Source organism: Gossypium arboreum, chromosome 5, assembly GCF_025698485.1.
Source record: "Gossypium arboreum isolate Shixiya-1 chromosome 5, ASM2569848v2, whole genome shotgun sequence".
NCBI classification, from domain to species: domain Eukaryota; kingdom Viridiplantae; phylum Streptophyta; class Magnoliopsida; order Malvales; family Malvaceae; genus Gossypium; species Gossypium arboreum.
Window position 1 is genome coordinate 91,333,210 of NC_069074.1, and position 72,089 is coordinate 91,405,298.

At 34.9% G+C, this 72,089-nt stretch overlaps 3 protein-coding genes, 1 non-coding gene and 1 pseudogene across 4 annotated transcripts in view; all 5 read right to left on the minus strand.

The window, feature by feature from the left end:
* Positions 1-16,654: 16,654 nt before the first annotated feature.
* On the minus strand, positions 16,655-16,737 carry TRNAS-GCU (transfer RNA serine (anticodon GCU)). The gene has a single exon. It is a non-coding gene; the product is annotated as a tRNA-Ser (tRNA).
* A 12,835-nt stretch (positions 16,738-29,572) lies between these two features.
* On the minus strand, positions 29,573-33,066 carry LOC128292742 (pectate lyase-like; annotated as a pseudogene).
* Positions 33,067-34,496: 1,430 nt separating this feature from the next.
* Positions 34,497-37,188, minus strand: LOC108451059 (uncharacterized). Its single transcript, XM_017748793.1, has 6 exons — positions 37,183-37,188; positions 35,699-35,813; positions 35,570-35,628; positions 35,400-35,507; positions 34,936-35,288; positions 34,497-34,884 (listed from the first exon to the last, which is right to left on the minus strand). Exons 1-6 carry the CDS (start codon positions 37,186-37,188, stop codon positions 34,497-34,499), a joined length of 1,029 nt encoding a protein of 342 aa, XP_017604282.1.
* Positions 37,189-44,407: 7,219 nt separating this feature from the next.
* On the minus strand, positions 44,408-49,348 carry LOC108450830 (putative disease resistance protein RGA4). The gene is made up of 2 exons (XM_017748602.2): positions 44,823-49,348; positions 44,408-44,708 (listed from the first exon to the last, which is right to left on the minus strand). Exon 1 carries the CDS (start codon positions 49,111-49,113, stop codon positions 44,872-44,874), a length of 4,242 nt encoding a protein of 1,413 aa, XP_017604091.2. The 5' UTR covers positions 49,114-49,348; the 3' UTR covers positions 44,408-44,708; positions 44,823-44,871.
* Positions 49,349-69,630: 20,282 nt separating this feature from the next.
* LOC108450669 (putative disease resistance protein At3g14460) overlaps positions 69,631-72,089 on the minus strand; it is a 2,549-nt gene continuing 90 nt past the window's right edge. Inside the window, exons 1-2 of the mRNA XM_017748393.2 lie at positions 69,884-72,089; positions 69,631-69,800 (exon numbers count right to left, since the gene is read on the minus strand). The exon at positions 69,884-72,089 is cut by the window's right edge and continues 90 nt beyond it. Of these exons, the coding sequence (XP_017603882.1) occupies positions 69,933-72,089 (2,157 nt within the window). The 3' untranslated portion in view covers positions 69,631-69,800; positions 69,884-69,932. The remainder of the gene's footprint in view (positions 69,801-69,883) is intronic.

Genomic DNA, 72,089 nt, shown 5'->3' on the forward strand with positions numbered 1-72,089 from the left:
TGTATCCTAAACTATTCCTAAGGTTCAAATGGGATTTCTTGCTTAACACAGTGTCGTCGCACTTGCTCGTAATGTCGTTTACTCTTCCATCATACATTTCATACTTTCATGGTAACAAATAGGCACATAATTCATGATAGTAATAAAACATTTAAATATACATATTGCCATGGTATTAAAAGTATGTTATAACATCATATTATTTACATATGTACTTACTTGTCGAATCCTCATCGAGTACATCCGTATAATCAATCATACAATTTATATAATAATAACAATAAAACATTGAAATTCAATTATAACATTGCATAATTATTATCACACAAACTTACCTCGATACCATAACGGCAAAAAAGGGGTCTAATCGTCAATTTCTCATTTTCCCCCGTTCTTGGTCCGACCCTCATTTTCCTTGATCTATAACATCACATTTAACTTATTTATTACTCACATTAATCAATTCATCCCAAAAATCATATTTAGTAAAATTACATTTTTACCCCTAAACTTTTTTATATTTATACTTTTGCCCCTCAGCTCGTAAAATGATTTTCATTCAATCTCTTTGCACTTTAGGCCTAACCAAACCACTTTCATGACTATAGAAACCCAAAATTCTTATTTAATCACACTTTTACAACACTTTTATACTTTTTACAAAATACTTTTTACAAAATGGTCCTTTTAGACATTTTCACCGAAAATAACTTAGTAAAAGTCATTTATTTAACACCCAACATTCATTTTCTATCATTATACATCAAAAAACATGCATATAACTCATGGGTAAATTTTTAAAACATGAACCCTAGCTCAAAATAATGGTAGAAATAGTAAATCGGGTTACAAGGGCTTCAAAAATGTAAAAACATTAAAAACAGGGCTAGGATGCACTTACTATGGAGCTTGAGAGCTTTAACAAAACCCTAGCCATGGCTTCCATGGTATATTCAGCCATGAGGAAGAAGATGGACTAAATTTGGCTTATTTTCCCTTTTTTTATTCTTTTATTTACCATTTTACTAAAATGTCCTTAATGAAAAACTTTTAAAAACATATCATACCATGTCCATTTTTGTCCACAAATTTCATGTTCAATCGATTTTTTAGCTTAATTCAACCGATCCGTAATGGTTCGTGGGTCGACCAATCTAATGCCTCTCTTCGGATGGATACCTCGGCTAGTTCATTCCATTTCAAACAACCATGTCTCCACACTTTGTACATTTAAAATTTAGTCCTCCTAATTTTATTTTCAAGAATTTAATCCCTTTAATTTTTGAATTTACAAATCCACTTTCCATAAATTAGCTTCTAGGATAAAGATTTTTTTTTTAGGAAAGATGTACTATAAGAAACTTAGATATTAGATTTTAGGGATAATATAATTTTTAGTCCATAAATTTGGTAATTATATTCATTTTGGTATCTATATTTTTTTATTCACTTTGGTCCTTGAATTTGACAACTAGATCTACGATTTTAATCCATCAACTTGAATTCCATCAAAGTTTGATGATGTGACAAATGTTATTGGAACATGACTGAATCAATTATTTGTAAAAAAAAAAAATGCTAGTTGTTTGTGTATTCACTCCTTCAAATTTGTATTTTGTTTAAATTTATATTTTGATCATTGATGTTTCACTTTTCACTTTCCTTTTTTGATTCTTTTACCTTGTTCTTTCATTAATGCTCCTGATTTGTTTTTAGAAGAATCTGGGAACAAGAAACTGAAAGCAGCAGCAACAAGATCGACATAACCAACTATTTACCCATCATCGGGATTGCAATGGAGAGCCAAGAAAATGATGGAGATGACGACTCCTGGTTTTAGTGAGGCATTGCAAAGAGTCAAGTTAAGACTCTGTTGCTAAAGGTCGAAGAAAAAGCTAAAGTTTCGAGTATTCCATCGAAAAATCGCCGTGTTGTTTGTGTTCAATGGGACTTATGGCTCCTATGAATACACTTCTAATGGTGACCAAATTGTCATAAGTCACAAGGTTTCGTCACAATTGAAACGTCAGTGATTAAAATGTAAATTTAAACATTTATAAGGGATTACTTTTATAGTTTACATATTTTAATATTATAATTGTCGGGATGCATTTGGTAATTTTAAGTATTTAGGAATTAAATTTATAAAATAAAAAACTTTTTTATAATTTTAATTTGATAATAAAAATATTTAATTTCTATAAATAAATAAAAATTCTTTTAATATTTAATTTATGCGCTAGGGGCTTTCAGGGCCCCGACCACCTTAAAATGTAAAATTTTCTATTTAGGCCCTTTAAATTAGTAAAGGTAAAATTACATTTTTGCCCCCTAAAAATAATAAGATTTTGATTTAATCCTTTAAAAATTATAAATATATAGGCTATTAAAATAGTGAAATTGTATTTTTATTATCGTAAAAATTACAATTTAATTTCGACTCCCCTAAAAGAATTTTCTGGCTTCACCCTTGTGAATTAGACTCAAATTCATTCTTTCAACACCGAAAGCATTCCTAGCTTTCCATTAACTAGCTTCTCTGATCAAGAAATTTTTTTGAAAGATGTACTATAAGAAACTTAGATATTAGATTTTAGGGATAATATAATTTTTTAGTCATAAATTTGGCAATTAGATTCGTTTTGATATCTATATCTTTTATCCATTTCAGTTCTTGAATTTGACAACTAGGTTTACCATTTTGGTCCATGAACTTGAATTTTATCAAAGTTTGATAATGTGACCAATGTTACTAGAACATGACTGAATCAATTATTTGTAAAACAAATGCTAGTTGTTTGTGTATTCACTCCTTAAAATTTGTGTTTTGTTTTAATTCAATCCCTGGATGGCATAATATAGGGTTTTTTACTTAGATAATACAAAAATAATATTTAAATATCAAAATGATATTTCAATGCCATTATTTACCAAAATGGTATGTTATGAATAGTGTATAGGGGTGGAGGGTTTAAAGGTGGCAACACCACCATTGTTTTTGTTGGCAGACATAACCCCATCATTAAGCGTATGGTTTGTTTGAAAATATATATATTTAAATGGTAAATGGAGTAGCAGAGGTGGCACTTGTATTTTGTGCCTATACACAAGTGAAACCGGGTTAAAATATGGGTTAGAGGGTTGGAGGGTTTCTAACAGGCGACACTTGGTGGAGGGTTTCTTGCAGGCGGCACCTAATATGGAGGTCCTACTTAAGCAGTGTTTTCTTGAACGATTTAGAAGATAAGAAGAAAATAGGAAAAAGAATTGTAGAAGAAAAGAAAACCGAGAAGAATTAGTAATGTTAATACATATGAATTTTTTTATAGTATATATATTTTTTGAAATAAAAAATTGAGAAGTTTAATTATTTTTACAGATTTAGTATTGAAGATGGATAATCAATTTTTCATATACGTTTATTTTGATAAAGTAATTTTGACAACAACAGTTGGATATATATTTGAATGTTACTAAAAAAATAGCAATGAGATTTAATAAAAGTGTGTTGGTTAATGATATGAAAGAAAGAATCACTGCAAAAATTGTTAGAAGTTGTGAGAAGAGAATCTCAAAATTATTCTACAAATTTCCAATTTCGAAACTATTCTACAAATTTCTTGTTCAAACAAAAAATGAGATAACAAGATCATTGCAGGTGGAGTTTTCTGAGAAATCCGAAACCTTGGAGGATTCATCAGAATATTGTTACTCGACGGTGACCAATGAAAGTATGCAGGTGAATGCAAACACCCATGATGAAGATGAAGAAACAAGTGGTGGAACCTACAATAAAAGAATTAATGACATAACACCCACGTCAACATTTAGCACATGATTTCCATTGTCTAATGGTGACCAAATTATCATAATTCATAAAGTTAATGACCAAATCGTAACAATTGAAATATCGTAACTAAAATGAAATTTTAAACAACTATAAACGACTATTTTTATAGTTTATCCATTTTAATATAATAATTGTTGAATGCATTTGGTAATTTTAAGTATTTCACATATAGCATGAGTCAATTTTCCTATCTTTTATTTGATAAAATTTCCTAATAGGACCGAAAGTGTTAAATTAATTACATTAGAATTTAAATTTATAAAATAAAAACTATTTTTATAATTTTAATTTAACTTCTAAGTTAAATTAGTTTTAAAATTTAATAATAAAAATAATTAATTTCGTAAATAATAAAAAATAATTTCTTTTGAAGAGTTTCATATGGAGTCAAACACTTACTCAGGTTTTTTCTCTTTTCACTTCTATATAATACAATAGATTGATAAAAGTATTTCTATTAATCTAATCTGTGCTCTACCTTTGTGTTTTAGTAAGTTTCGATTTGGCTTCTACATTGCTCAAGTTTTGATTCTAACGTATAGCGAATATGACGAAAGCGGATGTGACAGTGACGATGTTGCATGCAGCCGCGGAGATGGATATCGTAGCTGAGAAAGAGAATGAAACGAGATATCTTCTCAATGGCGCCAACGCGAGTTGCATTAAGGTTAGCTCCGGAAGCTCAGATGCTTATGTTAATGGAAACGACTCCGATAATGGGGTTGTAGTGGAATCGGATGGAAATTGCATTGTCGAAGAAGACCACGAAGTGAAACCCGAATCTGATTCAGTTACTATTACTATGAATCAGCAGGCAACGGAGAAACCAGTTGAAGAAAAAAAGAGGGTATGTTGAAGAAAAATCAGGGGATGGAGATGATTGTTTGGCTAATGGTATAGCTAAACAATCTATTTCGGAAGCTGCTATTGTTATTGATTCCAGTGTTGAACAGAGTGATGATAAAGTTGATGATTTGGTTAATGGTGTATCTACAGATGATGATGCTACACATAAAGTCTCTGTTAACTCCATTAGTTCGAATCCTATAGTCTCTGTTGGTGGTATATCGTTTGTAGCTGATGTTCAAAGTAATCAATATAATGGTAATCTGGCTGATTTGGAGATGGCTTCCAAACTGGTTGGTAAGTCTTTGAACGTGGTTTCGGGTTTGAAATCAAAAATGAATGTTAGTTCTGATTCTATATTTGTTGTAGAAAGTAATCCTGTAGAGAAAACTTGTGGTGTCACAAATAGAGGAATTCAATTTGGTAGTTTCGACGACGAGACTGAAAGGGAAACACCATTCAACTACATGATCAGGATCCTGAGAAACGAGGACGAAAGGTTAAAAGTAATGATTAGACTTTCTCAAAATAAGGTTGATGAGAAGATTCGAATTCTATGTATAATTTGAATCGATACGCAAAGCACGTGGGTATGTAACTAAGTGTTTTTATTTTTCATTAAATTCTTTAATCACTTGTTTATGTTGTTATGGTTTGATTAAATGCTCTACCGATAGGTTACTTGTGAGGAATATCGCAATGAATTTAGTGCTGCTGTATCTCTAGAATGAGTGGCTTGAGACTTGAATAGGTCCAAATGTCTGGATGTTGGGATTTTTTCTAGAGGAAGTATGAAGCTCAGTGTAAAACTTGAGCAATAACGTAATAAATCCGGATAAAGAATTAAGGAAGATTGAGCTTCAAAAGGCTCGATATTTGCAGGATAAACAAATAGAATTTTACTTGGTAAAAGAAAGCAAAAATTGAGAGAGTATTTTTCTTGAATGATTTCTATTGAAATTCATTAATCAAAAAGATGGCATAATGCTAATACATATACCAGTCATAAGCTGGTCAGCTTTAACAAGTTCTACCTACTACTGTCATGAGGTCAAAGTTCAAAGCCCGTGACCATCACACCAAATACATCCAATGGAGGTCTATTGTGTAGATGGGGATCATTTGGCCCACAAGAGCTTGCCTAATTTAGTAAACTGTTGGAGAAGCCTATCAGATTGAAGCCCGGTTGGCCCGATAATGAAGATATGACAACTTAGGCTGTTATGGTAACTAATCTTAGAAGATTGATAGGAATCATATCTTGTAAAGATTAGATTAGATTTGATATGACATATCTTGTAAATCCCTAAAATAATGGGATATGACTAATCTCGTCCGTCGATGTAAATGTATCTTGACCGTCAGTTTTGGGGGAGCTCAACTATAAATAGAGAGCCTCCCCCGCTTTTGTATTATTTTTTGTGAATAAGAGAATAGAGAGCATTTACTCAAACACTTGCTGTGCGTTCTTCCTGTTGTTTTTTTTAGAATCCTCACTTGAGTCAAGGCTGACTTAGGCAAATTTGGACGAGCAGATCGCCTAAGGCCGCACGGATCGCGAGATGAAAGATCTAGCCCGTGACACTACCTATAAGTTTCATTGCAACTTGCACAACTTACACATTGCAACTTGCAAAACACAACTTCCACAATTATGTAAACTGATCTATCAATCTTATCAGCACCTAATTACATTAAATACATTACCTACTTAGTTCTAATTAAACTAAATGAAACCGAAATTGAATAGTAGCATCAACTTCAGTATGAATTTCATCCGGAAATACTGCAGTAGCTTAATCTTCATACTTCATCCGCATAACTTGGACTGTATGGTCTGCTCCTTGGTTGTTCATATGCTGCATGCATGCCAACTTCAACACAGGAGATAAGAGTGGATGCAATCCGTGATAGAATTTGAAGATATTGATGTCATGGTAACCTATTTTCAGTCTTTTATGGAAGAGAATGATGTGATTATTTGTTCTAATTATATACTTTATAAGCAGATACAAAACATGGAATGGACAATACAACACCCAACTCTACCACTAAAGGATGAAAAGCAAACTCGTGAAAAGCTGTTGTCGAAACCATTTTTTTGAAAAGGGGATCGATGAAAATGAAAGAACGGGAGTCGCCACCAATCCTTTTTGATGAGGTGTGATCGGGTCAACTCGTGAAAGTGATTGTTTTTAACAAATGTTTTGATATTTTTGGTCCGCGAAATTAAAAAAACGGGTTCGGGAGTCGGTTACGTACGAGGAAGGATTAGCACCCTCGTAACGCCCAAAAATTGGTACCTAGTTGATTAATTAGTGTCTTAGTGTCGAAAATTGAAAACTTGAAAGACTTTAAAATACAATTCCTCTCTTTGTAAAAAAAACACTCGAATGTTAAAGACCTTCTCGTCTCAAAGTAATAAAATGTCACATCCAGTAAGTTAGGACACGACATCTCGAACTTTTGAGAATGAGCTTGCCTTTTACTCAAAATTTGTGTATTTTAACTTTTTTTTTAAAAGGGTATTTGATTATTTAGAGTAAACGAGAAAAATCGAAACCCAGTAAGTTAGGGCACGATATCTCGAACTTCCAAATACCGAATATTGCATTTATTTGTAAAAATTATTATCTCGCGGTAACAAAATGTCATATCCAGTAAGTTAAGACACAACACCTCGTATCTCCGAGAATAAGCATTTTATTCAAAACTCGTATTACAATTTTAAAGGAAACATTCCGACATTTAGTTTAGGAAAGAAAAATCGAAACCCAATAAGTTAGGTCACGATTTTCTCGAATTTCTAAATACGAAATATTACTTTTATGAAAGGATTATTTTTGTCGGGTAAAAGATAATATAACGCAAATTTGTAAAAACAAAAAGAAATAAATCATGATGTTAACAAGCATAACGGAATAATAATAAATGAGTAGTATGAATGACAAAATAAAAGAAATAAACAAGCTATGTAACTTAAGAGGAAAACAATAGGTAAAAATAATAATAAAAGATAAAATGAAAATAAATAAGAATAATAAGAATAAATAAAAAGGAAACTTAATAGTAAACCGATAAATAAATAAGTAATATATAAAATAGTAAAATAATAATAATAATATTAAAAAAGGTAAAAATGTGTTAATAAGGATAATAATAATAAAAGAAAATAATAATAATATGCTAATAATATATAGTAGTAATGATAATAATAATAGTAATAATATTTTCTTTAATATATAATCTAATATATTTTCCTTAATATACAAAAAAGGTGATAAATAAACTAATAGACGATAATAAAATAATAAATAATGAGGTAATAATAATAATAACAACCATAATAACAAATAAATAATAATAATAATAATAATAATAATAATAATAAAACAATAATAGAAATAGTAACACTAATAATAATAATGAAATATAAATGATAGTAATAATAATAGTAGTACAAATAATAATACTAATGATAATAATAAAAGTAATAATAAGAATATTTATATTAGTATTAATAATAATGATAACAATAATAGGAAATAAAGATAAAAGTAATATAGTAATAGTAATAAAAAGAAAATGTAATAATAATAGTACTAATACAATAGTAATAATAATAATAATAAGGTATAGTAATATATTAGATAGTAAAAATAATAATAATAATAATAATAATAATAATAATAATAATAATAATGTAGTAAAAAATGAGAAATATAAAAATGGTAATAATAATAGTACAATAACGACACTGGTAGTAAAATAAAATAAAAAATAAAAATAAAAATAGTAATAGCGGTAATAATAATAAGATCACAATAAAAGAGAAAGAAATAATAACATGATAATCTAATAATAATATACAATATAATAAATAATAATAGAAAAGGAATAAGACATGAAAATGTAATGATAATAATGGAAGTAATAAAATAATAATACTAATAATAGCAACAAATATAATGGTAATAATAATAATAATAATAATAATAATAATAATAATAATAATAATAATAATAATAACAACAATAATTTGGATAATAAAATAGCAAAAATGACTAAAAGGGATTAAATCGAACTTGAAACAAAAGTTTTGGGGCAAATTCACAGTAAATAAAAGAGAAAAGGACTAAATTGCATGCGCAAACAAGGAAGAGGGACTAGATCGGGCAATAAACCCTCCCTCCAAAACGCGCATCATCGCAAGGGACCCGATTGAAATCCAAGCATAAATTCGGGGCAAAATTAAAAATCCAAAAAAACTTAATTGCGAAGTAGCAGAAAAGTGGAAGGGCTAAAAGCGCAATTAGTCCTTCCAATGAAAACGCACGGATCCTGAGTGAAGCGGGTCGGATCGGGTCAGTCCATCTCAAAATGACATTGTTTTGGGGCTTATGGACGCCGGCCAAAACGACGTCGTTTTATATGGCCTATATATGTCAAAAATAATGAAAAAAAAATTATTTGTTAACTGTTCTAAAAAAAAAAATTGTTCTTCTGTTTTCTCTCTGCAGGTGCGTGCTCCGGCGAAGGCTCCGGCCAGTCTCTGCCACTGATTGCCGTCGGCGACCGTCGTCGGCCACCGTTTTGTTCTTTTGTTTTCTCTCTGCAGGTGCGTGCTCCGGCGAAGGCTCCAGCCAGTCTCCGCCACTGATTGGCCCTGGCGACCGTCGCCAGCCACCGTGCACAATGGCCGAAAATTAAAAAAGGTATTTTTTTTTTTGAAAATTTTCCTATTCTTTAGTTTTTACTTCGTATTTTATGCATGCACAAATGTAAAAAAGGAGTTTCGAAAGTAAAAATAAAAAATAAAAAAAAATAATGTCACCTAGGGTTTTCGATCTTGCTCTTTAGTATTTAGATTCTCCGATTTGATGCTATTTTCCTGATTCGTTGTTTGTTGAGATCACTGTTTTGCTCTCTTAATCAAATGCTTTCTATTTATCCAATTGCCGACTGTTACAATGGTTTTAGATTTGGCTTTTTATAGCCATTTACAATTTGTTTAATTTTTTATTTATTGTCTTTTCCTTCTTTTTGCAGGTGCAAGTGGTGACAGTGACCTAGGCAGTGGAGCAGGTGGCGGTGGGTGGTGTCAGAAGAGGGCAGCGGCTAGCTAGGTTAATTTAGGGTTTTTTGTTTTGTTTTGTGTGCTAAGATTTTGGGCTGGTTTAGTGGGCTTAGGGTTTATAGTGGGTCTGTTGGGTAGGTTTAATTTTTGTTTTGGGCTTGTTAGGCTTAGCCCGGGTCAAAATGGACTTGTACAGCTGTCATCTACCATGAATAGATAGGACGAAAATCAACAAGGTTTGGACCGGAAACAGCGTCTGAAGGTATGATATATACATCTGCTTTGTTACCTGTTGGAACCATGAATCTTTAAAAGTATATATTTGAATACGAGTATGAGAATCTAGTTTGGGTATGATGATGGAAATAATCCAACAACAACCTTTCAAAAACACATATTTGAATACGGTTTTTGGTTGCTTATTCGATTCTTCTGTTTCTACACTCTTTAAAGAAGGAAGCTGACCAATTGAAAGCCAACCTCAAAAACGCTGTGGAGATCACAGAGGTAGCTAAGAGAAGATATATACCATGACGAATCCGAAAAGTTAAGCGAATTATTGTACCTATTCAAAGCTGCAGATGACATCCAACAAGAAGCGTATGCACAGCTACAAAGTTTGAAGAAACAATCATATGAGAAGGTACTTTTAAATTCACTAAACTTAGAGTGAATGAACATAATCGTCTTGGACACTTAAATCATATCCGAGACTCATAGACAAATCTGCATTTTTGTTCTGGTTCTGATTGAATCTATTGCTTTTCGAAACTGATAAACTAAGTAAAAGTACCAGTAAGGATATGTCGACGCTACTCTTGTTTGAATTTTGCAGAACCAACACTTTGGGCAGTACAGGGATGATTTTATTAAAGCGAATGAGTTGGGTTGGAAAGGGGATAAAGTGGCACTCCAAAATTTTTGTATTAACCAGGTGAGGTCGTGCATTTGTTTTATTTCTTCAAAATAAAAAATTTTGTACAATATTTGATCTAAACAGTTGATGGTCCAGGTGGAGAAATTTATGGACTTATGGAATAACAACTATGCATTCCGAAAAGAATATGTTAGATGCAATGAAGGGAGCTGTTGTGCGGAAGCGTGTGAAAGAGTAAAAATATTGTACTGAAAAATCACACTAAGTTCAATTCCCAGGAAAGAGAGGTGGATCACGAGGATCACTTAAGTACCAAGTCTTTCCTAGCCAGAATATCCCTCTATCGTAATTTAATAGCACAATAAATCACTACAATCACATTCACAAAATATGAACAATAAATAGTAAAGAACACCAGAATTTTAACGAGGTTCGGCAAATCTTGCCTACGTCCTCGGGCACTACCAAATATATTTCACTCCAAAATACAAGTGAAACTTTTACAAATAGGGAGAGAGAACAATGCCTTAAGTAGAGAATGGCAAATATGGGATGAAGAAAGTAAGAAATGGTTAGGCCTATTTATAGTTGAGGTTCAAGGATCAACTTGCAATGTCCCTATACAATTAGGGACCAAAATTGCAATTATCCCATGCCAATTTTTAACCCAACTTGCCAACCAATATTACTTTCTACTTTCGGTGCCCACCATTTTTGACTTTTCAAACAATGGGTAGGTTCCAATAATCTCTACCTTGAAGATTTGATTAGGATAATCTTATTTTCACACAATTCTTTCTGCCTTTGACAACAATACTTGATAGTGCTTTCTTCAACTGTTAAACTTGCAGGATATAAATGAAGTTCAAACAATGTTCAAACTTGGCTGCTGTTACCACCTTGGTCATCATATCTGCGGGATTATCTGCAGTCTTGATCTTCTGAAGACAAATTTTCCCTCTTCAATAATTTCCGCACAAAATGGAATAAAGACGTCGATATGCTTTATGCGTGTATGATAGACTTGATTCTTTGCTAAATGAATAGCACTTTGACTATCACAATACACGTTAATATGCTCTGAACCAATCCCAAGGTTTTAGCCATACCTTGTAACCAAATAGCCTCCTTTCTGACCTCTGTTACAGCCATGTACTAAACACGTGGTTGACAACATAATCTGTAGATCTGTAATGTAGACTTCCAACTTATTGGTCCTCCAGCAAGTGTAAACACATAACCGGTGGTTGATCTTCGCTTGTCCAAATCACCAAAGATAGTCGAATCAATGTACCCAATAACACCTTTACCAAGTGTATTATCCTGCTTGAACAAGTAATCCAACATCTACGGTCTTCGAATATACCGTAGAATCCATTTCTGACTTGCCAATGTCATTTTCGAGATTATGCATATACCGCTCACTATACTAACTGCTTTGTGAAATGTCGGGTCTTGTACACACCATTGCATACATCAAGCTACCTTTGCAATAGAATACGGAACTTGCAACATGTATTCTCGTTCGTATTCGTCGAAGGAGATAGTTGTGCGTAAAGCTTGAAATGAGAAGCCAACGGGTACTTACAGGTTTTGTCCGCTTCGTTCATGCCAAGCTAACTGTAGTACCTTCTTCAAATCGCTTACGAGACAAGCTAACTCTATCATGAGCTCTATCTCTCCATATTTCCATACCGAGAATCTTTTAGCTTCTCCTAGATCTTTCATCTCAAACTCGAGATTGAGTTGAGTCTTCAATCTTTCAATCTCAACTCTACTCTTAGATGCTATTAGCATATCATCAACATATAAGAGCAAGTATATGAAAGTTCCATCTTGTAGCTTCTGAAAATACACACAATGATCAAATTTACTTCTTGTGTACCTTTGCCCTTTCATGAACTGATCAAATCTCTTGTACCACTGCCTCAGAGATTGCTTCAATCCATAAAGAGACTTTGTCAGTTTGCAAACCTAATTTTCTTTTCCAGCAACCTTGAATCCATCTGGCTGAGTCATATAGATTCCTCTTCCAAATCACCGTGTAAAAACGCGGTCTTTACATCAAGCTGAACTAGTTCAAGATCATATTGGGCAACCAAGGCTAGCAAAATCCGAATAGACGAATGCTTCACAACTAGAGAAAACACTTCATCTTCATTGTAGTCTATTCCTTCTTTCTGAGCGTAACCCTTTGCTACCAATCTAGCCTTGTATCGAATTTCATTTTTATCAGGAAATCCTTCCTTTTTTGCATATACCCATTTGCATCCAATTGTCTTCTTTCCCTTGGGTAGTGTCACCAACTCCCAGGTCTTATTTTTATGAAGAGACTGCATTTCTTCATTCATTGCTTGCTTCCACTTTACGCCATCAGGGTTACTTATTGCTTCTGTGTAAGTAGAAGGAACATCATCATCTGCAATTGGAAGTGCATAGGCCACTATATCATCAAAGCGAGCAGGCTTATGAATCTCTCTTCTTGGCCTTCTATATGCAATTGAATCTTGTTGCTGTAGAGGTTCTTGGGTAGGAACCTCTTCATCATTTGTCCCTCCAATATTAGCTGGATCATCGTTAACCTTTTCAAGCTCCACTTGCAGCAAAGTACTACTAGTTTTGTCATCCTTTTGTGAATCCTTGTACTTTAACATGGTTGATTCATCAAAAGTCACATCTCTACTGAAAACAATCTTCCTTGTATCAGGACACCAGAGACGATATCCTTTTACTCCATCAGTTATACCCAAGAATAATGCTTTCTTTGCTTTGGGTCTAACTTAGATTCTTTTACATGATAATATGCAGTGGAACCAAATACATGTAAAGAATCATAATCAGTAGCAGATTTACCAGTCCACATCTCTATAGGAGTTTTTCCATTTATTGCAGCTGATGGCAAACGGTTAATTAGATGGCACGCATATGTAACTGCCTCAGCCCAAAATTCCTTTCCCAATCCAGCATTGGACAACATACATCGAACTTTCTCCAGTATAGTTCGATTCATGCGTCGCCACCCCATTCTGTTGTGGTGTATCCCGACAGTGAAGTGTCGCACAATGCCCTCATCTTGGCATACTTGTAGAAATGGATCGTTTTGTACTCGGTACCATTATCGATCGAAGTCGTTTGACCTTTCGATCGATCGAGTCTCTACCATCTTCTTCCATTTCGAAATGCATCCAAAACTTCACTTTTCTTTTCATTAGATACACCTATACTTTTCTTGAATAATCATCAACAAAAGTAACAAAATAGTGCATACCTCCCAAAGAAGCTACTTTGGTAGGTCCCCACACATCCTTGTGAATGTAGTCCGAATTCCTTTCGTATTGTGAATTCTTTGCACCAAATTTTACCCTCTTACGCTTGCCCGAACACAATGTTCACGTAATTCCATTTTGCAAGAATTTGCACCTTTCAACAAGCCTTGCTTTGCCAATGTCTGCAAAGCTTTTTCACCAACATGTCCCAATCGCATATGCCATAATCGGTAGCCTCTGAATCTACATCTTTTGTAGAAAGCTGTTGATGTTGATCCAATAAGCGTACTTCCATTTAAAAAGTACAAGTTATTTCTTCTTGTGCCTTTCATCACCATCAATTGCCCACTACTACTTTTAGTAATCCATCTCTCAAAGTGATTGTGAGCCCTTTAGATTCTAGGGCCCCTAATGAGATGAGATTTTCTTCGTGCTAGGTGCGTAGCGAACATCTGTCAAGACTTGGATTGAGCCGTCGTGATTCTTCAATTGACTGTACCTACTCCCATTGTCTTACAAGCACTATCATTGCCCATAAGAACAATTCCACCTTCTAGCTCTTTAAGACTAGAAAACCGGTCCTTATTAGGACACATATGGTAAGTACATCCCGAATCCAAAATCCACTCATCCGTTTGACATGCCATTGCCATGCCAACCAAGCTAAAGTCTGACTCCTCATCATGCTCCGCTACACATGCATTAGAAATAGCCTTGCCCTTTTGTAGCTTAGGACAATTCTTTTTCCAATGCCCTTTTTCACGGCAAAAGGCACATTCATCTTTGGCGGGTCTCCCTTTGGACTTTCCCCTTCTACCAGTTCTTCTTTGTGTGAACGACCTCTTACTGTTAAGACTTTTGTAGTTGTATCTCTGTGATCTCTTTTATCTTTCTTTCGAGTCTCAGATCTATACAACGCACTACAGACTGCATCAAATGTGATCGTGTCCTTCCCATGAAGCAATATGGTGGTAAGATGATCATATTCATCAGGAAGGGAATTCAACAACAATAATGCCTTGTCTTCATCTTCAAATTTCTCATCCAAATTTAGCAAGTCTGCTAAAATTTTATTGAATGAGTTTACATGGTCATTCATCGACATACCGGGTGCATACGTGAATCGATAAAGTTTCTTTTTCATATAAAGCCTATTTTCAAGACTTTTGTTAGAAACTTTTCTTCCGGTGTATCCCATAACTTCTTCATCGATGTCTCCCTCATGATGAATACTTACGCTCTTTGGCCAAACATAGGCGGATTGTACCACACACTGTCTATTGATCTTGGCCCACTCCTTGTCATCCATCTTGTCGGGTTTTTCTTCAAGGGCTATATCTAGCTCTTCTTGACATAAGACATCCAGGATCTCACATTGCCACATACCAAAATTATTGGTACTTGTCAAATTTCTCTACTTCAAATTTTGCATTTGTCACGAGTAGTCCTTTGCGATGGCGATGCTGCTGCCATTTTTCTCCTCAATCCCAACTACGGTATACGTGAACAGTATCGTATACGTGAATAGTATCGTATACATGAATAGTACCGTATACGTGAATAGTGCCATATACGTGAATAGTACTGTAAACGGTCGTATTCTCTAAGTACGAATCTGGCTCTGGTACCAATTGTTGTGCGGAAGCGTGTGAAAGAGTAAAAATATTGTACTGAAAAATCACACTAAGTTCAATTCCCAGGAAAGAGAGGTGGATCACGAGGATCACTTAAGTACCAAGTCTTTCCTAGCCAGAATATCCCTCTATCGTAATTTAATAGCACAATAAATCACTACAATCACATTCACAAAATATGAACAATAAATAGTAAAGAACACTAGAATTTTAACGAGGTTCGGCAAATCTTGCCTACGTCCTCGGGCACTACCAAATATATTTCACTCCAAAATACAAGTGAAACTTTTACAAATAGGGAGAGAGAACAATGCCTTAAGTAGAGAATGGCAAATGTGGGATGAAGAAAGTAAGAAATGGTTAGGCCTATTTATAGTTGAGGTTCAAGGATCAACTTGCAATGTCCCTATACAATTAGGGACCAAAATTGCAATTATCCCATGCCAACTTTTAACCCAACTTGCCAACTAATATTACTTTCTACTTTCGGTGCCCACCCTTTTTGACTTTTCAAACAATGGGTGGGTTCCAATAGGAGCACACTTTGGAGACTGAGGACATTAGATGGCCGTTCACTTGGTCCTGGTGAAGTGCCTCCTGTAATTCCTCAAGCAGTAAATGGAAGAGCGGTCATGGATCATACAATGTCCGGCTTAACTTTGGAAGGTCGAACACAAGACGAAGTGGCGGTGGAAAAAGCTGAAAAGGTACTTGCGGCAAAGGTTGTGGAGCAAAAGAAGTTTATCAAATCTGCTCCTCCAGAAAGTGTTTCAGCAACTGCTTCTAATGGGGATAAAATCGAAGAGGCGGAAGAAGAGAAGCCGGGGAGAACAAGGGAGGAGGAGGAATCGGACAGGAAGGCAGAGGAATTGAGGAAGGAAGAGGAAGCGGATAAAATAAAGGAGCAACGCCAGTCGGAGGAGATAGCTAAAGCTAAGGAAGCACTAGAAAGGAAGAGGCGAAAGGCGGAGAAAGCCCATAGGAAGAAAACCTAAACAGAGGAGACCAAGCACGCAACTGTCGAAGAAGGCTCCATCAACACCAACACCCGCTCCTGACGTCGCCGGCGGCGGGCATCTCATCTGGGGTTGACAAAAATATTAACGTCGCCTGAGAGATTCGAACTCTTGCGGGAAAAACCGCATGTACTTAGCAGGCACACGCCTTAACCACTCGGCCAAAGCGACACCGATATATTACCTAATATTAAGATTAAATTTATACAATGCTCAACGTGTGGGAGGAATATATGGTCAGTTAATATTCAGCCAATAATATAAATATTTAGTTCTAAATAATACAACCTTTCAACATTCCAAGGCAAATTTTTAATGAATAGACTATTTTTGTTCATATAACGTAGAAAAGATCAAAATTTTCAATTTTTTAATAGAAAGATTAAAATGCAATTTAAAATATAGTATAAGGATTATTATGTTATTTTTATCAATAATTTTTACATGTATATGGTATTTTGCTTTAATTTAGATGACATGGCATTTTAAAATGTTTGATTTTTAAATTTTATTTGATTAAAGATCGCAATAATACAATCATTCTTATTATGTGTTGAAACTAGTAATAATACCATCATATATATTCAAAGTGAGTCTTCCAACAAATGTTGCAGGCTTAGCTTTAATTAAATCCTTCTTTTTGAATTTCAAATGGGGAGGTGAGGGTGGTAGATGTTCTAAAAAATGCTCCATTCATAAACAGGTCTCCTTCTGATCTCCACACTTAATCCTTTCATTATGACTCTGATACATAGTTCCTATTGGTTATCTATATAAATGCATTGAACAAAAACAATTTAGTGGTATCACGATAGGTACATTTTCAGTCACATTGTGCTTACTACTATACAAATTTAATACATGTTAGTGATTAATTTGTTATATTTTCATTTACCTCTTCAGTTAGAGGTCATCTGGAGCAATGAACCTATTGCCTTGGCTAATAATATTGGGATGCAAGGTTTCTTGTTGAAGAAGATTCTTGTTAGCCCTCCGTCCACGCACAGCATCGTGTTGGATTGCTTTGTTGATTCTCAATTTCTTATTTCAAATTTTCCCCAAAAAAATTACAAAAAATGACTTACTTATGGTTTGCTTTTTCAGTGATCTAGAAACACAAAATAATTAGCAAAGGAAAAGGGGTGGTCGGTGTGACAGCCCAAAATTGACCCTAGTCGGAAGGTGGTCTCGGGACCACAAAACCGAGGCATAAAAATAATCAAAAATTTATTTTGATGCCTATAATATGTGTGTGCTCATGTATGACATTTTATGATGATTGATTTAGTGTTATAAGGGTGAATTCCACAAGAAAGGACTTAGTAATGAACTTTGAAAGTATGATAGGAAATGTGTGATGACTAATTAAAGCATGCATGCAAAATAATGGACTTGCATGTCAAATTCCCCTTTATAGGTGGTGGCCGGCCATGACAAGGAGGATGGGCTAAACATGTCATGAAACATGTTTTGTTGGTGCATTAGGGTGAAATAATAAACAAAGGTGTATGGGTGATAAAAATGAAAAAAAAATGTGTGTGAGTGTGGTAATCCCCCCATTGCCGTGAGTTGTAGAGAAGGAAAGAAAAAATTTTGTTCATCCTTTCTTTGAGCCAAAACTAAGGAAGAAGGAGGATTTTTGCTTCATGCTTGGTTTGGAAGAGATCTAGAAGGAGATTTGGCTAAGTTTGCATCAAGATTAAGGTATGTATGAGGTTGTGTTAGGAGTTTCATGCATGTTTTGGTTGCTAACTTGATGTGCATGTTAGCCATGGCTCAAATCTTTGTTAAGCCATGGAAATGGTATTTGGCCAAAGTTGTTATGGTGATAAAGCCATTGCATGCTAAGTGTGAAGCTTGATGATGATGCATGCAATGATGGATTGTCTACTCTTGAGTAAGATTTTGAGCTTTCTTTTGTTTTATCATGATTGAAGTTGAAAAGGAGCATGATTGTCATATTCGCCATGATGCATTCATGAGCATGGTTCATGCTTCTTGCATGTTAGTTAAAATTTGTGTTTTGGATGGCTATGGACACCTTGAAATTGCCATGCTCATATATGTATATATATGTTTGCACATGATGTTTTGGTTATGAAGGAAGTGATGAATAAGTTTGTTTAAAGAAGAAGATGTTGAAGAATAATTGTGAAATTGTAAGCACATTGACCTAGCACACATATGAGTGCTTGATGCTATATTGTAAGTTTTGAGCTACAATATGCAAAGCATTAACTAGTAAAATGCATGCTATTTTTGTGTGGTATTAAGTGCATAATTGGCCTCAACATGGACAAGTATATTCGGCCTTGGGTAGCCTATTGAAGGCCTTAGCTTTTCCTTGATGCTCGAATAAATTGTATTGAATTGCTTGATGTAGTATAAAATGTGCATGACCATTGTGTATTCAAGCTAAAGGGTGGCCATATGACCATTTAAATTCCTTGTCATATTCGGCCATAAGCTAGCACAATGAGGTTTTGATAAATTGAATTTGTTTGAATTAGCTTAAGAGCTAAGAGGGCCACAATTGGACAAGGGGAAGGAAAAAGTAATCGAATAGCCGTAAAAGCCGTTCGACAACATCCGAGGTAAGTCCTCAAGAAGTGACCTTACTTGAATTATGTGGAATGAAATATGGATGTATTGATTATTGATTTATGTGTGTATGAGTATTGAATGATACCGGGCTAAGTCCCGGCGATTATGTTAGTGATTATAATTGTGTTTGAGCCTTAGTAACGAAAATAAATATGTATGTCCAATGATTATTGATGTATGTGTGCATGAGAAATTGAATGATATCCGGGCTAAGCCCCGAAGACAATTATGCTGGAAATTATAACCGGGTTAAGACCCGAAGGCAATTGTGCTAGTGGCTACATCCGGGCTAAGACCAAGGCATTCGATGCGAGTCATTCTATCCGGCTAAGACCAAGGCATTTGTGCAAATCGTGATATCCGGGTTAAGTCCCGTAGGCCTTGGTGCGGGTTACCATAACCGGGCTATGTCCCGAAGGCGATTGATCGAGTAGCGACATCCGGTTAAACTCCGAAGGTATGTGATTTGAAAATTATAAGCTTGCTGGAAAATTTCAGCTAATGCACTTGTGAAATTTCCCAATGACAAGGTAAGTGCGGTGTGTGCTTTATGCGCTAGGAGTAAGAGCGTGTGAATATCCGCTCCTATGATGGAACGAGTTATCGGCCTTAATGAAGCCGTTATTTGTGTATGAACATAAGAGTTGGGATGGTGAAGTAAGTATGATTATGTGAATGTGCATTAATGAAATGATGCATTTAACTATGTGAATGTATTGCTGTAATTAGAGTTGATTATATTCCTTGAGACTTACTAAGCATAAAAATGCTTACTCCGCTACTTTGGCTCTCGTTTTCTAGATTTCGCTCGATAGCAATCGGATTCGGGATCGTTGAAGTCGAAGTCATCCACACTATCAAGCCCCCATTTTGGTATAAATTCTTGGTTGAACTTGAAATGGCATGTATAGGACTACCCTTGTTGGTTTAAATATGTTATGATGTATATGTGTACGGCCATGCGAAAATGGCTCGTAATAGTGAAGTATCAACTTAAACTATTTGCGGTTTGTATATATATATATGGTGTCATGATGTGACTATGAATTGGAAATGGGAATGTTGGTCACATGATCAGCCATTGGCATGGTTAAAATGATCATATGTGGACCTATGTAAGGCAAGACTAGTTGGTTCATGGAGACTACAAAATAGGTAAGACCTACCTTAAAAACAGATGCTGCCAGCAGCAATAACGTGAATGTGAAAAATCACCAAAATTTGTAGGAATGGTATTAAATAGTGAATCAGCTATGTAAATGAACATTGATGAGTCTATTTTCATATGGAAGAAACGAAATGGTCATAGGAGTTACATGTTAAGAGATATTAAAGCTATTGTAAGACAGGGCCAGAACAGTTTCTGGGTTCCCTGTCGCAACTTTAAAAATTTACTATAAATTATCCAGAAATAATTAGGAGACATACCTTATATGTAAAGATTCCATTTTGAGTCTAGTTTCATTAGAAACAAACGTCACCAGCATTAAAGCCCTGTACAGAGAGATATTCAAGTTATACCGCGCGAAGGTCAGAGCAGTCGATCCCTGTAACATGGGTGACTTTAACTAATAAACTGTACCAATTGGCCCAACCAAAATTCTAGAAATAAATCCATGGATGGATATATGAGTCTAAATTCAGGAAAATTTACGAAACCAGTTTCCGAGTTTTGAAACTCGAGATATGATTTTAAGACGACAGTGACGCAGTTTTTCCAGCCTGACTGGAAATGTCCAATGGATGGGCAAAACAAGTGAACTTGGCTTGCTAACCCTCGTGTCCGACACGGCGATGGTCTCGGGTTCGGGTGTTACAATTTTATTGGTATCGAGCCACGGTTTAGTCGATTCTAGGACTACCGTGAGGTGTTTGGGGTCTAGCTATACATGCCATTAAATGATGAATCGATAGTGTGGTGATTTCGACAATTTGACTTTGAGTTTGTTTATAGCAATGGATCCGATCCCAACCGAGCAATAGCTGATGATGTGGAGAGTGTGGCGCTGCTCCCGCACAAGGGACAGCACCGCGGACTCTCAACCTATGGCCAGCAATCCGAATGATGAGGCTAGGCAAGCCTTTTATAGTGTGATGAGCGAATGGTTTAATCAATACATTCGAACTAACACGGCTGTCCCACAACCTCCATTCCCGACAAATGCAACCCCAAGACCTACAATACCTCCGAATCGACCAAATAAGGTCAAGTAAGCCCCAATCGATAGGATTCAAAACATGGGGCCACTGAATTTAAAGCTACGGATGATGATGATGCCGAACGAGCTGAATTTTGGTTGGACAACACTATCCGGTGCTCGATAAGCTATCTTGTACACCGATGAGTGCTTAAAGTGTACCATCTCCTTGCTACGTGATTCCACCTACTATTGGTGGAGTACTCGACTTCGTGGTACCTAGAGAGCAAGTGACTTGGGAATTCTTTCAAACCAAGTTCGAAAAAAAAAAAAAGTATATCGATCGAGATTCATCGACCAAAAGCGAAGGAATTTCTTGATCTTAAGCAAGGTTCTATGTCGGTTACCGACTATGAGCGAAAATTTGTGAGGCTTAGCCGATACACACGAGAATGCATTTCGTCCAAGCTATTATGTAAACGCTTTGAGGATAGGCTGAATGATGATATAAGGATGTTCGTTGGCATTCTCGAAATACGAGATCGTAGTACTTGTTGAGCGAGCTTGTAAAGTCGAAGAGCTTAGGAAGGAGAAACAAAAAGCTGATGTGGGAATTGGAGAATTTCGAAGAGGTCCTCGAGAAAGTCTCTTCAACAGCAATCAAGAGATTTCGAGATGATGTGAACCGGTCTAGAGGCGCTTTGGGCTTTTCTAGACGAGGACGCGATCGACCCTGTGACCACACGAGTCACTTGATCGCCGATGGTGGAAATGATCGCCGAGAGAGGCGGAGTGTCAACATTGTGGCAAATGGCATTCGGGAGCTGTTGGTTTCGTGATCGCTCCTGCTATAAGTGTGGATCGGCCGACCACTTTAGGAAGGATTGCCCGAGGATGCTTGAGCAGAATGTGAGTCGAGTGGAAACTCGGGTGCTACCACTTGCTCGAGGTAGGCCACCTAGAAATATGGGCAATGTCGTTGGCGGTCGAGAGGATCTAGAGATGCTACCATCGATCCGAGGCTCGTGCTCTGCGAGGACTTATGCCATACGCGCGCGCGAGGATCTGCCTCTCTAGATGTCATTACGGTGCTTTCACTCTTTTCAATACTAATGTGATTGCTTTGATTGACCCCTGGTTCTACTCAATCTTATATATGTGAAACCTTAGCATCCAAAGAAGACTTTGCCTATTGAGTCTACTGAGTTTGTAATTCGGGTGTCAAACCCCTTGGGTCATTACGTGCTTGTCAACAAAGTGTGCAAGAAAAGTCCCTTAATGTTCCGAGGTTCTTGTTTCCCGGCGGACTTGATGCTTTTGTCGTTCGATGAATTCGACGTTATTCTTGGTTTGAATGGGTTGACCATGCACGATGCGGTCGTAAATTGTAAAAGCAAGACTATCGATTTGAGGTGCGCGAATAACGAGATAATTCGGGTTAAGTCTACGGACTTAAAGGGTTGCCACCGTAATATCGCAATGTTAGCCCGAAAATATGTAAGAAAAGAGTGCGAAGCGTACCTTGCGTACGTGCTCGATGACAAGGAATCAGAAAAGAAACCCGAATCTGTGCCCGTGGTTTGTGAATACCCGGATGTTTTCCCTGAAGAATTGCCGGGTTTACCACCTGTTCGGGAAATAGAATTTGGCATCGAATTGGTACTGGTACCACTCCAATTTCGATAGCTCCGTATCGTATGGCACCAACGGAATTAAAGGAGTTGGAAGCTCGATTGCAAGAATTGGTGGATAGAGGTTTTGCTCGCTTGAGTTTTTCGCCTTGGGGTGCGCCCGGTGTTGTTCGTGAAAAGAAGGATGGAACCATGCGGTACGTGCATCGATTATCGTCGACTTAATAAAGCGATAATAAAGAACAAATATCCGTTGCCACGTATCGATGACTTGTTCGATCAACTAAAGGGAGCCTCAGTGTTCTCGAAAATAGATTTGAGATCGGGCTATTATCAATTGCGAATCCGAGATTCGGACGTACCCAAGAGCGCCTTGAGCGAGATATGGTCACTATGAGTTCCTAGTGATGCCGTTTGGGCTCACTAATGCCCTGCGGTATTTATGGATTTAATGAATCGGATCTTTAGACCATATTTGGATCGATTCGTAGTCGTGTTCATTGATGACATCTTGGTCTATTCAAGAAATGAGACCGAACATCTTTGAACACCTGCGGTTAGTCTTTGCAAATTTTACGGGATAAGCAATTATATGCTAAGTTCAGCAAGTGTGAGTTACGGTTAGAGAGGTTAGCTTCTTGGGTCATGTGGTATCGACGGTATTCGAGTCGACCGAATAAAATTTCAGCCATACTTAATTGGAAGCCTCAGAAATATTCGAGGTTCGAGACTTTTTGGGGCTTAGGTTATTACCGACGATTTGTAAAGGCTTCTCAACGATAGCCACGCCGATGACGGCTTACTCCAAAAGGATGTTAAGTTCGAATGGACGGAGAAATGCCAAAAAGTTTCGATCAACTGAAAACTTATTTGATGAAGCCCCAATTCTAGTGCAACCCGAGTCCAAGAAAGAGCTTGTCATCTATAGCGACGCCTCTCTACTTGGGTTAGGTTGCGTATTAATGCAAGAAGGTCGAGTTGTGGCCTATGTGTCGAGGCAATTAAAGCCACATGAGAAAAATTATCCGACTCATGATCTCGAATTGGCCGCCATCGTATTCGCCTTTAAAGATTTGGTGACATTACTTATTTGGTGAAAGGTGCCATGTATACTCGGATCACAAAAGTCTCAAATATTTGATGATCCAAAGAGACTTAAATCTGCGACAAAGACGTTGGCTCGAGTTGTTAAAGGATTACGAGTGGTCATTGACTATCACCCGGAAAGGCGAATGTGGTTGCGGATGCCTTGAGTCGTAAATCATTATTTACGGCGATGAGCGTGCACTTGCATTCGATCCGATAGTGTGTTAGTAGCTGAATTGAAAGCCAAACCACTATTGATACATCAAATTCGAGAAGCTCGGAAAGTCGACGACGAGTTGGGCGCAAAAGCGGGCCGAGTGTGTTCCAAACAAGGATTTGAGTTTCAAATCGATGATGACGATTGTTTGAGGTTCAAAAGTCATCTGTGTGTTCCAAAGAATTGAACTCATTTCGATAATTCTGAATGAAGCCCATTGTAGCCGAATGGCAATCCACCCGGGAGTACGAAGATGTACAATGATTTGAAACGTCGGTTTTGGTGGCATGGTATGAAGCGAGACATCTCCGACTTTGTTTGAGATGTTTAATATGTCAACAAGTGAAAGCGGAACATCGGTGCCTTGAGGATTACTTGACCAATCACGATACCCGAGTGGAAATGGGATCGAGTCACAATGGACTTTATATCCGGACCGCCATTGTCGAAGAAGTAAGAAGGATGCGGTTTGGGTCGTGGTAGATCGATTGACTAAGTCGGCCCACTTTGTCCCCCAGACGCACGGATTTTTCAATTGACAAATTAGCTGAATTGTACGTTTCTCGGTTGTGAGATTACACGGGTGCCTATTTCCATCGTGTCGGATAGAGATCCGAGATTTACCTCGCGATTTTGGAAAAAGTTGCAAGAAGCTTTGGGTACCAAGTTGCATTTCAAAGACCGCCTTTCACCCCAAACCGATGGTCAATCCGAGCGGATAATTTAGATACTTGAGGATATGTTAAGATGTTGCGTCCTCGAGTTTAGTGGTTTATGGGAAGCGGTATTTGCCGTTGATTGAATTCGCCACAACAACGACTTTCAATCAAGTATTAAGATGGCACCCTACGAGGCCTTGTACGGTCGTAAATGCCGTACACCATTGTTTTGGACTGAGCTCGGTGAAAGCAAGATTTTCGGTGGATTTGATTAGGGATCTTTGAGCAGAAAGTGAAAGTAATCCGTGAAAGTCTGAAGATAGCCTCCGATCGTTAGAAGTCGTACGCGGACCTGAAGCGTAAGGATATCGAGTATCAGGTGGGTGATAAAGTGTTTCTCAAGGTATCGCCTTGGAAAAAGATACTCAGATTCGGCCGTAAGGGCAAGTTGAGCCCGAGGTTCGTTGGGCCATATGAGATATCCGGCGAGTCGATCCGGTGGCATATCGTTTGATTTTGCCCCGAACTAGAAAAGGTTCACGATGTCTTTCACGTTTCGATGCTTTGACGCTATAGATCCGATCCATCGCACGTGATTAGTCCATCGAAATTGAAATTCAAGCTAATATGAGTTATGAGGAAAACCGATTCGTATCCTATCACGAGAAGTGAAAGAGTTGTGAAACAAGCGGGTTCCGCTAGTAAAAGTGTTATGGCTCAAGCACGGGATAGAAGAAGCTACTTGGGAGACCGAGAACTCTATGAAAGAGCGATATCCAAACCTATTTACGGTAAGATTTTCGGGGACGAAAATTTCTTAAGTGGGGAGAGTTGTGACACCCAAAATTGACCCTAATCGGAAGGTGGTCTCGGGACCACAAAACCGAGGCATAAAAATAATTAAAATTTATTTTGATGCCTATAATATGTGTGTGCTCATGTATGACATTTTATGATGATTGATTTAGTGTTATAAGGGTGAATTCCACAAGAAAGGACTTAGTAATGAACTTTGAAAGTATGATAGGAAATGTGTGATGACTAATTAAAGCATGCATGCAAAATAATGGACTTGCATGTCAAATTCCCCTTTATAGGTGGTGGCCGGCCATGACAAGGAGGATGGGCTAAACATGTCATGAAACATGTTTTGTTGGTGCATTAGGGTGAAATAATAAACAAAGGTGTATGGGTGATAAAAAATGAAAAAAAATGTGTGTGAGTGTGGTAATCCCCCATTGCCGTGAGTTGTAGAGAAGGAAAGAAAAAATTTTGTTCATCCTTTCTTTGAGCCAAAACTAAGGAAGAAGGAGGATTTTTGCTTCATGCTTGGTTTGGAAGAGATCTAGAAGGAGATTTGGCTAAGTTTGCATCAAGATTAAGGTATGTATGAGGTTGTGTTAGGAGTTTCATGCATGTTTTGGTTGCTAACTTGATGTGCATGTTAGCCATGGCTCAAATCTTTGTTAAGCCATGGAAATGGTATTTGGCCAAAGTTGTTATGGTGATAAAGCCATTGCATGCTAAGTGTGAAGCTTGATGATGATGCATGCAATGATGGATTGTCTACTCTTGAGTAAGATTTTGAGCTTTCTTTTGTTTTATCATGATTGAAGTTGAAAAGGAGCATGATTGTCATATTCGCCATGATGCATTCATGAGCATGGTTCATGCTTCTTGCATGTTAGTTAAAATTTGTGTTTTGGATGGCTATGGACACCTTGAAATTCAGCCATGCTCATATATGTATATATATGTTTGCACATGATGTTTTGGTTATGAAGGAAGTGATGAATAAGTTTGTTTAAAGAAGAAGATGTTGAAGAATAATTGTGAAATTGTAAGCACATTCGGCCTAGCACACATATGAGTGCTTGATGCTATATTGTAAGTTTTGAGCTACAATATGCAAAGCATTAACTAGTAAAATGCATGCTGTTTTTGTGTGGTATTAAGTGCATAATTGGCCTCAACATGGACAAGTATATTCGGCCTTGGGTAGCCTATTGAAGGCCTTAGCTTTTCCTTGATGCTCGAATAAATTGTATTGAATTGCTTGATGTAGTATAAAATGTGCATGACCATTGTGTATTCAAGCTAAAGGGTGGCCATATGACCATTTAAATTCCTTGTCATATTCGGCCATAAGCTAGCACAATGAGGTTTTGATAAATTGAATTTGTTTGAATTAGCTCAAGAGCTAAGAGGGCCACAATTGGACAAGGGGAAGGAAAAAGTAATCGAATAGCCGTAAAAGCCGTTCGACAACATCCGAGGTAAGTCCTCAAGAAGTGACCTTACTTGAATTATGTGGAATGAAATATGGATGTATTGATTATTGATTTATGTGTGTATGAGTATTGAATGATACCGGGCTAAGTCCCGAAGGCGATTATGTTAGTGATTATAATTGTGTTTGAGCCTTAGTAACGAAAATAAATATGTATGTCCAATGATTATTGATGTATGTGTGCATGAGAAATTGAATGATATCCGGGCTAAGCCCCGAAGACAATTATGCTGGAAATTATAACCGGGTTAAGACCCGAAGGCAATTGTGCTAGTGGCTACATCCGGGCTAAGACCCGAAGGCATTCGTGCGAGTCATTCTATCCGGGCTAAGACCCGAAGGCATTTGTGCAAATCGTGATATCCGGGTTAAGTCCCGTAGGCCTTGGTGCGGGTTACCATAACCGGGCTATGTCCCGAAGGCGATTGATCGAGTAGCGACATCCGGTTAAACTCCGAAGGTATGTGATTTGAAAATTATAAGCTTGCTGGAAAATTTCAGCTAATGCACTTGTGAAATTTCCCAATGACAAGGTAAGTGCGGTGTGTGCTTTGTGCGCTAGGAGTAAGAGCGTGTGAATATCCGCTCCTATGATGGAACGAGTTATCGGCCTTAATGAAGCCGTTATTTGTGTATGAACATAAGAGTTGGGATGGTGAAGTAAGTATGATTATGTGAATGTGCATTAATGAAATGATGCATTTAACTATGTGAATGTATTGCTGTAATTAGAGTTGATTATATTCCTTGAGACTTACTAAGCATAAAAATGCTTACTCCGCTACTTTGGCTCTCAGTTTTCTAGATTTCGCTCGATAGCAATCGGATTCGGGATCATTGAAGTCGAAGTCATCCACACTATCAAGCCCCCATTTTGGTATAAATTCTTGGTTGAACTTGAAATGGCATGTATAGGACTACCCTTGTTGGTTTAAATATGTTATGATGTATATGTATACGGCCATGCGAAAATGGCTCGTAATAGTGAAGTATCAACTTAAACTATTTGCGGTTTGTATATATATATATGGTGTCATGATGTGACTATGAATTGGAAATGGGAATGTTGGTCACATGATCAGCCATTGGCATGGTTAAAATGATCATATGTGGACCTATGTAAGGCAAGACTAGTTGGTTCATGGAGACTACAAAATAGGTAAGACCTACCTTAAAACAGATGCTGCCAGCAGCAGTAACGTGAATGTGAAAAATCACCAAAATTTGTAGGAATGGTATTAAATAGTGAATCAGCTATGTAAATGAACATTGATGAGTCTATTTTCATATGGAAGAAACGAAATGGTCATAGGAGTTACATGTTAAGAGATATTAAAGCTATTGTAAGACAGGGCCAGAACAGTTTCTGGGTTCCCTGTCGCAACTTTAAAAATTTACTATAAATTATCCAGAAATAATTAGGAGACATACCTTATATGTAAAGATTCCATTTTGAGTCTAGTTTCATTAGAAACAAACAGCACCAGCATTAAAGCCCTGTACAGAGAGATATTCAAGTTATACCGCGCGAAGGTCAGAGCAGTCGATCCCTGTAACATGGGTGACTTTAACTAATAAACTGTACCAATTGGCCCGACCAAAAATTCTAGAAATAAATCCATGGATGGATATATGAGTCTAAATTCAGGGAAAATTTACGAAACCAGTTTCCGAGTTTTGAAACTCGAGATATGATTTTTAAGGCGACAGTGACGCAGTTTTTCCAGCCTGACTGGAAATGTCCAATGGATGGGCAAAACAAGTGAACTTGGCTTGCTAACCCCTCGTGTCCGACACCGGCGATGGTCTCGGGTTCGGGGTGTTACAGTCGGGGAGAGGGTCGAATTCCTATAAGGTAGGAGATTGGGGATGATGTAAAGGTCGCTGTTGATGAATCAAAGGTGACCTGAGTAGGGAATTTTTTTTTCTTTATTTCTCTTTATTCTTCTTCTTCTTCTACTACTGCAAGTTAATAGGTGATGTTGTAGAGGTTGTCGTTCCCATGTGGGATGCTAACATGGCAAGTTAACGAGCCACCACTTTTTGTTACGTTTGTAACGGTAGTGACCGATTTATCATTTTTTGAAAGTTGAGTGATTGAATTGAAACCAGAGTGACTGTTTTGTCAGCTACATCAAAGTTGAATGACTATTGGTGTAATTTATCCTTTTAAAAATTAGTCTAGAAATTTTTACATCTAATGCATTAATTTTATTAAATCTAAGAAAATTTAATACATTGGTTACATTTATATATATATATATATATATATATATCCTGTTAGCCCATACCATACTCACATTTTCAAAGGAGATTTAATTTTTTTGATGCATCAAAGGAAAACAAATTGTTGTGAACTTTAGTAGAACTGAGAGTTATTTTTAGCACTTAGCTCCTTCCTTACATTTAAGAGTCCAAGAGAATCTAGTGAGTCTTCCGATGAATGTTGCAGACTTAGTTTTAATTATATCATTCTTTTTGAATTTTAAATGGGGAGGTGAGGCTGGCCCAAATGTTACAAAAAATGCTCCATTCATGAACGGGTCTCTTTCTGATCTTCATATCTAATTCCTCCATTCTGAATCTAGTGCATAGTTCCTATGGGGTATCTATAGAAATGCATTGAACAAAACAATTTAGGTGAATAACCATAGGTACATTTTCAATTGCATTGTGCTTACTACAATATAAAATTAATAAATGTTACCGATTAATTTGTTATATTTCCATTTACCTCTTTAGTTAGGGGGTCATATGGAGCAATGAACCTGTTGCCTTGGCTACTAATGGTGGGATGTGTGCTACCACCAATGGCATACAATTTCCAATGAGTGTAGTCGTTGTTGACGACATGAAAGTATCCCAAACGACATCAAGGCATTCTTTGTATCAATTCCTTGCGAAAATGGTTGATGCAAGTGTGACTTGCATATATTGATATTTAGAATAGGTATCACTTGCACCTAACAAGATCACCTGAAAGAAAAATCTAATAATGTTTAGTTGAAAACTAGATTACAAAATGTGTACCATCTTGAGTATTTTAAGGTAAAACATCAATGATCATGATGGGCGAAATGGCAATTTGATATGGTAATGGCAGTAAAACCTTGTATTGCATCGATGCGCCCGTCATGACACTCGGAAATATAATCAAGCCAAATCTTTGATGATCAAAATATGGAAATCCCATCTCTATTACCAACTATGTGATAACCATAATGATCTTCAGAGTCCCTTATTAGGCCACCACTACTTTTAACAGTGCGATGAATATGAATGTTATGAATTATGACATTGTGCACAAATTAAGGTGTAATGCCACATCCATATGCTATATGAACATTTGCTCCACGACCATCAATTGTTTTATGGTTTTGAACCATTAGCTCTTGTGACAATTTAATTTTCATATCATGGGTAAAAATTATCCATAATGGTCTCTTTTGAATCACAACGTGACGTAAATTCCTGGTTTAAGGTTTACGACATCATCATCAGAATTATCGGTAACCAAATAGTATTCTCCCTTATTCCCTCCACGAGTTTTGTGGCCAAAACCAAGGACACACTTAGCTAGTCTTTTGCGATTCTTATCCCAGTTCTTCTTGCATCTCTAGCACCTATCAATTGGATTGATATGCATGGACCAGTGTACTTCTTATGTTTACCCCTCAAGGATCTTCTCGTGCTATTAGTAATAACATCCTTAAATTCTAAGGGTTGGTTGGACATAGTTCTTTCAAGAACCCTGCAACAAATTATCTAATACAATATATAACGCCTGCATTTAACATACAAATTAAGAAAGTTTCAGGAGATGGTAACTTGTTAAAGGGAACTAACATTGGAACCATTGGCTTTCATCCATCTAAATAATGATATTTTTATCATTAAGCTAAAGTCCTATGATTATAACAACTCAATAAGAGTTAATGATCCAAAATATAAATATGATAAATTGTTATTTAACATAGACAGTAATGGAAACAAGAGTAACTAAGAGTTTAGCTTAGTTAGCCCTTGTAGATATTTTTATTTTGTTACATTCGAGTCTATATTTCAAATTTCAATCTATGTAATTTCTTTTCTAATGCTTAATGTATGACCATTTTTTATATAAAAAAGTGAAAAAAGAGAGATAAAATAGAAAGTTATAATTTACTTGTTAACATGATAGTTGTTGGAGATTTGGCACACTTTAACCAAATGAAGTAAGAACTTTAATCTGGACTTTAACAGCAGTGTATTATACCCGGATAAAGAATGAAGGAAAAATGCTTGGAGTTCAAGCTTTGAGCTTCTACCATGAATGGATAACAAAATTTTGAAGGCAAAGAAAGATGGAGCATATAGAAAGAAAATCTGATGATTTCATTTAAAAAAAACTTTGGCTCAAAGCCATTACATATACTAGTCATTGGCTGGTCAAAAAATCAACCTAAACACTACCTAACTCCACTTATTACATTGGAACTAGGTGATATTACTTGCACACTTAAACAAAGCTGGTAACCAGCTCTTTGACCATCAAGTTACATCAATTTGTCATTCAAAATGAACTAAATTACAAAAACATTGTTAAAAAAAATGACAAAATGAAACTGAGATGAAACAGTAGATTAACATCTTCAGTTGCACGTATTTTACCCGGACAACTTATGTGCATGAATTCTTACGTGCATGAATCTGCATGAGCTGCATGTGAACCTTTGTTGCTGCATGTGTTGCATGGGAACTAACTTCAACACTCCTCCTTAGTTTCCATGCTTGTAACACCTAGCTGCGTTCTCAATTTTATAAATCTTGACACACCAAGGGCCTTTGTAAAGATATTAGCAACCTGTTCTTCTTAATTGCAATGAATCAGCTCCACCTCTCGAGCTTGTTCCATCTCCCTTATCACATGTAATTTGATGCTGAAGTGCTTCGTTCTACCATGGAATACAGGATTCTTTGTAATTGCAACAGCAGACTTGTTGTCACAAAAGATCTCTGTTGCCTCCCTTTGATGTAGGTTAAGATCAGCTAGAATTTTTCTCAGCCATATAGCTTGATTTACAGCATTGGTAGCTACAACATATTCAGCTTCTGCTGTTGATTGAGCCACCATTGATTGTTTCCTTGAGCTCCAACAAAACATGGTTGAGCCAAGGGTAAAAGTATCTCCAGAGTTGCTTTTCATATCATCACTTGAACCAGCCCAGTCACTATCTGTGTATCCAACAAGCTTCAAACTTTCAGCCTTGTTAAATAGCATCCCATGGCTTAAAGTACCCTTGATATATCTAAGCACTCGTTTGGCAGCTTAAAAGTGCTTCTCATTGCAACAATGCATGAATCTTGAGAGCAAACTGACAGCAAACATAATGTTTGGCCAAGTAGCAGTTAAATATAACAAACAACCAACTAGGCTCCTGTAAGTAGACTTATTGACTGGTTCATGATCTCCTTGGTTTGACAGCTTCATTCCAACAGCAATCGGAGTACTTGTTGGCTTACAATTCTCCATTGAGAACTTAGACAAAACCTTCAAGGCAAACGTTCTCTAACTTAGAAAGATTCCTCCTTGAGCTTGAGTCACTTCTATGCCAAGGAAATAAGTCATCCTTCCTAAATCAGACATTTCAAACTCCTGCTCCATTTTGGCTTTAAAATCAGCCAACATTACTTGGTCTCCTCCTGTGACCAAAAGATCACCAACATAGAGAGACACAATGAGCTGTGTTTCAACTCCTTTCTTCTTAACATACAATGTTGGCTCGCTGAGGCTTCTTTAAAATCCCAAACTGACCAAGTACCTGTCAATTCGAGCATACCAGGCTCTAGGAGCTTGTTTCAGGCCATATAATGCCTTCTTAAGCCTGTACACCATTTATTCTTTGCCAGATACAATGAAGCCTTGAGGCTGATCAATGTAGATCTCTTCTTCAAGGAAGCCATTGAGAAATGCAGACTTCACATCAAGCTGGTTGATTTTCCATTGCATCTGAGCTGCCAAGGCAACCAGTAACCTGATGGTGTCTAGCCTAGCCACTGGTGCAAATGTTTCCAGGTAGTCCAGGCCATACTTCTGGCTGAATCCTTTGACTACAAACCTGGCCTTCAGTTTGTTTAAGCTCCCATCAGCATTTTGCTTGGCTCGATAGATCTACTTTACTCCAATAACCTTCCTCTTGGCTGGTCTAGGAACCAATTCCCATGTTTGGTTCTTCTCGATCATGGCAATTTCATCAGCCATAGCCTGTTTCCATCCTTCATCAGCTTCAGCTTCTTCAAAACTGCATGGTTCTTCTTGTGCAACATGAGCCCTCTCATAAACATCAGCCAAAGTCCTTGTACCCCTGACTAGTTCATCATCAACATCCATCTCTGGATCATTTTGATCAGATTCAAACTGATCTGTCATAAGTTCTTCAGAAATGACTTCAGGTTCATTTTTTTCCCAATTCCAATAAGCCTTTTCATCAAACACCACATCTCTGCTCACTTGGACTTTGTTGGTTAAAGGATCTAGATTCCTATAACCCTTTTTGACTGTACTATTCCCAGCTAAAATACCAAGAATAGCTCTTTTGGACAACTTATCCCTCTTTACAGCTGGTACTTGGCTGTAACATAGGCAACCAAAGACTTTCATATGAGCCAATGATGGCTTGAACCAAAATCAGGCCTCAAAAGGTGTCTTGTGAGCAAGTGCTTTGGTTGGAAGCCTATTCTGAATGTAGACAGCAGTATTGACAGCTTCAGCCCACATGGTCTTGGGCAAATTTTTCTCAAACAATAAGCATCTGGCCATATCCATCAAGCTCCTATTCTTCCTTGCACTAACCCCATTTTGTTAGGGTGTGTAAACATTGGTTAGCTGGTGTTTGATGCCAGCATCATCACAAAAGGTATTAAACCCGGATGAAGTATACTTTGTTCCATTATCAGACCTAATGGTCTTTATCTTGCAGCCTGTTTCTGTTTCCACTGCAGCTTTAAACTTCATAAACACTTGAACAACTTCAGACTTATGCTTCAAAAAGTAATCCAGCAATATCTGGTACAGTCATCACTGAAGAGAATAAAGTACCTGTTGCCACTTAGTGATTCAGTCCTCATGGGGCCACAAACATCAGTATGCACCAATTCCAACTTGTTTGATGCTCTCCAGGTGGTGTTTGTAGGAAATGGAAGCCTAGCTTGCTTTCCCATCTGACAAACCTCATAAATATCTTCAATCTGAACTGTCTTGGTGAAGTTTTCAACCATTTCCTTGCTGACCATCCGAGCCATAGATTTAAAGTTGGCATGACCAAGTCATTGATGCCAAAGCTTGGTGTCTTCAATTGAAGCAACATGGGCTGAGTATGAGTCACCTGACCAGTTGACTTCAAAGCATTTGTCACTTATAGTGACTGTTATGAGGCTTGATCTATTTGGATCAGTGATTTGGCACTCCTGGTCCTTAAACACAACTGAGTACCATTTTTCTAGCAGTTGAGAAATGCTAAGTAGGTTCCTATCAATCTCAGGTACCAACAGCACATTTGGAATGACTTTATTGCCTGTAGGAGTGCATATCAGCACATCCCCTTTTCCTTCAGCTTTTATGAACTTTCTATTGCCAACTTTCACTTTGGTCTTGCAAGATCTGTCCAAGGTTTTAAAAATGGTTGCATCTGGTGACCTGTGGTTGGTGCAGCCACTGTCCAGCAACCACCATTATGAGCCTTTGCTTTGACCAGCTAGACATGACACAGCAAAGACCTGTTCTTCATGGTCACTGTTGTCTTCAGCCACTCGAGCTTCTTCACCCTTGTGTTGTTGGTTTTGGCCAGGTCTGCATTTTTCTTTGTAGACTCTTTCAGCATGGCCCTTCTTCTTGCAGTGTTGACACACAGCATCTGGCCTGAACCAGCATCTGGTCTCTGGATGACCAGGCCTTTTACAAAATCTGCAGAGTCGATCTCCTCCTCTTGCAGCATCAGGCTTAGGCCTATTTTTCCAGTTCTTCTTGCCTTTGTAGGCTGAGGAACTTGAAGCAGACTTGGTCTTAGCTAGAAAAGCACCCTCTTGGTACTCCTCCATCCTGCTAACTCTCCTTTGCTCCTAAGCATAGAGGGCATTAATGAGCTCAGTTAAGGAGATGCTTGCTAGGTCTCTTGAATCCTTTAAGGAGGATATTTTAGCTTCATACCTTTCTGGTAAGGTAGAGAGCACTTTCTCCACAATCCTTGCCTCATCAAATTGCTCACCAAGAAGCCTTATGCTGTTAACTACAGCCATGATTCTGTCAGAATACTTCTTGATAGTTTCTTCTTCTTTCATCTTCAGGTTCTCGAACTCCCTTCTCAGATTCAACAATTGCTACTACCTTGTCCTCTTAGTACCTTGGAACTCCTCCTTGAGCTTGTCCCAAGCTTGCTAGGGAGTCTCACAAGCCATGATCCTGGTAAAGATGACATCAGAAACACAGTTCTGAATGCATGACATGGCTTTGTGTCTTTTAGTCCTCTCACCTGCGTGATGTTTGATTTGAGCCACTGTAGGGTTGGCTCTGAGTGGAGCTGGCTCAGCATCTATGTTGACAACTTCCCACAGATCAAAGGCCTGCAGGTAAGTCATCATCTTAACCTGCCATATGTGGAACCCTTCACCATTAAAGACTAGTAGTGCTGCAGGAGAAAAAACTGATGAAGCCAATCTATTTTATATTGAATATGAAACAGGTCCTCTAAGATAACAGCTCTTGATACCAATTGTTAGAGATTTGGCACACTTTAACCAGATGAAGTAAGAACTTTAATCTGGACTTTAACAGCAGTGTATTATACCCGGATAAAGAATGAAGGAAAAATGCTTGGAGTTTAAGCTTTGAGCTTCTACCATGAATGGAGAACATAATTTTGAAGGCAAAGAAAGATGGAGCATAATCTGATGATTTCATTCAGAAAAAACTTTGGCTCAAAGCCATTACATATACCAGTCATTGGCTGGTCAAAAAATTAACCTAAACACTACCTAACTCCACTTATTACATTGGGACTAGGTGATATTACTTGCACACTTAAACAAAGCTGGTAACCAGCTCTTTGACCATCAAGTTACATCAATTTGTCATTCAAAATGAACTAAATTACAAAAACATTGTTAAAAAAATGACAAAATGAAACTGAGATGAAACAGTAGCATTAACATTTTCAGTTGCACGTACTTTACCTGGACAACTTATGTGCATGAATTCTTACGTGCATGAATCTGCATGAGCTGCATGTCAACCTTTGTTGCTGCATGTGTTGCATGGGAACTAACTTCAACAATAGTTCAGGTGATTGGTAACATTTTTTGGGCTCGGTTCATAGGCTGTTAGAGTAATCTTCCATGCTTCTTCTTCACATTGCTTCCAAAAATCATCAAATTCAGTAATATTTAACCATTTTGAGCACTAAAATCTAACTGTCATTTAAAATAGAAATGTTTTTCCTTTTATTGTAAAGGCTGGCATGGATTGAACAAAAAATTCAACAATCCATTCACAACTTACACAACTGTCAACAAAAAATATTTCATTATTCCACATCTGTGTTTAAAGAAAGAAATCTCGAGCTGTGTATCCAAATCCGAGCTGTGTCAAAAAACATTAGACTAGTATATTTGGGTATGATGATCGAAATCTCGAGAGGGAAAAAATTTCAACTTACTTATGTTTTGGTTACTTATTCTATTCTTCTGTTTCTATAGTCTTTAAAGAAGGAAGCCAACCTCAAAAACGCTGAGGCGATCACTAAGGCAACTAAGAGAAAATACTATGAGGAAACCGAAAAGTTAAGCGAATTGTAGTACCAGTTCAAAGTTGCAAATGACATCCAACAAGAAGCGTATGTGCAGTTGCAAAGTTTAAAGAAACAATCATATGAGAAGGTACTTTTAAATTCTGTAAGCTTAGACTGAATGAACATAATCGAGTTGGACACGTAATCATATCCGAGACTCATAGACAAACCTGCATTTTCGTTCTGGTTCTGATTGAATACATTGCTCTTCGAATCTGATAAACTAAGATAAAGATATGCCGACGCTACTCTTGTTTGAATGTTGCAGAACAAACACTTATGGCAGCACAAGGATGATTTAAATAAAGCGAATGAGTTGGGTTGGAAAGGGGAAAAAGTGGCACTCCAAAATTTTTGTATTACCAGGTGGGGTTGTGCATTTGATTTATTTCTTCCAAATCAAGAATTTTGTACAATATTTGATCTAAACAGTTGATGGCTCAGGCGGAGAAATTTATGGACTTATGGAGTAACAATGATGAATTCCGAAAAGAATATGTTAGATGCAATAAAAGGAGCACACTGTGGAGACTGAGGACATTAGATTGCCGTGTACTTAGTCCTGATAAGGTGCCTCCTGTAATTCGTCGAGCAGTAAATGGAAGAGCGTTTGTGGATCATACAATGTCTGGCTTAACTTCGAAAGATCGAACACAAGAGGAAGTGGCGGTGGCAAAAGCTGAAAAGGTACTTGCGGAAAAGGTTGTGGAGAAAAAGAAGTTTATGCAATCTGCTCCTACAGATAGTGTTTCAGCAACTGCTTCTAATAGGGGTAAAATCAAAGAGGAGGAAGAAGAGAAGCCGAAGAGAACAGAGAAGGAGGAATCAGACAGGAAGGCAGAGGAATTGAGTAAGAAAGATGAAGCGGCTAAATTAAAGGAGCAACGCAGGTTGGAGGAGGTAGCTAAAGCTAAGGAAGCACTAGAAAGGAAGAGGCGAAAGGCGGAGCAGGCCCCATCTCGAGAGGCTAAACGAGATGCGAATGAAGCCGTCGCTAAACCACCACAAAACTCCCAGCACTGCCAACATAGGAAGAAAACCTCAACAGAGGAGACCAAGCACGCAATTGTCGAAGCAGGCTCCATCAACACCAACACCCGCCCCTGACGTCGCTGTTGGCGGGCATCTCATCTGAGGTTGACAAAAATTTTAACGTCGCCTGAGAGATTTGAACTCTCGCAAGAATATCCCATGTAATTAGCAGGCACACGTCTTAACCACTCGGCCAAAGCGACACTGATATGTTAAACGAAAATTAAGATTAGGATAACAAACAGTTTTAGATGCTGTCCAAGCTAAATAGCTAAAGGTACGTGTGGGAAGAATAGATGATCAGTTAAAATTCAGCGAATAATATAAAGATTTAGTTCTAATACAATAATATTATCTACCAATAATTGAGAAAAGGGCAGTCGACCTTGGGGTAGAAGGATGGGCCGAGGTCGGGATGAGAGGTGGATGTCCAAGGTTATTATTATGTTCTTAATGGTTTATTATGATTTTGGAATTTTAGAATTTTGTTGGATGTAATCGTTATTTTATTGGTTTTATTTTTGGTCTGAATAGTTTAAGTATTGAAGTTGTTCTGGATTATAAGTATGGTAAATTTGATGTTGGATATTGTGTTGAGGATGCATGTTGAAAAGGAAAATGTTTGAGCACGAATTCAGATTATAAGAATTCGACATCTCAATGTTGGAATGATAGTGCAGGAAAACAGTAACTTAATTTGGTATCAATATATTTTCGCGAGTATCAATATTTACGGTAAAAATATTGATACTTATACTTGAGTATCATAAAATGTTTGGATCCAAGATTTGACAAAATGCTAAGTTGGTACCGTTTTTTCTTGTTAGTACCAATACTGATTTTTACAAAATATCAATACATTAGTTGTGTATCGATACTTACGTTGATTTCTTTGAAAATTTGTTCAATGGTCCTTAAACACGTATTAAACTATTTTTGAGGTTGTATGATTGTTTAGCCGCAAACACCTCTGTAAATGTTGTATATTGTCATGAAGCTGATCTTGCTTGAAACTATGTGTATGTGATAAAGTTTCAATAATGATGTAGTATCTTGTAACTCGAGTTCGGTGACCAAATCGGGTGAGGAGTGTTACATTAACGGTCCAATGGCTTGAATAAAATCTTAAATTTATTCATAATATTATAATAATTTAAGAAATTAAATTTTATTACACCTTAATTTATCATATAAATTTAGATAAAAATTTCTAAATTTAATTATGATAACTTATTTACTTATATGGTTTATTTTTGAGGAATTGATTACCTTCAAGATTTGAAACTAAAATTTCACAAAATAGTTGTGATATATATATATATATATATATATATAATTTTAATGTTTCGGAAATGGATTGATAATCATAACCTTTAATCATCACATTCACATAATTTTCTATTTATTTTGTTTTATGACATTTTTATGCATTACTCATTTGTGAGAATGGGATCATCAAAATGTTAAAAGGATCCGAACACCAATCTCATTTAATAATGTAATATTATAAACTGTGATGTAAGATCCAACTAATCAAACATTCTCACGTGTAATTAAAGCAACTAATGACAAAATAAAAATTGGATTAATTGCAGGTAATTACAAATAGTTACACATAAATTTAATTTTTTATAGCTTTTCACATGCCCATACATGATTTAAGTTTAAAATATTATTTTATATGATAATAATAGTATTTTAATTGTATAGCATATATATATATATATATATTAAAAGTATTTTATGGCATATATGTTATTTTTAACATATAATTGTATATTAATTTGCTAATATTGTTTCAGTGATTTGAATTGTGTTATTTTTATTGATTTATTCAATAATAGTTCTTGAATTGCATAATTGTTTCTGTTTTGATGATGAATGTTTTGTTTAGTACAGCAATGCTACATAACTCTAATTCAACGACGAAGACGGATTAGGAGTGTTACAAATTTTGCTTAGATTAAATAGTTAATTGGATTGTTTCCCTACATTTATAATGTATGAATAACATATTGTTCATGATTTTATCTGAATGAATAAGCAACCAAAGCACATAACATCATTAACAAAATTTTAACAATTTAAGTTAAAAGAATGTAATCAATCTCACAACAACAGAATTAAGTGATGTTAATTAAATTGAAAGAAAAAATATTTAGCAATCATGTTCATCAATTCATAACAAATTAAAAAGTTAAAAAATGGAAAGTAACTAGAAGACAAATTCGGTGTTTCTCCGTAGTTCAGCTTGTGTTCCTTTTCCTCCTTCCTTCTGCTTTGCTCCTTCACACAATTGCCTTTAAGATGCCAAATTTTGATGCTAAAAGAACTTCTAAAATGCTTCTCTCAAACTCTTGTATTGCTCTCCCAAATGGGAAGTGAAAGAATGAAGAATGGGAAAAGAGATGGTGAGTTAGGGATAAGTGAAATGAGTGAATAGCTAGGGCTATTTATACTTGTAAAGACTAGCTATTTTTAGCAAATGAGAGCCTTGAAATGAGTGATTGGATGACTTTGACATTTTTGCTTGATTCATGGGAAAGAAACCTTGAAATGAGGAGGGGAGTTGGACGGTCACATATGGGAATTTTGTGGTTGATTTTCAATGTTTTACCAAGTCTTGGGTGGTTGATTTGGGCACCTTTGTGGACGGTTGGGACTTCTCCTCCTTAGTGGATGTTTGGGCTTTATCTCCTTTGGAAGCTATCCATTTTTGCTAACCTAATTCTTGAGTTGGGTCAAGAGAATTTCCAAAGTCCAATAGCCTTTAATTTGGTCCAAAGATGACCATATATCAACCCTCTTTGACATGGCTTATGTTGTAGAAATGCTACAGCATTGAGCACCAAAAGGGTGAGCTTCAAGACTGTCTTTTCTTCCAGTACATCAACTGTTTCAAAAACTGCAATCATGTGTTTTAGTGTATAAAATGATCAAATTAGCAAATTCATCTTAGTATCATTTAACAAGACAAAGTTGTCATAAAAATCCTAAAATTTGTTATCAAATACTTAAAATTTGCATGAATTACTAGTCTAGAATGCTAAACATAACTCTATATTTTAGAGTTATCGGTTAGACAGGAGAGGCGACAGTAAAAAAGGGAAAGAAACAAGAGGTTGAGCAACAGTGCATGTTGGCTAGAGGCAAGGCCATTGATAGTGGTGGCTCGGTTCGATGACGGAGAGCAATGGCAGTGAAACAGCGATCAAGGGCTTTAAAAACCAAAAAAAAAAGTAAAGTAGAAAAGAAATGGGAGAGAGAAAGGAAATGTGGACCGTTTGGTGGCTTCTCCGATCAGTGACAACATCAGAACAAGTAGTGACAACACAAGAGCAAGGTGATCAACGACGGAGAACCCCAATGCTATTATTTGGAAATGAAAGAGAATGAGGAAAAGAGTTGACCAATGCCATTATTTGGACCCAAAAACAAATGCCGAAGTATGGCTATGGTGCTTACTGGCGATAGCTAAGGTTGGGAAAGAGAGGAAGAGAATAGGAAGAAAAGAAAGAAAGAAATAAAATTGAAATAGGAAAGAATAAAAAAGAGGGGAAAAAAAAGAAAGAAAGTGAAATAAAAAATTAGAAGGAGAAAATTGGATAAAAATGTCGAAATAAAAAAAGTTAGGGAATTAGGTCGATATTTCCTAAATTTGGGGAAATAAGTGTATTTTGGAAAGAGAAATATAAAACACATCTTGGGAAAAATCTTTTGTACAAAACGTATATTCTTTTGACATATTAGCTTTTTTTAGTCAAATGGTTAAATGTTAATAGTTTTATTCTTGAGAGTTCGAGTTCAATTTCTCTTTAATAAATATATTGTAAAAAAGATACAATTTGTCAAAAGAAAATGAGTTTTGTAGAAAGCGCTTTTCTCAGGACACATTTTCTATTTCTCTCTTCAAAATCGGCATATTTCCTTAAATTTAGAAAATCTCGGCCTAACTCCCTAATTTTTTTTTCAACCTTTTTGCCTAATTTTTCCAAAATAGAAAATAAGTTTATTAACAATGGGATAACCTTTTCCAAACCAAGTAAATCCATGGGTTTTGCTCATTAATAAAATATAATTTTTGGTATCTTTATGGATAGGAGATACTGAATATTATTTTAAAATTTTAATTCATTTAGAAATAAAATTATTTTTATTATATATGTAATTAATTAAATAGAGCATAATTAAATATTATATTTCACAATTTTAAAATTTAGGATTCTTAGACAACATGTAATCAATAATGTACCAATTTTAATAGTTGTAAGGGTGCTATAACATTTCCTACGTGTAATTGACTCTAGTATTTTTTTTTGGGGATTTCAACGCATACCTAAAAATTATCATTTTAGAGAGATTTTAAATTTCTTTTATAAAATATAATTTTATAAGTGATCGATCACACCTAACAAAAAATACTTAGTGACAACTCCTTTTTTTTAAATAAAACCCATATTTTTCTTAAAATCAAAATTTTTATATTTTAAAATAAGCCTCAAGCTGATTTTTTTTAAAAAAATTCAACTGAACAAAAAAGGATAATGACAATCAAAAGAAAGACTTCGATGCTTTACGTCTTGCATTGGCTGAAGTATATAAGAGGAAAAATACAATACCTAGAATTATATATAACCCACCCTAACCATTAAATAAGAGGATAAATGCGTCCGAGTTAAAACTATATCGACTAAAATTAAATTTGAATAAAAAATTTTATTAAATGGATACAAAAATCTTCAACCAAACTCAACTAATCGAATTAAACTCATTTGACTTTTAAATAAATACAATTTTTATGAATAAATAAAATATATATTCAAAATAAGGAAAATGTTATAAGATTGAAGTTTAATATCAAATTAAACTCATTTATATTTATATTCATCTTATTCTTCCGTAATATATCAAACTAGTATATAAGAAAATAAAAATAAAAAATAAAATAAACAACATAATAATATACGTGGTTCCGGAATAATCCCACATCCACGGCCAGAATAAAAAATGAACTCACTATAAAAAAACTCATTACAATAGACAAAGCTCACATTATAGAAAAACCGAAGACCTAATGGTACTACAAAATTAAACCCCAAAGCGAAGAAAGAAGTTTACAAACATCATCACTTCAGCTCTCTGAAAATACTAAAACACCACCCACGGGTTTTTTATTGAAATAATTTTAAAAAAAAATTATTTACCAAAATAAGTTGTCAGCCCGATTATTTATCAAAATGGGTTGTTTTTCTCATTCGCGCCTATCTGACAGGCGCGATTCAATTTTTTATATTAAAAAAAATTGTTTTTTAAATAAAATATTATTTTTTTATTTTTATTAAAAATATTTAAATATATATACAGGTAAAAATACGGGTAAAAACGAGTCGTTCCTATCGGATAGACGCGATTAATCGAGCCTGACATGTAGACGCGAATGGGCTGCCTGCATAGTCCCCCTCCGCAGCAGAAGAGACCGCCCACCCCGCTACCCTTCTTGCAAGAGTAGCTCTCCTGCAACATCTGTTGTTGCATGCATGTAATTTTTTGTTATTAATTATTAATTATAAAATATTTATGTTTAGTATCTATAGTTTTGGATTAATATTTTGTATGAATGTAATTTTTTGTTTTTTATAATTATTTTAAAATTAATTTGTTAGTAATTTAGGACTATGTTAAAATTTTACGTGTTTGTAATTATTTTAAAATTAATTTAAATACTTATACCTAATAAAACCGAGTATTAAAAACAACTTTATAATATTACCAACTTTCATCGACTATATAATCCACTAGTTTGCCTTAAATATTAATGTCCACATCTTTCATGTGTTATTAAAATGCATATTTTATCCGGATGAAGTATGTATTAGCAGATTCACTAATATGATATATATATATATATATATATATATATATATATATACACGCATATATCACAAGTACAAAATAAAAATTTAAATAGTTATACCTAATAAAATATGTATGTTATTACAATAATAGTTATTTTCCAAATAACATATTATTTTATAATTTTATTTCTTATTTAATATTTTAATTTAATTTTAATAATGCATACTTTATCCGGATGAAGTATGTATTAGCAGATTCACTAATATTTCTAGTGTTCTTGTAGGCCCTACCATTTGCGCTTCTAAGATAGGCACAATTAGTCACACCTCTGAGAAAGGCTCAACTAGTCGCGCCTCTGACATAGGCGCAACCTGTATTCGTATCTATACGCAGGTTATACTGATCCGAAAATAAAAAAATAATATTTTATTTAAAAAATTTAATATAAAAAATTAAAACGCGCCTGTCAGATAGGCGCAAATGAAAAAAACAATCTATTTTCGTAAATAATCGGAATGACAACTTATTTTAATAAATAATTTTTTTAAAAATTATTTCAGTAAAAACCCCACCACCCACCCTTTTACTAACCTTTTACAAAATACTAAATGACAAATTCCACCCATTTCCACCCATTGAAGTGTGGTAATTTTGCAAAGGGACACTCGATCACAATATGCCAATTACATCTCATCAACATTTATACTTTTGTCTTTGAAAATTTTAACAAGAGAAGTCACATCCTTTTACTTTTCCTTTAATGGATCTTTCTGAAAGCCCACTTCCACCCCAACTTATCTTTCAATGCCTGCAAATATCAATCAATAAATTTATACTATTTAATATTATTATCTTGTTCCTAAGGAAAGTTAGAAATGTTTGAAATGGTTTTTTAGAAATGTTTGAAATGGTTTTTTTGTACCTGTCCCATGACTCTGAACAAACCAATCACAGATTTTGCAGCTCATCTTTCAATCCGATTCCCTCGGGATGACTATTTTACCATCAATTTGAACAAAGGGTATGTGGGAAATCTTAGACCACTCTCGTCCTTTATCGCTTGAGCACTCTTCTTTCAGCAACGGACAACTGTAAATATATAAACATCCAAGCGAGCGAAGCATGTCTTTTTCCGGAAGAGATGTTAGATTGGGACAATTACCGATCACCAATTCTTTAAGAGAGGCGAGGTCTTGAAAGCCCTCGGAGAACATGAATTCCAGGTTCTCAAATTCTGTAAGGGAGATACGGGTGAGAGAAGGAGGCAGCATCATTCCAATCCCTTCTTCTGGGAAAGACACCACATTTGAGCAACCTCCACCTCCGATGGTCAATCCTTGAAGAGAGGTGAGTCTATTTAATCCCCATTCCACAAGTGACCTATAAATTTTGGGTGCGTTTGAGATTTCAAGTGATGTGAGATTGGCAGGGAATCCCTCCGATTGAAATGATATGTCAGCCGAACAGTTGCACACACATAATTGTCGAAGGGAGGTGATGCTGGCCATGCACTTCAGAAGGGCTCCAAAATTTCCACAACCATCAACTACGAAAGCTCTAAAGCTGGTGGTGAGCAACCCAGTTTCTTCGAAAGAAACCAAATTTGAACACGAATCCAACCACATCTCTTGGAGATGGATGAGCTTGTCTAGTCCTCGTGGTAGAGATTTAATTCCAGATCTGAAAATTAGAAGAGATTCAAGACAAGCATTTTCCTCAAACTCTTGGGCTATGTATTCCAACTCCGGACATTCCCCAATTCTCAAATGTTTAAGCGTTATGGGAAACTTGGTGTTTGAAAATAGGAAACTCAGCTTTGAGCATTCGGTAATATCGAGAAGTTGAAGCTGATTGCAAATATTTTTGTGCCCCTTCGATGACAAAGACATTAGAGACGGACACTTATAGATTTCCAAGTCCTCAAGAAGACAGAGGGTACTACTCATACTCTTATTATCTTCTTTTTCATCAACCAGATACTCCAAATTCTCACAGTATGTAATTCTCAGCTTTTTTAAATTAGGAGGTAAGTTATTCTCTGCAAAAGAAACCAAGCTTGGACAATTATGAATTTCCATCACTGTAAGGAAAGTGAGCTCATGTAAGACTTGTGGCAGTCTATTAAGCATTTCACAGTCATATATCTGCAGAGATTCAACACGTGAAATCTTGTCAGGTTGCAATTCGGCTTCCTCGGCTTCCAAAGACTGCAGTTGAGGACAACGCCAAATGGAAATGAAACGATGTCCAACTAAACTAAACCCATGCTGTGATAGAGACGCCAACTCCTCCCAACCAGGAATTTCAAAATATTCTGAGTTTCCAAACCTCAACATTGTCCTATCTGCTGGAATATTAAACTTTGAAATGTTAGAAAGAGACAAAATTTGCAAAGAGGAAACCTCCTTCGCAGGAGAAGAGCAACCATCCACCAGTTCTGCACACCCTCCTATACTGAATTTAAACAGTAACGGGAAACTTGATATTGAAACCACCAAACTCGCACACCTATGAATTTCAAGTTTTTGCAAGAAAGGAAGATGGGTAGGCAACCTTCCCAACAATTGAGGACAGGTTTTGATTGAAAGCTCACGAAGGCTGGGGAGTTTCAAAACCTTCTCGTCTCCTTCACAAGTGTCCCACTCTTTCCAGTTTGGAAGATTCTCAAAAGACAGAATCTCTAATGATGCAAATGGATTCAATTGATTTTCTCCAAAGAACTCAACACCAATCTTTTGTACTTGATCAAAACCAATAATTGAAAGATCTTTTAACAACGGCAACCTTCCAACTGATGGTAGTGATTTGCAGTTTTTACAATTGCGAAGCTTCAAAGACGACAAATTCTTGAAGGAAGAATCTGCTATCCAAGATGAGAATTTTACACCACCATAATTCTCAATGATGAGTTGCTCAAGCTTTTTCTGAGGACGAAGAAAGTCCAACGCCCGCTCTTCAACTTCTTCTTTCCTTGTACTATTCTCCAAGTCTGTACCCCATTGTAGTTCTAACCCATCAATCCCTAGCTTCTCATTTAACTTAGCTTCCCTCGCATCTTGACCATTAACATTCTCCAATCCAGAAAGACAAAAATTACCTCTAAGGTTTGACAAATTTTTCAATTCTCTAATAAGATGTCCATCACCTTCCCCTATAACAAAATTAGATAACGTTTGAAGCTTGGTGAGCTGATCAAATCCGGAGGGCATCCTTTTTATTGAACCCGCACCTCTAATATCAAGAAAATACAAGTTGACAAGGTTTCCGATATTCGAGGGTAAATTTTTGAGCTTTGAACAATCTCTTAATATTAAAGTCTCCAAATGATAAAGAGTACACAAAGAATCAGGTAAACATTTAATTCGGGTTCTAGAAAAATTTAAGTAGCGTAGATGTTTTAAATTTTCAAAAAGGTCGGGCAAATCATAGATCTCATACCCAGACAAAGAAAGAACCCTTACGTAGCTAAGTCTTGGCAACAGATCTTCCAAGACAACACTAGTTAAATAGAAACGATCTCCTTGATGCAATAAGGGTAGAAAAGTACGTAGAGAAGTCATTTGATAAAATGCTTCAAACTTCTTTACAATGTGATACCAATCATCGCTAACAAAAGTTGAGTGACGAGAACGATGCGAAAACTTTTGTTGCTTTTCACCCTCCAGTCTGCAACATATTTCTCCAGCAACTAATTGAGCTAAATCATTCATAAGATCATGCATCACGAAACGGGATTTGTCCTTACTAGATATTTGAAAAAATGACCTTGACACTAGATCTTGAAAATATTGGTTTCCAAGACCTTTGCCTTGAATTTTAGCTTTTGATTGCAAGAAACCTTCTGCTCTCCATAACAAGATTATCTCTTCTTCTTCAAATTCATAATCTTTAGGAAATATGGAGCAGTATGCAAAGCATCTTTTGAGATGCGGAGGAAGATAATGGTAGCTTAATCGCAAGGCTGGAATTAAGCCACATGGATCTTCTGGCAGGTCCCATATCTCGCTCTCATATACTTTTTCCCATTCACTATGATCCGTAACTGTCCGTAATAAGCTTCCAATGGCTTTTGCAGCCAAAGGTAAGCCGTTGCACCTTCTCACTATGTTCTCTCCAATTTCTTTAAATTGGGGATGCCCATCAAAGCTTCTTGCTTTCAATGCAAGCTGAGCAAATATGGATAAACAATCATGATGCGAGAGTTTATCCAAGTAAAACGCTTTCATCGAATCTACATTAGATGAAACCTTTTCGAGTCGAGTTGTTACAATAATCTTGGTTCCTGCCCCAAATGGAGCCCGTAAGATGGTCCAATCACCGTAACTCTCGTTCCAAATGTCATCTAAAACAAGCAAGTACCTTTTTCCAGATAACTTCTCCTTCAATTTGACTTGAAGCAAGTTCAAGTCATTCTCATCACGTGAGTCAGCATCGAGGGATCTTAAAATCGTCTTTGTTATGTTAACAGCATCAAAATCGTCAGAAACGCATACCCAGGACTTGTGATCGAAAGACTCCTTAATGCTGGGATCATTGTAAACAAGCTGAGCAAGAGTTGTTTTCCCCATCCCGCCCATGCCAACGATGGAAAGGACACAAACTCCATCGGAATTGTTACTTTTGAGCAACTCAAGCATTTCTTGCTTCTCACTGGCTCTACCAACATACTCCACAGCTCCATCCATCAAGGAAGTTGGTTGTAGCCTGGGTTTCTTTCCCTTGGAATTTGCGCCTTGAGACATGATCTCATTCAACCCCAAACTACTTCTTCGAGTGTTCAAACTATTCAGTCTATCAGTGACTGCTTTTATCTTTGAAATCATCTTAGCATTAAACATAAAAGAGATTGGAGAGAAATGACCACCAGTACAGCAGGTTGGAATGAGTTTCTGTACCTTACTAGTGCTGGCTTGTGCTTGAGTTTTTTGGAGCTTGAGACGTAACTCTTGGTAAGCGAACTCGTCCAAGATGTCATCCACATCGTAAGCTAAGTCTTGGAGATCGTCCAACCAATTCTTCACAGCCTCGTCCTTGATCTGTTTCTCCTCTGCATGGTTCAACACTGCTTTGATCTCGGGTAATATGGATTGCCACAGCTTGAGTTGCTGGTGGACTTGCCGGTGATCGGCCACAAAGTTCAGTACAGAGTCAAGCAACTTGGCAGACAAGAGCTCCAAAAAGGCAGAAAGAGCAGCCTCTCCAAAGACAGACATGGTGGAATTGGGACAAAGAAATCAAAGAGAGAGATGAAGAAGGAAAGGGAAATTGAGGGAAAGAAATGGAGATGGATTGTGTATAATTGGGGTTAACAGGGAAGGGAGTTGAAGTCAATGAATAGTAACAAATGAGATAGAAAACACAAGAAAGTGGAAAACAGGTTGGAATGATTGCAGCCTCCAATTTCTTAATTGTATTGCGTACCAATCTTTCTTTATTTAATCAAAAGAGAACCTCATTGAAAAGAGAGCCAATAATATTTAATACATTATATTTTGTAAATTAATTCAGTAATTTTGACTATCTAATTGTAATTATTTACGCCAGGCAAGTACTATGTTTTAATGCATAATTTAACAATAAATTAATTTTAGTTAATGGATTTTAGTTATATACATTATTTTTAGTTAAAGACTAGAATTTATTACTTGTCTTTTATTAAAGTTTTATTAATATTTTTAATTTTAATTTTAATTTTATATTAATTTTTTTATATTATAAATGTAATGGTTATTTATTAAAATATGTATATTCAAAAGTTTTTTTTTTGAAATAGATTTTTAGGGATATTTTAACACACATTAGTGTCAAGTTCAATGTGATTATTAATATCAATGAATTTTTCATGTCTATTGGAATCAAAGTAATTATTAGTCATGATTATACTACTTTGACATCTATGAATAGGAATGAACGTTCGATCGAATTGAGTGAAAAATTTTCATATTAATCCAATTGATTAATCATATTTTATCATCCTAACTTGATTTGAATTTTTTCAAATCGAGTCAAGTGAAATGAAATTTGAATCGAGCCGAATCGAGTGAAATTGTTCAAGTTAAATTAAAAAATTAAACATGTTAAATTATAATCTTGTTACAATATAGCTAATTACATGTTATAACACATAAATTTGAAAAAAATCAAAGCAAAATAATAATAATAATAAATACTTTATTATGATAAACTTGAATCATTAATTAACTTATTTATGTCCCTAAAATTATTATTCTAGAAAATTTTTAATAATTTAACTTTCTTTATATTTTTTTAGAATTTTTTATTTGGAAAATTTTTAATTTTTAAAGGGTAAATTACACTAACAGTCATTCAACTTTGGGATTACTGACAAAGCAGTCACCCAGGTTTAAATTCAATCACTCAACTTTTGAAAAATAACAAAACAGTCACCACTAACCATTTTCCATTACAGACGTAACGGAGGTACTATTTTCCGTTACAGGCTTCCATTTTCCCTCTTCCATCCCTCTTCCTCTTCCTCACCATCTCTCCCCCTACTTTGAACATTACTTTGAAATGGAAAGTGGAAAATGGCAAATAGAAAATAGAAAAGGGAAAGAAACAGAGTAAGGGAGGGATGGTGAGGAAGAGGGAGAGGAGGATAGAAAATGGAAGTCCATAACGGAAAATGGTACCTCTATTACGTCTGTAACGGAAAATGGTTAGTGGTGACTGTTTTATTATTTTTCAAAAGTTAAGTGACTGAATTGAAACATGAGTGACTGTTTTGTCAGCTACCCCAAAATTGAGTGACTGTTAGTGTAATTTACCCCAAAATTATTTATAGAAATGACTCGTTTATTACGGTAAAACTTGATGTTGTCAATGTTATTGGCGGCATCACCCTTAATAATTACCCAATCATTGTCCGATTTAATAAAAAAATAATTTTTGAGTGTCGCCGTTACCTTTTGCGACACCAATATGTATAATCATCCACCCCATCAAAAATATTAGTATTCTTGGGAGAAAAAGAAAAAAAGGAAAAAAATTATTTTAATGGGCATCGTCATTGTCATTGGCGGTACCATTTTTTTTAATGTGTCAAAGATTTTGCAGAAAGTTTTTTTTTTTGTGCTGCCATTCTCCTTGGCGACATCCATAAAAAAATATTTTTAAAAAATGACTTTTTTTTGTGTCGCCCTTGCCATTGGTAGCATCAGTGTATTTTTTTGTCAAAAAGTTTGAATTTTTTGGTGCCATCATTCTCATTGGTGGCACCAAGCTATTTTTTTTCATTAAAATTTTTCTATTGCCACAAAGCACTTTGGCAACACCAGTCCCTACATATACCTTTTATTTTTTTTTTAACATTGCTATAACTGTTCAACAGAAAAAGAGAAAAAAAAGAAAGAAATTTATTTGTGTTTAGTAGTAGAGAAAACAAAAACCGTTTTGAATATGAACAACCCAATGTTTTTGGTGTACATTCTTTTCGATGAAGCAATTGTAGAAGGTGATGTTGGTTGTGTATTTCAAGGTTGGTAGAGTGTAGGTACAAGATTCAATAACAATGTGAAGCTGGAATAAATAAGAAGAAATATCAGTGCAAAAATAGCTCTTTTTTATGGAAGGGTGATGTCAAGGTTATTCTACAAGTTTCTGTTAGAATTAAGTGACCCAAATCCTTGTTTAAATAAAACACAGTGGTAAAATAAAATAAAAGTAAAATCTATATAAAACTACACTTCTTTTATTTTATTTTAGAATAAGGTTTTTAAACCTTATTAAACTCCATTTATTTGATATTGATAAGATGTTTTAATCTTACTATACTTCTATTGGAATATGGTTTTACAAGCCTATAAATAGACATAGTCTACTCTTCTTGTAATCATTCAAATTCGACATAGTGGATTTTCTTCTCCTCTGCCCTTGGTTTTTTTCCCAAAATGTTTTCGACGTAAAAATCTATGTGTTCTTTATTTTTTATTTCTCCTTTCTTTATGATATATTGTCATTACCAACATTCTATTTTTTTACAAATTGGTATCTGAGCTTCCAGGTTCTTCATCTCGATCATGGTAATGGCATCTTTAAAGTATGAAATTCCACTATTGGATCGCAACACCAGATTTGCGTTGTGGCAAATTAATATGCAAGCAGTTCTTGCGCATATGGATCTGGAGGATGCCCTGCTAGGGATAAATAAGATGCCTTCGACATTAGCGAATGAAGAGAATGAGTGTAAGGATCGAAAGGCATTAACACAATAACATCTACATTTGTCTAACAAAATTTTTGTAGGATGTGATGAAAGAGAAGACCGCCACTGCATTATAGATGAGGCTGGAACAAATATGTATGTCGAAAACTCTAACCAACAAGTTGCATATGAAGCAGCATCTTTATGCTCATCGTTTGGAGGAAAGTGCGTCTATACATGAACACTTAACAGTGTTTAAAAGAATTCTCTCAAACTTCGAGGCCATAAAGGTTCAGTATGATAAGGAAGATCTAAGGTTGATTCTACTTTGTTCGTTACCCCCGTCTTATTCAACCTTTAGAGACACGATTTTATATAGCCGCGAGTCTCTCACAGTTGATGAGATTTATGATTCTTTAACCTTGTATAATAAGATGAAGCATCTTGTGGTTAAACTCGACTCTCAAAGAAAGGGTATCATTGTTCGTGGGAGACAAGATCGAAATGGTGATGATGATCATGGAAGGACATAGGAATGGAATCCTCATGATAAATCTAAGGGTAGATCGAAGTCTTTAAACAGAGGTAAAACTTGTAACTTTTGCAAGAAGAAAGCGCACATTAAGTCTGAGTGCTATAAGCTACAGAACAAGATTAAAAGGGAGGCTGCGAATCAAAAGGGAAAACAACCAGAAAATTCTGGTGAAGCTGATGTTGTATAAGACTACAGCGATGGTGAACTTCTAGTCGCTTCTGTCAACAATTCTAAAGTAAGAAAGGAGTGGATCATTGATTACGACTGCACCTTTCATATGAGTCCCAATCGGGATTGGTTTACAACTTATGAAACAGTGTCTGAAGGTGTTGTTTTGATAGGAAATAATGTTTTGTGTAAAATTACAAATGTTGGAACGATTAAAGTTAAGATGTTTGACGGAGTTATCAGAACATTTAGTGACGTGCGACATGTTCCAGAATTGAAGGGAAATTTAATTTCGTTAAGTACTCTTGATTTAAAAGGGTACAGATACACAGCTGAAAGTAGGGTTTTGAAAATTTTCAAAGGTTCCCTCGTTGCAATGAAAGGGCAGAGAAAGACTGCCAAGTTATATGTTTTTCAGGGTTCTACTGTTACTGGTGATACAGCTGTCATTTCTTATTCCTTGTCAGATACTAAACTTTGGAATATGCGCTTAAGGCATATAAGTGAGAATGGCATGGCAGAATTGAGCAAAATAGGACTTCTTGATGGGCAAGGAATTTACAAACTAAAATTCTGTGAACACTGTATTTTTGGGAAGCAAAAAAGAGTTTGATTCACCAGCAAAATCCATAACACGAAAGGGACGTTGGAGTATATTCATTTTGATCTATGGGGCCATCCAGAGTGCCTTGGAGAGGTGGAGCTAATTATATGCTACCTTTTATTGATGATTTTTCCAGAAAAGTTTGGGTGTTCTTGAAGCAGAAAAGTGATGTGTTTTCCACATCTAAGTCTTGGAAAATTATGATTGAAAAATAGACAAGAAAACAAATAAAACACCTCCACACAAACAGTGGCTTAGAGTTCTGTTCTGATGAGTTTAATGAATTATGCAAGTCAGAGGGATCGTGAGACATTTGACAGTTCATCATACTCCACAACAAAACGGCGTTGTAGAATGATCATGGAGAAGTTCGATGTATGCTGTCGAATGTTAACTTACCGTAGTCGTTTGGGGCCAAAGCAGCTTCTGCTGCATGTTTTTTTATCAACCGATCTCCATCTATTGCCATTAAGAAAAAAACTCCACAAAATGTATGGTCTGGTAATCCTATTAACCATTCTGGTTTAAAGATCTTTGGGTGTCATGCGTATACTCATGTTAATAATGGAAATTTGGAACCAAGATCCATAAAATGTGTTTTTCTTAGTTATAAAGCTAGTGTAAAAGGGTATAAGTTATGATGTCTTGAAAATAGAAAAGTTATGATTAGCAGAGATGTTTTTGATGAAACTGCTATGCTACCTAACTTATCTCTTAAAGACTCTTTTAATAAAGAAAATCAAAAGCAGGTGGAGCATCAGATAAATCCAGAATCCACACCAGAGTCGATTCTTCAAGCCAGTACAAAAATTCATAATAGAGTTGCTTCTCCACCACAATATTCTATCGCCAAAAACAGAACTAGAAGAGAAATTAAACCTCCAAAGAAGTATGCCAAGGATGATCTAGTTGCTTATGCTTTAAATGTGGCTGAAGATATAGATGCAAACCAAAAGCCATCTAATTATTCTAAGGCAGTTAACTATAAAGACTCAGAAAAGTGGATTTTTACTATGTAAAAGGAGATGGAACCACTCCACAAAATAGAACATGGGATCTTGTGAAACTTCCTAAAGGTAAAAAGGTTATTCGTAGTAAATAGGTGTTTAAATAAAAAGAAAGGACTGCAGGAGTTGAAGAACCCAGAAATAAAGCAAGACTTGTTGCAAAGGGTTATAGTTAAATTCTCGGATGGACTTCACAGATATGTTCTCCCCAGTTGTGAAGCATAGTTCGATTCGAGTTTTGATTAGTGTTGTGACCATGCATGATTTGGAGCTTGAGCAGTCAGATGTAAAAACTGCATTTTTGCATAGAGAACTTGAGGAGGATATTTACATGCAACAACCAGAGGGTTTTACAGTCTCAAAAAAAGAGAACTATGTTTGCTTACTAAAAAAGTTCCTTTACAGTTTGAAACAGTCACCAAGACAGTGGTATAAGAGGTTTGATTCCTTTATGACTTCTCATGATTTCAAAAGAAATAGCTTTGACAATTGTGCTTACTTTAAGAAAAATAGTGATGGTTCTTTTGTGTATCTACTCCTTTATGTTGATGACATGTTGATAGCAGCGAAAGTTAAATGAGAGATAAGAAAGGTCAAAGCCCAACTAAGTAAAGAATTTGAGATGAAAGATTTGGGACCAACAAAGAAGATTGTAATAACCCGAATTTTGCGGTTATCAGAAAAGTGTATTTTCGAGTCTTCGTTACTAAAAAAAAAAAAAGATCCGTAAATATTTATCAAAAATATTTAAAAAGTTCAGATCAGCTAATTAGAGTTTAATTAAGTGAATTTAGCTTAATTAAGGATAATTAGATAAAAGGATTAAATTGAATAAAGTGTAAAAGTTTAATTATAGATTAAAAGAAAATAAAAAGGACCAAAATGGCAATTATGTCATTTAGCATAAGTGAGGAAAGATATAAAATAAAAATCTAAGATTTTTACTTAGATTTTAATTAATATATATATATATATATATTAGTAATAAATGATATTAAATTAATTTATTATAATTAAATTATAAGATATTTATATGATAAACAAATTAATATAAAGACAAATGTATAGTAAATAAAATATACAAGTGTATGGATAAAAATACATACATTTGTAATACATGTATTAGATATTAAATAGATATTTATTAATTAAATAATTATATTATAAGATTTTATATGATAAATATATTAAATAATGACAAATGTATGGTTATAAATGGATACAAATGTACTAATAATATACACATGAATAAATAAATAATACTTATTATTCAAGTATAAATACATGTGTGTATATATAAAAAGGGAAAATAAAAAGGAAAAAAGAAATAAAGGAGAGAAATAAAGAAATAAAGCAAACGAAACAGGAAGCAGGGGAAGGAAAGAAAGAAAAAGAGAAAAGAAAGAAGAAAAGGGAAAATCAAAGGTGTGAAGCTTGGAAGTTTAATAAGTAAATCAATTGAACCCTTTTTACTTAATTTTGATATTTTAGAAGCTTTGGACAATATTTTGATGAAATTAAGTTGATATTTTGAAAGATATAGATTTTTAGATACTGTTCATGTTGAGTAAAATGATGAAATAAGGGTTAAATTGATAGAAATTCAAGTTAGAAATGAAATAAGGATTGAATTGTAAAGTAATTCACAAGTTTTATGTTGAAGGGCTAATTTGAGGAAATTTTGAAACTAGTTAAATAAGCTGAAAATTTAGTAGTTAAATTTGAGTTGGGATGGAACTTGAATAGAAATAGAGTATGAACTAAGTTAGTAAAATTAATGGAAATTGATTTTAGGACATAATTGTGAAAATGTTGGAATTAAAGTCTAGTGCTGAAATTATGATTTCCAAAAGTTGTAAAGTAGTTTAAAGTGATAGAATAAAGTGTTAATTGAGAAAAATCAGCTCAATTGAGAGGCTAATTGAGTAGGGACGAAATTGTTATTTATTAAAGCTTAAGGGAAAAATGGTAATAAACAACTTGCACTAAAACAATATTGGACAGCAGCAGTAGACTAACTTTGAAAAATTACCATAAATTGTATAAATCTAATTATAAGATGAAAAAATATGAAATTAAATCTTATTGAGTTTAGTTTCTCATAGAAGAAACGGTGTAAGCAATAGATTTGTAAATCATAAGATATAATAAATTTTGTGAGACAACATCAGAATGATTTCGGGTTCCCCTATTCTAACTTTGAAAAATCATAAAAAATTGGATAAACATAATTATGGGCTTAAATTTATATGTTTAGAATCTTGAATGAGTCTAGTTTCAATATAAATAAACAGAAACATCATTCGAATTCTGTACGAGAATATAATTAATTTTTAGTGAAGAAGGGTCACAACTGTCAGACAGCAGAATAGGGGTAACTTTAAATAATAAACTGTACTCATTGACTAAACAAAAAATTCTTAAAATTTTATGGTAAGAATATATATAAGTATAGTTTCATGGAAAATTAGCGGATCTTAATTTTGAGTTCTATAACTCCAGATATAAATAATTTAGTGACTATGACACAGATGGACAGCTTGAATATTCATAAAAGTAAATAATAAAAAATTATAGATGATGTTACTTACACGTGTGTTATATACATTAAGGATGTGGAATGGAGAGGAGGAGGAGGAAAAATATATATGAATATCCAGCTAGCATGGCTAATTTGCATGTTTTAGGCTTAAGGACTAAATTGAATAAAAGTAAAACTTCAGGGGCAATTTTGTAAAAATGTCAACATGATCAAATTGAAGGGAATGAATTGTTTTATTATCTAAATTAATAAATTGAATGAAATTGTCAATTTAATATCGGGTGAAAATTGGGAAAATGGTAAATTACCAAAATGTCCCTAAATCTTGATATTTCTACAATTTCGCTAGGTAAGTTTATGTAACTTGAATTATATTCTTTAATGCTTGAAATATATGTTATTGATGTGAATATGATTTGAATGTTCATTGTATGAAAATTGATGAAACATTGATATATTTGATAAAATGGGAAGAAATCCCGGTTGAATGAAAGGAAATTTCGATGGATCTCTGAAAAGGAATTGGCGGTAAAAAGGATCTAGCCCGGACGGGTGATCCTAACCTGATATAGCCCTCCTGAAGAATATATGGAAAATGGATTTAGCCCGGACGAGTAATCCGAATTAGGGTCTGAATTTAGCCTGGACTGGTAATTCGGATCCAAGCTCATTAAGAGTAATTGTCGTTGCAGGGGATTTAACCCGGACTGGTTATCCCGACAATACTCAATGAGTTTATATTACAGGGGATTTAGTCTGGACTGGTAATCCCACTGTAAGGATGAGGTTCGCGGGAGTGTGCTCTCTGATATGAAATGTGTAAGACCATGGTTGAAAGATACCATGGCAGCGTGACATGAAATGAATAAGACCACGGTTGAAAGATACCATGGCAACATGACAGAAAATGAGTAAGACCGTAGTTGAAAGACACTATGGCATCATGTCAAAGATAAATAAGACCGTGGAAGAGAGACGCCAAGATATCATTGAACAACTAATATTCGTGTAATATGTACCAGATGACAAATAGTTATATGAATTGGTTGTACAAAATGGTTGTGTGAAATGTTTACAGAATTGGTCATATGGAAATATATGTACAAAATAGTTGTATGAAATAATTAAGAAGATAGATAAATGAAATAAGTATAGATACATGGAATTTAATTTATGTTAAGTTTAATACGAACTATTACCAAAGTAAATATACATAAGATATAAGGAGATGATGATGCATGAAATATTGATATAACGAAATGAATGATATATGCTTATGAAGAAATAGTAAGAGAATAATATATTTTGTGACATGTACATATATAATTATCTTTGATATGTTGATATAAGGAAATTATGTAAGTTGAGACTATTATTGAACTTAAGTGTGATATGTTGAGAAAATAGGTATATCATTGTTGAATTTATATGAAGTATGTGCAAGTATACTAACAATGTTGTTGTATGATGCTTAGACAAAGTGTCAAGCTATTGATTGAATGGTAACATGTTTAATTATAAGGAGCATTGAAATGGTAAGTACTTAGATGAAAATATAATTTAAGATTTTGCGAAATTTTTTTATGATCCCGATTTAATTCCGGTTGGTTTTTAATGTATGTTTGGGGCTTCGAGGGCCCAATAGAGAAACGTTATGGTTATTTTCAAAATATGAATAATAAATAACTCAAAATTATCTGAAAAATGTTTAGTAAACTCCAGTAATGCCTCGTACCCTATTCCGGCAATGGATACGGGTTGGGGGTGTTACTAAGATACTTGGTATGGAGATTCTCAGAGATAGAAAAGCAAGTAAATTGTACCTAAGTCAGAAGGGATACATTAAGAAAGTTCTTTGCAAGTTCAATATGCAGAGTGCTAAGCCTATTAGTACTCCTTTAGCAGCTTATTTCAGACTTTCATAGGTTTTGTTTCCACAATCAGATAATGAGATTGAGTACATGTCACATGTTCCATATTCTAGTGCAATGGGATCTCTCATGTATGCTATGGTTTGTTCACGTCTAAATTTATCATATGCAGTCAGTGCAATTAGCAGATACATGGCAAATCCCAGTAAAGAATATTGGAAATCAATTCAGTGGATTTTAAGATACTTACGAGGTACTACTGATGGTTGCTTACAATTTGGAAGAACTAGAGATAGAGTCATCAGGTATGTTGATGCTGATTTTGCTGGAGACCTTAATAGAAGAAGATATTTCACAGGTTATGTCTTTACAATCAGAAGTTATGCAATCAGTTGGAAAGCCACTTTGCAAACTACAGTCGCTTTATCTACCACTAAAGCTGAGTACATAGCGATTACTAAGGCTTGTAAAAAAGCTATTTGGTTGAAGGGACTCTTTAGGAACTCAATGAAGACCTTCAAATCAGTACAGTATTTTGTGACAGCCAGAGTGCCATCTTCCTTACAAAAGATCAAATGTTTCATGAGAGAACAAAACACATTGATGTTAGGTATCATTTTGTCCGTGATATTATTGCTCGTGGTGATATTGTTGTGAGCAAATCCTGAAAATATGATGACTAAGTCACTTCCTATAACCAAGTTTGACCATTTCTTAGACCTTGGTTGGTGTTCATTATTAAAGTTAAACCCTTAAGGGGTTTTATAGAAGAGGTGGAGAACTTGTTCGTTGAGAGTTCACGATGAAGAACTTGTTCATTGAGAATTTGTGTCAAGGTGGAGATTGTTAGAATTAAGTAACCCGAATCCTTATTTAAATAAAATACAGTGGTAAAATAAAATAAAAGTAAAATCCATATAGAACTACACTTCTTTTATTTTATTTTAGAATAAGGTTTTTTAAACCTTATTAAACTTTATATATTTGATATTGATAAGGTGTTTCAATCTTACTACACTCTTATTAGAATATGGTTTTACAATAATATAAATAGACATAGTCTACTCCTGTTGTAATCATTTGAATTTGACATAGTGAATTTTCTTCTCCTCTGCCCGTGGTTTTTTCCCTAAAGGGTTTCCACGTAAAAATTTGTGTTCTTTATGATTTTTTTTTTTTACGATATATTGTCATTACCAACATTCTATTTTTTTACAGTTACTAATTTCAAGAACACTTAATCTAGAAAATAAACGAGCAGTTACAAGAAAAACGAGCATTTAATCTATATACTTAAGTTTTGATAATTATCTCCCTAATAAACATGCATTAATCAAGCAAATCACTCAATCACACACAAACTCCCTGACAACAGCGCCAACAATGTGACAGCGTACACCGGTGCTAATAATCAACACAAAAACAATCAATAATCTAGTGGTGTATTGCAAGTGTGACAAGTCAAGTTGTAATATTTTTAGTATTATGAATATTCGAGTATTCTAAGGATTGACCCCAAGAAAGTTCGGGGACTAAGTGATTCCTAACCAACAAGAATGCAACAAAGAAGTCTACCTAACTACTTGTTAAATTCTATAGTACGACAATTCATGATCAAGGTTAATTACACTAATTGGCTACCTAACACTAACAAGGACCAAATTGTAAAACCGTAAAACTAGAAAATTATCAGTCCCATTAATGAGAGTGGTTTGTTGACTTCTATGTTGTTGATTAGCCTTTGGATTAGGGATCTAAAATGTAACGACCCGAACTTTAAGGTTATTAGAAAAGTGTATTTTCAGGTCACTGTTTCTGAAAAATGGATTAGAAAATATTTATTAAAAAATATTTATGAAGTTAATCGAGTGGTTAATTAGAGTTTTAATTAAGTGAATTTAGCTTAATTAAGAGTAATTAGGAAAAATGACTAACTTGAATAAAAGATGAAAGTTAAATTGTAGATTAAAAGAAAATGAAGATGACCTAAATGGAAATTATGCCATTTGTCCTAAGTGAGTAACATAAACATAAAAATCGAGATTTTATGTGTTAAAATATATATATTAAATTATTATTATTATTTATTATAGTTTTATATTTAATTATTATTGTTATTGTTATTATTATTTAAATTGATATTATATTATAAAATGAATAAAAGTAAGACAAGTGTGTGGTAGAAATAATTTATATGTGTACCAATGATATACATACACTTGTAATACACATATATGTTTGCTTATTATATAAGTATATTATATATTATTATTAAAAGTAAAGTAAATAAAAAGGAAATAAAGGAAAGAAATAGAATGAAGAGAAACAGAATGTGGAACGAAACAGGGGAAGGAAGAAAGAAAAAGAGAAAAAGAAAGAAGAAAAGAGAAAATTCAGGGTTTGAAGCTTGAAAGTTTAACAGGTAAGTCAATTTAGCCCATTTTCTTATGATTTTTGAGTTTTTGGAATCTTAGAGATAAATACTACTTGTTTTAATGGAAATTTTGAAAGTCATTAGATTTCTAAGTATGGTTCATGTTGAATAAAATGATGAAATTGGGGGTTTATTTGATAGAAATTTTGATTGGAATTGAATAAAGGATTGAATCATAAACTAAGCTATAAGTTTTGAGTTTTAGGGATTAAATGGAAATAAATTCGAAATTATGAAAATATGCTGGAAATTTAATAGTTAAGTATGAGTTTGGACAAAATTTGAATAGAAATGAAGTATGAATTGAGATAGGAAAAGTAAGTGAATCTAGTTAAGGTTAAATTGAAATTAAAGTAGAAATAGAATAAAAATTGTATTAATTAGATATAAATTAGTAGTGAATTAACGGAACTTAATTTGGAGTTTCGTAGCTCCAGATATAATATTATGGAATTGTGTGTAATTATTCTGTAAACTCCGGTAATGCTCCATAACCCTCTTTCGGGATGATTTGGGGTTAGGAGGTGTTAGCTATAAGGCTTAAACTTCTAATTGGCTTAATTTTAACTTTCAGTCACCATTTTACCAAATTAGACGATTTAGTTCAGTTTATCTCTCGACCTCACCAAACTAAATCTGGATAAATGAATTAATGCTCAATAGGATCTCCTCTCGGTCTCACCTATCTAAATGTTTCCTTAAAGGTGTCAATTCTAAGTTTTAAAGTTTATTCAATTTAGTCCAGTTTTTACAATTTAGTCATTATACCAAAAACTAACCGAGCAACATTTCAATCAACCAACCACCAAAAATTTAGTCATCCAACATCATTTTCATACAAACTATAGCCCAATAAACATTCAAAGCATACATTAGATTAAGCATAAAAAGTAGGGATAAGAAAGTTTAATAGTTTCTTGATGGATGCTTGAAGGAGAAAATGTACGCAACAATAGAGGTGAGAAAATATCAGAAAAGATCAAAATTTTAAACCTTTAAAATGAAAATAAAGCTAAGCTATATTAAATCTTTTGGATGAAATTGAAAATACAAGCTAAAGCTTGAGCACTAAAATGTAAATAACACCTAGCTACATTAACAACTAACTAACAGCTAAAAACTAGAAAAGTGATAAACTAAAACCCTAAAAAGATGAAAAAAAACAACTACTTAGCTAAAAAGATGATAAAAAAAAAAGTGTATGGAATAATGTTAAATGTGGCTCCTTTAAAGTTAACAACCAACAACTGAATACAATGCAAAAATTTTGACAAAAGCCAAGAGGTAAATTTTTTATTAGGGTTGGTGTTGGAAAAAAACTACCCCTACAATCAATTTTTTCTTCGTCCAGAAGTGATATCGCGAAACCCATGCTTTGATGTTGCGATACCCAAGACAATATCAAAATTGAGAGTATTGGGGTCTCGGTGTCGCGATACCCATTCTCAGTGCCATAATACCCATCCTCGGTGCGTGATATCACTGAAGTTGGCCTCAAATTTCTTCATTTTAGCACCTTCAGGGGTATCACGACTTCTATGGTCTCAATATTGCAATACCCACTCTAAATGATGATTTCCTCGAACTCGAGCCATTATTAATTTCCTACACCAACTCAATCACATTGTTAGGTCCCCCATGGCGCCATTTGGCCAATTTGGGTCTCAAAAGGGCATAAAACTAACAAAAATTATTTATTAATAACAAAAGTTAGAAATTGATGAAAGTAAAGAAAAAACACATAAATTGCTTGAGAATAAGCTCCTCTAGTGTAATGGAGAGCCTAATTTGACGTATCAAATTATAATAAATCATTGCTCAATGCTTAAGACAAAACATCTCTCCAATTGGACTTGAAAGATGGCATATTAGTCTTTCAATCGATTTTTTTATCTCTGATTAAACTAATGACGTGTTTAAGTTCATCTACTAATACAAGTCATCTTTCTGTATTAAGATCCGACCATATAAAGTCGCTTAGTATTAGTTAAACGTTAGATAACTAATGAGCCAATATTTGCTTTCATTTTTCTTTGCGTGCAAAATCCTTTGAGGATAATATACAAAGGGTATATAATGTAATTTATAGATAATTTTATTAAAACAATCTGTTCAAAAAAATACAAATATACAAACGAATATACTACACTTAGGGTACCAAATTCAACAAGTGCTATGAGTGTCAAGGATATGGTCATATCCAATCTGATAATGTGGTTTTGGTTAAACAAGTAGCCTCCAAAGAAACGCTTTTTTTAGAGGAATCAGACAATTGTGTGAAGATCAAGAAAGAGCTTGCTGAAATGAAGCTTATGCTCGAGAAATTAACTATCAACAGCAAAAAACTCGATGATATTTTAGTAGATGGAAGGAGGGATCAAGGAAGGGGAGGCCTAGGCTTTGTTGATAAAGGTAAAGTTGTAATGTCAAGGCTCACAATTTTTGTTAAAGAAACTAGTTTCAAAGAAGTTGGTGAAAGATCTTGGCTAGTGTTAGTTAAACCATTCAAGAAGAGTGTTCTTCCTCATAAGGTGATTTGTCATTACTATGGTGCCCTTGGTCACATAGTACCACATTGCTTCAAGATGTTGCATGAGCTAAGATGGAAGAATTCAGTGCCTAAGGCAATGCCTACTCCCCATGGCATTACAATGCTGGGATTTATTTCTTTTTCGCAGGTTCAAGTCTCTACCTAGATTATAAGAAAAAAAAATTCTACCTTAAGAAGAAAATTAGAAAAGTTTAAAAAAACTTGGAAGGATCATGTTGATAATGTATTGTTATGAAATAAAGAAGAATGGGAGTAAACAACAAAAGAAAATAAGGAGACGTATCTATTTTATTGATTAAGAAGGATGTGTGCAATACTTCTCCAAAGCTTATATTTTAGGCATAATAAGTATTAATGAAATAAAACTCTACTTCTATTGAATATTAGAGATATAAAGTACATCAAACTTATCTTGATCTTAATGAACATCCACTTAATAATAAAATATTTATAACAATAATAAGGTTTTCTTTGTAAAAATATATACATTATGACAATTATGACTCATTATAATTATATTTAGGGTAAACTACACTCAAGATCACTAACCTATTAGTAAGTTTACGTTTTGATCACTCAACTTCAAAAAGTTACAAAAATATCCTCTCAACTATTCGAAAGCTTTTATTTAAGTCAATGGACTGTTAAGTTTTTTTTTTTCAAAAAAGAAGAAGTTTGGCTAGGAAGCTCCAATCGACAATTCGATGATCGGTATGGTGGATCAGTTCCCATAGACAAGTAGAAGAACATAGCTTAGGTCCAAGTTGATTTGACAGTCAATGTCAGAGCTCAGATATCGAAGAAGAAAACTATTTGGATTTGGATTTTGATCTGTGGATTCGTGATGTTTAAAGCTACTTAATGAAAAAAAATTGAATTGTAGAAGAATAATTTAATGATTTTATACGTAAATTGTTTATTTTTGTTATTTATTGTCAAGCAATTTGTGCATATTATTATTTATAATTAATTATTTTAGTTGGTCAATAAATTTTGAATGAATACTTTATATCGTAAACATCAATCAAATTATTATTTTTGCATGTATCATTATGATATATCAATTTTTTATTTCAAATTTATGGTGAATTAATTATTTGAATATAAAATATCTTTCAAACCTAAAAATATTAGAGCAATTTTACTTTGGCATAATGATAAAGTTAACCCTTAAAGCTTACCTCTTTTGTCACTTTGGTCCTAATTCGTTTTTTTTTTTTTGAACACTTTGGTCGTTACCCTTCAAATTTTAGTCAAATTGTATTTCTTTAGGTGAAAAACTTGACTGAACTATTAAAATTTTAATGACGCTGACATGACAATTTGCATGGAGTCCAGAGGTCTCCATAAGAATTAATAAAATTTTGATAAATTTTAGAAAATCAATAATTTATCTATTTTAGAAATGAAGTACACGAAAATTATCATGTAAGCTGCCATATTAGTGCCATTAAAATTTTAACAATTCAATCAATTTTTCCATCCACAAAAATCAATTTGCCTAAAATTTTGACAAAATGAGTAAATGTTAGGAGCTATATTTGTAATTATGCCTTATGCTTTTTTAAGATATATATATATATATACCCACAATAATCGTTATTGTATAAAAAACTTATATGGTTATTCCTATCCTCTTCCTTTGTTAACGAGGATTATAGCAAACGAGTATAACGTTAGTTGACAACATCAAGTTGGTCTTTCTAACTTCTCTATTTATTTTTACTTGTTTTTATAAAAAGTTTTCCTTTTTCTTTCAACTTTGGCATATTTAGATATGATGCATTTGTTTCATTAGGCAAGTAAGAAACTAAATTCATGAGTAGGGTCAGGTCAAACTCGAAATGAGTCTAAACATGATATTAACATACTTTACGCTTGTTTTATATTTGTCTAAGTCCAATCTAACCCAAAATATGAACCTAAAATTTTATCCAAGTTTGTTCAAATTTACAAAAAAACTAGCCCCAAATCTATTTTATGTCCGTCCATTTTTTTAAAAAATTTAAATATTTATATTTTTAATTTAATATTTATAATTTTATATATTTTTATTTATTAAAAATTTTATATAGTCATCTTAACATTACTTTAATATTTACAATAAAGTAGTATTAAATATTTGTTTTTTATGTGTTATAAATTACATAATAACACTAAGGATGGCAATTGAGAGAGGTTGCCATCATTTTGGATGTATGACTTTAAAAGAAATGGCATAATAAATTTTTTAATCTTCTAACTTTATAAAAAGTCATTTTAGTTATTTATTTAATTTTTCGTCTCTTTTAGCTTTTCAGGAAATTTCCAAACGAACAATTTCAACTCTATGTATTCCTCTATCCGTAGAGTGCATTGAATGTAAAGAAATGGCTATAGTAGAGTTTCTATTATTCGTATTAACAACTACTCTAGGAGGAATGTTTTTATGCGGTGCTAATGATTTAATAACTATCTTTGTAGCTCCAGAATGTTTCAGTTTATGCTCCTACCTATTATCTGGATATACCAAGAAAGATGTACGGTCTAATGAGGCTACTACGAAATATTTACTCATGGGTGAAGCAAACTCTTCTATTCTGGTTCATGGTTTCTCTTGGCTATATGGTTCATCCGGGGTAGAGATCAAGCTTCAAGAAATAGTGAATAAATAGTGAATGGTCTTATCAATATACAAATGTATAACCCCCAGGAATTTCAATTGTGCTTATATTCATCACTATAGGAATTGGATTCAAGCTTTCCCCAGCCCCTTCTCATCAATGGGCTCCTAACGTATACGAAGGAGAGCGGTTCGTTCGATAAATTTCTACCTCTCATCTATCTCTGAGATGCTTGGATTTTTCAAAACTCCATGGACATGCAGAAGAGAAATGCTATCCCCACTCAGACCAAGACATAACTTTGACTTTGACTTGTTCAAATAAAAATTAAGGTGACCTCGTGGAAACGCTCTTTAATAGAACTTTCGCTTTTCGGTCGTGACCAAGAAACCACCAATTTCGCTTGGTGGGCCGAAAATGCCCGGCTTATCAATTTATCTAGTAAACTATTAAGGGCTCATGTAGCCCATGCCAGATTAATCGTATTTTGGGCCAGAGCAGTGAACCTATTTGAAGTAGCTCATTTTGTCCCAGAAAAACCCATGTACGAACAAGGATTAATTTTACTTCCCCACCTAGCTACTCTAAGCTGAGGGGGTAGGTCCTGGCGGAGAAGTTATAAACACCATTCCATACTTTGTATCTAGAGTACTTCACTTAATTTCCTCTACTATATTGGGCTTTGGCAATATTTATCATGCACTTCTGGGACCTGAAATTCTTGAAGAATCTTTTCCATTTTTCGGTTACGTATGAAAGATAGAAATAAAATGACCACAATTTTGGGTATTCACTTAATTTTGCTAGGTGTAGTTATTTTTCTTCTAGTATTCAAGGCTCTTTATTTTGGGGGCGACCTTTAAACTTTTGTTGTTTGTCAAATCACTCCAAAATGGATATTAAAAAGTTAATAATTTATTATATTTTTTTGAATTTTTAAATTTTTAAAATTTTAAATTAATTAATTGTTGATTTGGCATCCATGTGGCATTTCACATGTATGTCACGTCAATAAAATAAACAGATATTAATTTTTTCATCTATTTTGAAGTAATTTGACAAACAATATAAGTTTAAAGGCCAAAAGAAGCGAAAATTTACATGAATGACTAAAATTACTTTTTTTGGAAAGTTGGAGGGCCAAATAAGTCATTGTGCCTTTTAAAAAACACTACAACTTCCATAGATGTTGAATACATCCATCTTCACCTCGCCTTGTCTCGCCTCACTTCAATTTGATTTTTATTAATTATTTCTAATCATTTAAAAACCAATATTTATTTTTTTTTGAACAATTTTTCTAAACATAATACCCTTTTAATAATCATACTTATATAAAAGTAAAATAATAATTTTATATAGAAAAACAAAGCAAGATAACCAATTATCATAAATGCTCTATATTCAATATTCAAAAAAATCCGCTCTACCATGTTGGAAGGTCTATTCATAATATGGGGAAAAGACTTCAGAAAGGTTGAAGTTGAATGTGATAATGCACTTTTTGTTGAATTGATTTGCCTTCCAGATGCCAAATTCTGCAGCTCAAAGAACTTCTAAACTGCTTCTCTCAAACTCTTTTGTTGCTCTCTCCCACAAATGGGAAGTGAAAGAATGAAGAATGGGAAAAGGATGGTGAATAAGGGATAACTGAATAGCTAGGGTTATTTATACTTGTAGATATTGGCTATTTTTAGCGAATGAGAGTCTCGAAAATCCAACCCTTATTTTAAGGAAAGTGAGTGGATGACTTTGAAATTTTTGCTTGATTCATGGGAGAGAAACCTTGAAATGAGGAGGGGAGTTGGACAGTCACATATGAGAATTTTGTGGCTGATTTTCAATGTTTTACCAAGTCTTGGGTGGCTGATTTGGGCACCTCTATGGACTAGGACTTCTTCTCCTTAGTGGACAGTTTGGGCTCCTATCTCCTTAACAAGCTATCCATTTTTGCTGACCCAATTCTTAAGTTGGGTTAAAAGAATTTTCTAAGCTCAATAAGCCTTTAATTGGGTCCAAAGGTAACCATATCTCAACCCTCTTTTACATGGCTTATGTTGTAGAAATGCTATAGCATTAAGGACCAAAAGGGTGAGCTTCAAGACTGGCTTTTCTTTCAGTATATCAACTGTCTCAAAAACTGCAATCATGTGTTTTAGTATATAAAATGATCAAATTAGTAAATTCATCTTAGTATCATTCGACAAGACAAAGTTGTCATAAAAATCTTAAAATTTTTTATCAAACACTTAAAATTTGCATGAAATACCAATCTAGAAGTGCTAAAGATAACTCTATGTTTTAGAGTTATCAGTTAGACAGGAGAGGCGACAGTGAAAAAAGGGAAAGAAACAAATGGCTGAGTAGTAGTGCATGTTGACTAGAAGCAAGGCCATTTATGGTGGTGGCTCGGTTCGACGACAGAGAGTAGCGGTAGTGAAACGCGGTCCAAGGCTTTAAAAAAAAAAAAAAAAAAAGTAGAAAAGAAGCAGGAAAGAGAAAGGAAATGTGGACCATTTGGTGGCTTCTCCGATCAGTGACAACATCGGAACAAGCAGTGATGACACAAGAGCAAGGTGATTGATGGAGGAGAACCCTAACGCCATTATTTTGAAATGAAAGAGAATGAGGAAAAGAGTTGACCAACGCCATTATTTGGACCGAAGAACAAATGTCGTAGTGCAGCTGTGGTGCATGCTAGCGACAGCTAAGGTTGGGAAAGAGAGACAAAGAATAGGAAGAAAAGAAAGAAATAAAATTGAAATAGGAAAGAAAAAAACAAGAGAGGGAAATAGAAAAATAAAAGGAGAAAATTGGATAAAAATGTTGAAATAAAAAAAGTTAGGGAATTAGGTCGATATTGCCTAAATTTAGGGAAATAGATTTATTTTAGAGTGAGAAACAGAAAATGCATCTTGGGAAAAACATTTTGTACAAAATGTGTATTCTTTTGACATATTAGCTTTTTTTTAGTCAAATGGTCAAATGTTCAATTTCTCTCCTACTTATATTTATATTTTTTTATTTCATATAGTTTAAAATTTTTTAATTAACAAATATATTGTAAAAAAAATACTAATTTGTAAAAAGAAAATGAGTTTTTGTAGAAAACGCATTTTCTATTTCTATCTCCTAAATCAACATATTTCCATAAATTTAGAAAATTTCGGCCCAACTCCCTAATTTTTTTTTCTGATGTTTTTGCCTAAATTTTCAGAAATAGAAGATAAGTTAATAACGATGGGATATCCTTTTCCAAACCAAATAAATCTATTCAAAATAAGAAAAATGTTATAAGAAAATGATTTTTGTAGTAACAACAAGATTGAATGAATTTTAACGAAAGAAGTGACATCTTTTTACTTTTCCTTCAAAGGATCTTTCTGAAAGTCCCCTTCCACCCCAACTTAGCTTTCAATCCCTGCAAATATCAATCAATAAATTTATACTAATTCCTATTATTATATTGTTCCTAAGGAAAGTTAGAATTGTTTGTTTTTGTACCTGTCCCATGACTCTGAAGAAACCAATCACAGATTTTGCGGCTCATCTTTCAATCTGATTCCCTCGGGATGACATTTTTAAAATCAATTTTAACAAGGGGAATGTGGGAAATCTTAGACCACTCTCGTCCTTTATCGCTTGAGCACTCTTCTTTCAGCAACGGACACCTAGAAATACGTAAATATCCAAGCGAGAGAAGCATGTCTTTTTTTGGAAGAGATGTTAGCTTGGGACAATTATCGATCACCAATTCTTTAAGAGAGGCGAGGTCTTGAAAGCCCTCGGAGAACATGAATTCCAGGTTCTCAAATTCTGAAAGGGAGATACGGGTGAGAGAAGGAGGCAGCATCATTCCAATCCCTTCTTCTGGGAACGACACCACGTTTGAGCATCCTCCACCTCCGATGGTCAATTTTTGAAGAGAGGTGAGTCTATTTAATCCCCATTCCACAAGTGACCTATAAATTTTGGGTGCGTTTGAGATTGCAAGTGATGCGAGATTGACAGGGAATCCCTCCGATAGAAATGATATGTCAGCCGAACAGTTGCACACACGTAATTCTCGAAGAGAGGTGATGCTGGCCATGCACTTAGGAAGGGCTCCAAATTTTCCACAACGATCAACTAAGAAAGCTCTGAAGCTGGTGGTGAGCAACCCACTTTCTTCAAAAGGAACCAAATTTGAACACGAATCCAACCAAATCTCCTGGAGATGGATGAGCTTGTCTAGTCCTCGTGGTAGAGATTTAATTCCAGATCTGAAAATTAGAATAGATTCAAGACAAGCGGTTTCCTCAAACTCTTGGGCTATGTATTCCAACTCTGGACACCCCCTAATTGTCAAATGTTTAAGCGTTATCGGAAACTTGGTGTTTGAAAATAGGCAACTCAGCTTTGAGCAGTGGGTAATATCGAGAAGTTGAAGCTGATTGCAAATATTTTTGTGCCCCTTCGATGACAAAGACATTAGAGATGGACACTTATAGATAGACAACTCCTCAAGAAGACAGAGGGTACTACTCATACTCTTATTATCTTCTTTTTCATCAACCAAATACTCCAAATTCTCACATTCTGCAATCTTCAGCTTTTTTAAATTAGGAGGTAAGTTATTCTCTGCAAAAGAAACCAAGCCTCGACAAACCTGAATATCCATCACCGTAAGGAATGTGAGCTCATGTAAGACTTGTGGCAGTCTATTGAGCCTACCACAAGAAGCTATCTTCAGAGATTCAACATGTGAAATCTTGTCAGGTTGCAATTCGGCTTCCTCGGCTTCCAAAGACTGCAGTTGAGGACAATGCTGAACAGAAATGAAACGATGTCCAACTAAACTAAACCCATGCTGTGATAGAGATGCCAACTCCTCCCAACCATCAATTTCAAAATGTTCTGAGTTTCCAAACCTCAAAATTGTCCTATCTGCTGGAATATTAAACTTTGAAATGTTAGAAAGAGACAAAGTTTGCAAAGAGGAAAGCTCCTTTGCAGGAGAAGAGCTATCATCCACCAGTTCTGCACACCCTCGTATACTGAATTTACACAGTGACGGGAAACTTGATATTGAAACAACCAATCTCGTACAGCTATGAATTTCAAGTTTTTGCAAGGAAGGAAGATGGGTAGGCAACCTTCCCAAAAATTGAGGACAGGTTTTGATTGAAAGCTCACGAAGTCTGGGGAGTTTCAAAACCTTCTCGTCTCCTCCACAAGTGTCCCACTCCTTCCAGTTTGGAAGACTCTCAATAGACAGAATCTCTAATGATGCAAATGGATTCAATTGATTTTCTCCGAAGAGCTCAACACCAATCTTCTGTACTTGATCGAAACCAATAATTGAAAGATCTTTTAACAATGGCAACCTTCCAACTGATGGTAGTGACTTGCAGTTTTTACAATTGCGAAGCTTCAAAGACGACAAATTCTTGAAGGAAGAATCTGCTATCCAAGACGAGAATTTTACACCCCCGTAATTCTCAATTATGAGTTGCTCAAGCTTTTTCTGAGGACGAAGAAAGTCCAACACCCGCTCTTCAACTTCTTTTTTCCTTGTACTATTCTCCAAGTCTGCACCCCATTGTAGTTCTAACCGGTCAATCCCTAGCTTCTCATTTAACTTAGCTTCCCTCGCATCTTGACCATTAACATTCTCCAATCCAGAAAGACAAAAATTACCTCTAAGGTTTGACAAATTTTTCAATTCTCT

Coding starts and splice junctions, on each gene's coding strand:
- LOC108451059 (XM_017748793.1), bottom strand. Junction 35,629..35,698: donor TCAAATCAAACATCACGCAG/GTGAGAGGACTA, acceptor CATCTTTACCAG/GATCATGGCTTGTGAGACTC. Junction 35,289..35,399: donor AGGCAAGGATTGTGGAGAAA/GTGCTCTCTACC, acceptor CTCTATGCTTAG/GAGCAAAGGAGAGTTAGCAG.
- LOC108450830 (XM_017748602.2), bottom strand. CDS start 49,113: ATGTCTGTCTTTGGAGAGGCTGCTCTTTCTGCCTTTTTGGAGCTCTTG.